This window comes from Drosophila elegans, unplaced genomic scaffold (assembly GCF_018152505.1).
Source record: "Drosophila elegans isolate 14027-0461.03 unplaced genomic scaffold, ASM1815250v1 contig_149, whole genome shotgun sequence".
In the NCBI taxonomy this organism is placed as follows: Eukaryota; Metazoa; Arthropoda; class Insecta; order Diptera; family Drosophilidae; genus Drosophila; species Drosophila elegans.
Window position 1 is genome coordinate 20224873 of NW_024545513.1, and position 72089 is coordinate 20296961.

Genomic DNA, 72089 nt, shown 5'->3' on the forward strand with positions numbered 1-72089 from the left:
TATCTTACTAATTGGGTTTGATTAACTAAATTTGGACCGAATTGAGATACAAGTGTTCGAGCTTAAAGCCTTCAATAAAAGAGTCTCTCCCTTTGCAGAACTATTAAGTTTATAGACTTTTTTGTAACTTCTTCTGAATTTTCCGATTTCCGTCTGGCCAAGTGTGAGTGCATATATATGTAAGGGTTTTTGGTTTGAGAGTGTGCGGTTCGTCTGGCTGTGTTGGTGAGTGTGAGTTAGTGTGTGTGTGTGTGTGTGTGCTTGTGCCGAGGGGCGCATCGCAGACCTAGTCAAATAAAACACTTTCTAAAATTTGACTTGGGCAGAAACCGCATTCATTACTCTTAGCCAGGAGCCGGCAGCCCTCAGCCAGGAATTTGCCGTTTTTAATCTCATTTCAAAAGTCCCTTCCACACACACACACACTCACACACACACACACACACTCAAAGACACACACGAAAGGATAGCAAGGATGTGTAAATATGAGCATTGGTCCAAAAACTTGGTGATGGAAAAATAAGTTCTGGCCTGTTCGCCGGGGGAGAGATTGAAAATGATGGTCCGACAGATTTTGAAAATTACCAGGCAGCCCAGCCGGCGGGCAAGTTGCATGTTGCCCGGAGGCCAGGGAACAGGACATCTCCACATCCGCATCCGCATCCACATCCACATCCGCATTCGCGTCTGGTTGGCGGAGAGGCAACCGCAGGACCTGAGCCTTGAGCTGGGTAAATATTTGTGGTTACCGAAAGGATACTTTTAGCTATGCGTAAATTCAAAAAGGCAAATTGGCAACTTCTGAGCTCTTTTCCTATGTAAGTGTGTGAGAGTGTGGGTGTGTGTGTGTGTGGACAGGGGCGCATGCAAAGGGGCCATGGCTTTGACCCCCTTGGACTCCCTTGGATGTAATAAATATATACAAATACTTGAAAAAAAATAAAGGCAACATATTTTGCTATATTACAATTTTAAACAAATTTAATAAAACAACAAAAAAATTCCATGGGCAAGTTAATTAATTTTAACAGTAATATAATATTAAATGTTTTCAAATAATAGCATGATAATTAAACCAAAAACACATATATTATTCTTAACTCAGCATTCTTACATCAATGATAGAATAGAATTGAACTCCAATAGAGCGAATGTTGTTGTTAAACTGTAGAGTAAGCATACAATTTTAAGTTTAATAAAGTGTCAGAACAATTTTATAAATTTATTACTTAACAATTGAGTTTTAAACTTGAATTCATATATTTAAAATGTTGACTACCAACTTATTCCAACCGAATTTGAACAAAACTTTTAACAACTACAGTCTAAGGAATTTCTAAATAAATGAATATAAATTCTTGAAAATTTAGAAAAACTGTTTTAAGTTTAATTTTTATTTTAAGAATATTAAAAAAGCAATTAATATACAAAGTTTATAATCACAAAATAGCTATTACTCTTTAGTCGACCATAATGTCCCAAAAGGACCCCCTTTGAAGGACATGCTGCCAGTGCCACTGTGTGTGGGTGTGTGGCTTGCCGGAGTGTGTGCATTAATAGGTGTGTGTGTGTGAAGACACAATATCTCAGGGCAGTGCGATTGCGTGAGGAATACAAACAAACGGGAGACACATGGGGCATATATGTATGCCCCCTGGGCAGCCCAAAAAAGCAGATTGAAATGGCTTCCGAAATCCGAAATCCGCAAAAATCCCCCCTTTTTGCCTTGCTGATTTCATTAAGACGGTGACCAAATAAAATTTATTAATCCTAAGGCTAATAAATAGTGCGACATTAGCACAAAAAGGCATCCAACCGCAGCAGAGAACCGGTCTATGTAGGTCCTTCTGGTCCTTTTGGTCCTTCATCCAGGGGTTGCTGCTGTGGCTCATTTGAATGTACTCTGGCTTTTAATGGGGAAAGTGGCAGATTTTTGTAGCTATTTTCTGGTTATTTTTTTCCCTATAGCATGTAGCATCCTCATCTCGCCGAAAAAAAGGGGGAAGCTGCTGGGTCAGAGGTCAGACCAATTAACCCCACTGATCTCGGAAGCTGGGCCACAGATCACTCTCGAAATGAGCTGGAAAACTAGTTATTTTTCGACATCATTTTCAGGGGATTTCGCAGGACCGACTTGTTGACCTTTGGCCGTGCAATTTAGAGAGATATGCGCACAGCATCATCATGATCATCAGATTCGGATTCAGATTCAGAAAAACTTCAAGGGGTTAGTCGAGTGTGGAATTTAATTAGTGCCCCATTTTCGGGTTGATTTTTCAGTCAGGTGAGAGTCAAAATCGTGATGCCATGCAAATTGTGCACAGGGGAAAAACTTTTGTATTTCCTTTTAAGGAAGCTTTACTAATTATAAAAAGTAACCAAAATAATATTATACATATAAAATTCATCGTAAAAATAGGCTTGTATGTTTATTTGATACAATTTAAGACTATAATTTTTAAATTTTAAATACTTGGAAATTTTGTATTATAATTTAATAATGTTTTACAAATTGTAGTGGTTTGTTAACCGATACAAATACTCAAGGCAGTGTAAGAACTACATTGGACCCACAATTTAAACCTTCAATTATAGTTAAATAAATATATAATGATATACTTTAATTTAAGATTATATAATATATAGGTTTAGCTAAAATACAAATGCTTTCTATGGAAATAAGTAAATAGTAGCTATCTCAGTGCAATGCAACTCTTTTGTGGTCATAAAAATTTCAGCATGTGCTCAAGTACCGAGTCCCCAAAAAGGGGTGAGTGGGATTGTATTTTTACCTAGGGCAAGTGTCATAGGCACGCACCATCTAAATTCTCACTAATCACGCAATTAGAGTTTAATTAAACAGCCAGGGCCTTTAAAATGTGTATTTTTTCCACCATTTCCACGATAACACTTGCTTTTATTTTCTAGTTTATTTACATAGCTTATACATATATATTTTCCTTTTTTTTAATTTGCCTACCCATCTATCTCCGCGTTTTCAGCTCTGTAATTGTGCAACAAAGTTTGGTCCAGGTGTTTGCACAGGTGTGTGTGTTTGTTGGCTTGAAGGTGTGTTAGTGTGTGTGTGTGTGTGTGTGTGGGCCAGGTGGACAAATGGATTTTCCAAATAAGAGAAGCGGGAAAATGGGCGGACAACAAAGCCAAAGCCAACTCGGGATTGCATTCGCATTCGCTTTTTTGTTTGAAAGAGTCCCACGAACAACAAAAACACCGAGGGAGTGCGAAGGGGCGGGGGGCGTGGGGACACAGTGATGAGGGGAGAGGAGGAGAGGGTAAAAGGGTGGTAAAAGAATGCAAACAACCCAGTGAAAAGTTAGAGAAGTCATTGAATGTCAGCCATGCAAGAGGAGAATAGACCGGGCAACGCGGGGCAGGTCGGAAAAGTTGCACTCTCCACTGGCCAGGTTTTCCATGGGGTTTTCCTGTTACCCCACTCCCCGCGCTAACACACACACACACACACGCACACACGCCGGCTTAATGATTCTTTTATTCATTATTTCTCTTTTTTCTACACTCACTCTAGAGCTCTTGGTTTTTTTTTTTACACCTTAAGAAAACAAGGTTTAAGCAATAATACCTTTTATAACTTACATGAACATAAACTTTGTTAGGGAACTATAAAACATAAAATGTATATTCAATATACGATGCAAATAAATAAAAACAAGCTTAAATTCAAATTTAATTAAATTAAATTAAATCAATGAAAGCCAACAAAAAAAGCTCTCCGATCGTGGAATGTTTGACCTCCCGCAATTTAGCTTATTAAGTTCAACCATCTGCCAGCTAAAACTAATTAAGAAACTTTATAAATGTTTTTGTAGTTTAAGTTCTAGAGCAAATGCTACATATTGACACAAAATAAAAAATAAAGATTTGTATTATTAAAAGCTTATTTATTCACAAAATCGTTGAGATTTTATTAAAACATTTTATTACAGAAAATGTAATAATAAAGTTCAATTTTTTATTATAATGGGATATAATTTTGCTTATTTTTTTTTTAATATATAAATGATTTAAATATTTTTAAAATTAACAGCAAAGGATATATTCTTAATACTTACAATAGATTAAATATTAAAGTATTTACAAATATGTTAATTAAATACATTAATTAATACAAAGTCCTGTACTCTTATTAAAATTATTGTATGAAAAATATCCAACAAATATTTTTTAAAAACAACCTACTTAAACGATTTTGAAAATTTTAAAATATAGGAAACGTTGGGGATTTTTAAGTAATAGTAAATAGTTTTAAAGTTTAATAATATTTATGGCATTGATTTATTAATTAAGTTCGAGGCTCTGCAACATTCTTTTTTCCGTGCAGCTGTGTGTGAGTGTGTGTGGGCAGTGGCGCAAGTTAGCCAGCGCCTGCAGAGGTGGTGGTGGTCGCAGGGGGGCGTGGCAGTGCATCCCCAGGGGGAGAGGAGGGTGTTAACCAGGGCAGGATGGAGCTGCCCCCTCAGGACTTTGGGGAATGCCGCCGGAGCTGCGCTTTGGGGCTCTTATTAACGAACCAGCGAGTGCGCGAGCGAGCGTGCCTGGTGTCCTGCCGTGTGTCCACACACTCGCACACTCTCACACACATACTGGCACATGAAAAGACAATGTGCACTTGCACTCCACACACACATACAAACACACACACACACATACACCCACAACGCTACTTTCCACCGCACAAAATTCGCTCGCACCAAAAAGGATGCATTGAAAGGACCTCGACCATTCGTTCCCGCACTCCCCCTCCCCTACTGTTCCCATCTCTCACACCCCCACAAACCCCTCTCCCCCATTATTATGCCACAAAGGTTCATGGACAGTATGAGAGTCCTTAGCTGGCACAAAAGAAAGGCTTAAGTTTCCATTTGGTCTCTAGAGCACGATATCCAGCGCCAGGACACTCACTCACACATGCATGTGCACGGGTACATAATGTGCTCATGTGTGCGAGAGGTCCTGCGAGGAGAGTGAGCCCAAAGGGGGTTCCATTGCCCACTGCCCAAGCTAAAGTAACACACTCTGAATAAAAAAGCATGATATATATATATATATACGATACAATGTTGCTTAAACAATGAAGATAATTAATACTTTTATTTTGTTCGACTTATTCGATACACTTTCCAAAAGAAAAAACGCAACCGCTCCCAGGTATAAGCCACCCATTTCAAACTTTAAATGCGTTTTTCTCGAAACTATATATTTCAAAATCTGCTGACTTCAAAACTCAACAATAAATTAATAAAACGGAGTAATTTTGAACGTATTTACTACACAATGCCTTACAACCTTTTTTATTGGTTGAAAATTGTTAATTTGGCTTGGAAATAAAACTCCCAAAAACCGAATTTTTTAAAGCTACGAAATGTTGATAATTTTTGACATTTTCCTAGGCTTACTTTCTATTTTAATAAATTTTTTAATTTTTTTGCTTTCAGCTAAATATTTGGCCTGTATCATATAAGCAGATGGGGTATTTAATTTTGGCACCTCGGAAGACACCACATTGCATATCGAGTACTTTCTTAAAACAAAATCTCGCAACAATAACCTAATATATCAGTGTTGTATCTTAAATATTATATTTGCACCATTTGTTTACTGTGCAGAATGGAGCCGCGGAAAGGCAACGAAACAAATGGAATGGTAGTGTGCGCTTCAGATTCAGATTTGGATTCGGATTCAGTTTCGGTTTTCGTTCCCGTTTTCGGTTGCCTTTTGCTTGTGGTGGCAATGCGCGTGCATCCTTTACGGTTTGTCCCCATACCCTGTAATACGGGGTGTATTGGTTTAGCTGAATTATATATACAAATCTCTTTTCCAATTCTCTTTTGGGGACTTCCAAAATTGAAATATAATTGGTTGGAAATGTATATTTTAAGTCTGCTAGTTACAGATGATATAGACAACAGAGAAACACACATTTACTTTAAAGTTGTACCTCAATTAGCCTTTATATGGGCCTAGAAAGCTTTGGGGGACTTTTTGAAGTAATTAATACTAATAAAGTTCGTACATTTTAATGTAGCCTATTAGTAAATTAAACCACAACTTAAAAATAGATTTAATTTGATAAAGTTATGATTCAAAATGAAAGAGTTATGAGGTTTGATTTCTTTTTTTATCGAAGACAGTTTTCAAACATTTTTGAAATGGGTAACTTCACTAGTATTGATAAAAGGAATAAGAAATTGAAAGCAAAGATTATTAGAGATATATGTTCTTATATGTGCAAGCCAAAGTATCTTCATAGAACATTTTTATTAAATCTCATTTTGTAGATTGTTTTTATATATTGTTATTTAGCAAAATAAAGTCCAGTGAAAAATTCCTATTTTCAGAGATTTCTCTTCGTTTATAGTTGTTACAGGGTACAGCCTTGTTTACCAGTCGCTTATTTAGTAGCCGGCGAATATGAATGTGTTCTGACTTTGGAGCCATAGACATTTGTTCTTTGACTTTCTTTGCTTTCCGGGTGAGACACCCACTCATTCCGCCCCTCCGCCTCTGAGTTCCCCCCGTCCCCCTCTGACCAAAACCCCCTCGCTTCCCTACCCAACGAATCGCGTCTGTGCGAGAAGTTTGTGGTATCATTCCATTGGCATTGGGAAGCCAGAAACAGAGACGGAGCCTTTTTATTGTTTTGCTAACGAATAAAAAAAAAAACAAGAGAACCGTCTAAATGATAAAAAACAAAGCGTAAAGAAGTGTAAAAGTTGTACCTTATATATATGTATATATATATATATATGGGTCTGGGGCTCGGGGATCTCGCAAGATCTGCGTAGTGCCCCGTGAACAACGCCATATTTGCTTAACGGTAAAGTAAAAACAGAGTCCTGTTCGCTGGGTGGTTGTGGGTGGTTTTTGGCCGGCTTTCGGGGCTGTGGGCTGTGTGGGCTGTGTGGACTGTGGCAGCCATTCTTGCAAGGCCAAGCCAGGCCAGGCCAGGGTTTCAATTAAAACATCACCCGGCAGAAAAGGGAGAGAGCCCCTTCCTATTTCGCCCGCCACTTTGAAATTATTCAAGTGGTCAGATGGTGTTGTTCATTATTCCTATAGTTGTTTTTGTAATTGTGCACACTCGATGGGGTTGAAAGGCACACACACACATACACACACACACAGCCATAAAGCCATACAGCCAAACCCGTATATATATATATATAGAGGCACATCCTGGCAGACTCCGGTCACAGACACAGATACACGGTACATCCGCTCACATTGGTAGCTGGCAAAAAGCGAGTGCTTCAATTCGAACATAATAAATTAATTTATCATCGGAAAAGAATCTCTGCCAGCTAACTGTAAAAGTTTCACCCTTATAGCGAGAGCCACCCGCCATGTGTATAATACACACATACTTGAATTAGTCGCTGCACGAACAAATGTCGCCTACACATCCTTCCAGCTTTATATTCCCCATGTCCTTTGCCCCCCCTTCTCCACTTCCCCATCCTGAAAGTAAAGCCACAGACCGAATCGCAGTCCTTGTATCCGCTTCGAGTTTTTGGGGAGCAGGAGGGGGTCGTGGAAGAGGGGCTGGGGTGGACCAAAACCAAAACCAAGGACCAAGGACCAAAGGACACCATGCAAATGGAGAATGAATAATGCGCGCCAAGTGGGGTCCACACATTCGGCAGGGCCCTGTTATTAATTGCCCACCTTCAACCGCGGCACGCCACTTATCCGGCAAAGAGCAGTCCGATGGAGACTATTAGGCATATAGCGTGAATATATGTGGTCCGGTCTGGAGGATATATAACGTAACGAAAATTAAGAATTTCTTATTGACATAATAAGGAAAAGACTAATATGGTTCCTATACCCAAAACGCTATACGAAAATCTTGCCTGACTAAGTGATGTGCTCATAATTAAGAAATTAATTTGAGTAATTAAGAAAAGCAAAAAAAATCAAAAATAAAAAGTAGTAACTGAACGAAAAAAAAATCAAAAGACATACCTGAATGTTCAATTTGTTACTTTGGGATTAATAAAGTTAAATAAATGTTTATTTTCACAAGTTGTATAGCAAAATCTAATAGTTGAATTATATATTTTCTATCTTGAACATTTCAAATTAAAAAAAACGATTATTTTCTTATCGTTATATATAACAGTAATTTATCACTCTGTATTTAAAGAAACCATTTACTTAAATAATGAACTTTTATTATATATATATATTTTGCAGTAATTCACATAGAGAGCTGATAACTCGAATATGTAGTGTATTCAATGATATGCAAATTTATAAATAAATAAATAATCTAAACCTTTAATTTTCCTGCTGATTCAAGGTAAAATCTCACCTCTAAAACATATATGTAAGTGTTTAAACAGTAGTTGGTTCTAGTTTTCCTGTCTTTACTGGAAAAGTCCTTAACAATTTATCATTTTCTTTGATATTTGCGTTCAGTAATTTAATTATTTGATATATTATCATAAAATGAGTAACAAATATCCAAGCAGGGATTTTCCCTCAAGCAGTTCGATGTCCGTTTGCAACCACCAGAGAGCTGAAGCCGTCGAACATGTTCGACAGCGAACATGTTCGAACTGGCCAGTGGGCGTTGTTGGGGTGGTAAGTGGTTAGTGGGTGGTGGGGAGTGGTGCGGGGATGGTTTCAGAAGTCGCTGCCGCAGTCGACAGCGACGGCGACCGCGCTGTCGGCGTCGCATGTGTGAGGTTCGGTTGGTTTTCCAGTTGCCAGATGCCAATTGAAGTTTCCGCACATGACAATTGGGGCGGCCAGTGGCGCTTGGATTGGTCACCAGCTGGTCGAGTGGTCACGGGGGGGGTGGTGGACGGCCAATGGGGGTCGCTCTCTCGATTGTTCTCACTTGCTAACCATTTGCTCACATTTTCCTTCCTTTTCTCCTCCCCATTCGGCAAGCGGAAATGTGGAGCGACACCTGGTGGCTGCTATCGCCTGCCCTCAAATGCACGCTACGCTTTTGCACCGCACGATCGTTTCCGAATTTTATGGCTGCCTACTTTTGGGCTGCACGATGTTGTAGGCTCCGCATGCTGCTATAAAAATCCTTTATGGCAAATAAAAGTCGCTCTCGCTCTCTTACAGTTTTTCAATTGTATTTTTATATTTTTGTATTTTCGTAACACAGACAACTATCTTTTAATTATTAATTTTTAAATTTGTTGTTTTTTGTTGTTGTTTTGGTTTTTGTTTTCGTTTCGTATTTTCGTTATTGTTACTTTCAAAAAATTACACACATTTGAAAAATATTTTTTTTTTTTTTTTTTTTTTTTTTTGTTTTCTGAATCCGCCACATCCTTGCTATTGCTCTCGGCCAAATGAGAGACATTGTCTCTGGTTTATTTGTGTTTAGTATAAAGTTTTCTTTTGTTTTTATAGCTACAATTAATTTTCTAAGATTTAATGATAGTTTTAGTTTGCTTCGTTTCGTTTCGGTTTCCGTTCGCCTCTGCTCTCTGCGTTTGGTGGAAGAAATGAATGTTGTAAATTGGTAAGCAAAAAAAATTGCCAAATAAAACATAACTCGTGTGCGGGTTTTTTTTTTTAATTTTCATGGATTTTTGTTTATTCAGTTTTCGGTTTATATATATGTTCTATATACGTGAAACACAATGCATTAAAACCTTTCATTCTTAAATTTAGTACATGTCGAATTCCATAAATTATGCACGGTAAACTTCGTCGATAAAACCGGAGGAAATCACCCGTAATAAGGCAATTTGGGAAATAACTGCTTTAGTAGGGGGATTTCCAGGTGGGATTTTGGGGGCATGGAAACAATACAAGGTTTAAACTAATGTTGCGCCTTTGAATTTTGCTCACAAAAATGTATTTTTACTACAAAACAAACAATTAAATATTAATCAAAATTCTGGATCTCAATCTTTGTTTTAGTTTCAATCAAATAACGAAAATCAACAGCAAAAAAACAATTTATAAAAAAATGCACTCTCTCGTGTCCTTTCTTCCCTTTCGTCCTTTTCATTGTCCGTTTTCCAGCTCTCTTTCGTCTTTTTCCTTATGTCTTATGTCTTCTGTCTTTTTTCTTTTTTTTTTGTTAAATAGCAAGAAAACAAATTTCGTTCTCAGTTCTTCAGTCTTCTAAATCTAGTTTTTTTTGTCGTTTTGTTTGTTTGTTGTTGTTGTTTCGGTATTTTCTCGTTAATTGCTTTCTTATATTTCACTTGAAGTTTTACGTACAAATTTGCATCTTCGTCTTTTCTCAATTTGCCTTCTGCCTCAACTTTTATGCATGATTTTCCTTTTCAGCTTAGACTAAAATTGTTTAAAAAAAATTTGTGTTTTACATTTATATTTATTTATGTATGTAAAAAAATTTGATTATTTTTCGTTTTTCTTTCATTTAAATTACATTTAATAATAGAATTATGTCTAGGAAAAAAAAAAAAAATAGAGAAGGAGGGGAAATAAATCAAGGGGGATATCGAATGAAACGAATACATATACGATAATTATAATTAGAGTTAGGATTTTTACAAGTGTTCGTCTTTAGTGCTAGGGATCTAGATTTACTAAAAAATGTACATCGATGAAAAAAATATTCATTCACTCGCCCATATCGATAATATTCATATAGTAATGCGTTTAAGTTTAGAGTATAATTTTGCTTATTTTTGTGGCTCGCTGGGAGCAAAATTTTATCATATTTTTTTGTTTTTTTTTTCGTTTACGTTTTTAGTTGTAGTAGGTTCTTCTCTTTTTTCATATTATACAAATCCTTTTGTGTTTTTTTGTTTTTTGTCGATTTACTTAGGCCTAGGAAATACACTGGAAAATGTGTGTCCACACAATTACTCTCTAAGCGATTATATTATTACATTTACGTATATTTATATTCTATATTTATATTTATATAAATTACAAGCACGAAAAAAAATGTTGGAAAAAAATGTGTTTGTTGTGTGTGTGTGTCAGTTTTCAGTTTTATATAAACAAAAAAAAGGTTCGAATCTTTAAAATTATATTACATAACGGTTATTGCTTTGGTATTAAATGCCTCTGGTCGTTTTTTTTCGTCGCCTGGAAGGAGCTGAATGGGGGGGGCGGGTTGGGGGATGGGGTGTGGCTTTTTTCAAAAAAGTCATATTTACAGGGGACTTGGGCTGGTATCTTTAGAAGATGCGCGACATGATGCGACTGCGACTGGTCTGCTGTTGCTGCTGCTGCTGCTGCTGCTGCAGTGGCGGTGGTGGCGCCAGCGGCACGGGAAAGCCACTGAAAAGTCATGCCTCCTCTTTGAGAGAAATGGGATGGACGCCGGTCAGACTGGATGAGGCATTGGAGTCATTGTCGCCGCTCACGCTGCCCGGCAGTGAGAGATTGTGTCCGCCCACAAACTGCGGCGGATAGCCGACCACGCCCATGGGCGACAGTTGCTGCTGCTGCTGCTGCTGGGCCTGCGCCGCCTGGGCCTGGACCGCCTGAGCCTGGACCGCCTGGGCCTGTTGGGCGGCCGCCTGAATGTGCTGAGCTGCGGCCTGGGCCGCCTGGGCAGCGGCCACAGCATTGGCGGCCGCTGCCGCCTTGCCCTGGTTGACCACACACTTGCGCATGTGCTTCTCCAGTGTCGAGGGCACGCTGAAGGGCATGTCGCAGAAGCGGCAACGGTACACATCCTTGCCCGTCCGGCCGTGCGTCTTCATGTGCCGCGTCAGCTTGGAGCTCTGGGCGCAGGCATAGGAGCAGAGCTCGCACTTGTAGGGCTTCTCGCCGGTGTGGCTGCGCCGGTGAACGGTCAGGTTGGAGCAGTTCTTGAACACCTTGCCGCAGAACTCGCAGGTGTCGTTGCGCTGCCGGCTCTCCTTCTTGAGGAGCGGCCCCTGGATCAGCGAGTTGGCACCGCCCAGGCCCAGCGGCTTGAGCTTGAGGTTCTCGAAGAGCGCCTCGTTGCGGTGCAGGGCCTGGGACATGCCCCACCAGTCGCCGCCGTCCATCTTCATGCGCTTGCTCAGCTCGAAGGGATTGGGGAAGGGATTGAACAGGGGCACCTGCGAGGGGGCACCACCATCCTGCGGCTGTGGCTGGAACATGTTGCAGTTCTTGGCGAACTCATCCCGCAGACGCAGTGCAGCCACCGGCAGGCCATTCAACTTGTCACCGGCTCCAGCACCTCCGCCTCCGCCGCGATTATTGTTATCCGCTGCGGCGGCGGCGGCTGCTGCTGCGGCGGCAGCCGCCTCCTTGCGACCCGATTCCTGCAGCGCCTGCTTGTAGGCCTCACTGTACTGGGCAATGTTCGAGAGGCCGAACTTGTCCATCAGTTCGCCCACCAGCGAAGTGGCACCCGAACTGGTCGTCTTGGGACTCTGGCTCTTGCCATCGATGCGGTTGCTCACACTCAGGTCCTCCGCCTTGTAGTCCATGTCCTCGCACTCGTCCAGCTCATCCTCGTCCTCGTCCTCGCCATCTAGGTCGCCATCATTGTCGCCATCGCCATCGCCCATCTCCTCCTCCGACTCATCGGGATTGGGATCGTCATCGTTGTCCGCCTCGTTTGTTTCCAGCGAATCGGCATTGCTGCCATCGTCCTGGTTATCCTGGTTGTCCTGCTCATCCGCCGGACTGCGATGCACCCGCATATGCTTCATCAGCTTCTGGATGTGCGAGCACTCGAAATCGCAGGCCGTGCACTTGTACGGCTTCTCGCCGGTGTGCGTCCGCTGGTGGATGATCAGGTTGTTCTCGAAGCGGAACTTCTTGTCGCAGTAGCTGCAGGCGTAGCAGTTGCTCGGCTCCTGCAGGCACACATCGCCCGTCTTCGAGGGCGGCGTGCTGGCCGAGCGCGGAGTGCTGGCAAGGATCAGGCCCAGGCTGCCATTCTCCGAGCTGCCCTCGCCCATTTTCTCGGGCGGAGTCAGGGAATGGGGTCGCTGTTGCTGCTGCAGCTGCTGATGTTGCTGCTGTTGCTGCTGATGTTGCTGCTGCTGCTGCTGCTGTTGCTGTTGCTGCTGCTGGGAGGGCGAGGGGCTCGCGAAATGCGGCGATTGCTTCTGTCGTGGACTCGGCGAGCTCGAGTTAACAGTGCTGCCAGCTCCAGGGCTTGTTGTGCCCGCAAGCTGACGCAATCGCTGCGAGTAAAAATCCATCTGCTGGGGCTCTAGTTTCAGCGAGCCACCAGCTCCGCCCACCAAACCGGCGCTCAGCTGGGATGGATGCTGCTGCTGCTGCTGCTGCTGCTGGGAGGTCTGTTGGGATTGCTGCTGCTGCTGCTGCTGTGACTGCTGTTGCTGCTGTGAATTCTGTTGCTGCTGTGCGGTCTGTTGCTGTTGCACAGATTGCTGTTGCTGCTGCTGTTGCTGCTGCTGCTGGGAGCTTAGAGATGGTGGCGGCAGGGCGGCCGGAGGCACGGAGCCCCTCTGGCTGCCACTGCTGCTGGAGGAGGGCGGACGTGGCTCCACGGATGCGCCGGTTGGCCCGACCACCACCTGACCGTTGGCATTGAATTGCGCTTGGGCAGCGGCTGCGGCGGCGGCCAGGCTGAAGCCGTGGTGGCGGAACTGCTCGCTGACCAGCTGCTCCATGCGATAGTGGTCGGCGGGCGAGGGGCGGCCGAAGAGCGGCGCCACCGTAGGAACTACATTGCCGGCCTGGGCCAGCGCCGGCGGCAGGGGCATGCGCAGCAGCTGGAAGGGATTGGCGTGCATGGCCTCCGGCGGCGGCAGCAGCGGATGATGGCGCATGCCAGCGGCCATGGCCGAGGCCAGATTCTCACGCTGTTGCTGGTGCACACGTTGCTGTTGCTGCTGTTGTTGCAGCTGCAACTGTTGCTGCTGCTGCTGCTGTTGCTGCTGCTGCTGCTGCTGTTGGGGTGAGCCAATGCTGCTGGTGTTGCTGATGCTGCCACCGCTGGTGTTCGCCAGCGAGTTGCTGGAGCAACTGGAGCCCACCGAGGTGGAGAGCATGGCCACCGGACTGCTTCGCTTAACGATCGAGTTTGGGCTGGCCGAATTCGCTGGCTGCGGACTGGCCAAACCGGAAGCGGATGCGGATGCGGAAGCGGCTGAAGCGGCGGCTGCTGCGGCGGCGGCCAAGGCCAGAGCACTGCTGTTGAGGGCGGCGGGCGTGGCCACCGTTAATGTGGCACCACCCAGTGCTCCGCCGGGACTCTCCACGTAGATCTTCACGCCGTGCGAATGCTGGACGTGCTGGATGAGGCGCCAGGCGGAGGTGTAGCGGGTTTTGCACGTGGAGCAAGTGTAGTTGCTGGGCTCTGCAAAAACAAGAGGATACATATCACGTTTAGTAAGCGGAAAATGCAAGGCCAAGTCAAGATATTCTGGGACATAGTTATCAGAAGAGGACATCACGGTTAGCATATGGAAAATTTAATAGCTTGCAGGCCAAAAAAACCAAATTAATTTCGTAAATATTTTATGCTCTTTAATATTGCTAAACATAATTAAAATTGTAATAATTTAATAAGACATTTTAACCAATTATGAAACTACTATTTACCCAACAAATTAAGACTGCATTTAATTTTAAGCTTTTTAATCCAATAATATATTAAATTTTTCTTTATTTTCCATAAAAGGTTGCAGGCAAAAGCAATTAGCCATACAAATTAATTTCTTAAATATTTAAAGCTCTTTAATATTGCTAAGCATAATAATTTAATTAGTTACCCAATTATTTCATATTGAATTTCATTTAAAGCTTTTAAAATTTAAAATTATATTTTTGTATATATTTTTTTTTCTTATTACTTCTTCCATGAGGCTTGAACTGTTTGTTTTCACTCTAAAGGCTCTCATTTAAGTCTCAGTCGATCCTTTTAACTGAACTCTTCAATTTCAGACCCAGCAGTGCAGCAGCACTTAAAGCTATAAATTGCATTACCAGCTTAGCTAAAATTTGGCCCGTGTAAACTCTGGTCGCCTGGCAATTTTGTTATTAATTATTAATGAGCATTTTCCGGAGGAAAGCGAGAGAGAGGGAGAGGCAGAAGCACCGCGGATCCTAGCCAGTATTTATTTATTTATTGATTTTGCAGCGCGGTTGGCATGCCAAAATGCGCCAGGACACGCATGAAAACGCGGACGGAGATTGCCAATATAGCGAAGGATATTGCCCCATGCTAAAACACACACATTCGCACACATGTGTGTCCTTTAGTTTGTTGCGGTTTTGTCGCGACATTTGTTAATTTGCCGTGGCGGAAATGGCAGCCCTAAAAACCACCCACCGAATGTCCTGCGTCCTGCGTCCTGCGACTCCTGTGAGTCCTGTAAGTCCTGCGACACATGTGCCGCCCCGCGCAACAGATGTAAAATTGAAAATTTTATGAAAAATGTGCAAAGAAGACACTTTTCGTTTTCGTATATATATATATATATATATTTTTTTTTTTGCCTCGCCACTAAAACGAAAATTTGTAATAAATAAAAATTGAAAGCCAAGGCGAAGAAGGCATAAACTGGCCACATGTCGCCACCGAGGACAACAAGGTGTTAATGCCATCGAAATGGAAACTATGCTAAAGGAACCGAATCCAAACTACCCCCGTGATGTGGACGCTGCCTGCATTTAAATGACGCCTTTAAAACGCACGAGATGAAAATTTCCCAAAAATTATCCATAAAAAAGAATGGAAATGGAAGGGCACGAGACACAGGACACGCATTCTCCACACTTTTCCTTTTTTGTCTATTTTTTTTTTGTCAATTTTTATGAGAATCCACATTAAACTTGTGGGCAGGGGGAAACTGAAAATGAAACAGCTTCCTGGCGCTGTCAAAGGTGAGTCGTGTTGAACATGATTTCATGGAGTTCAGGGGTTTAGGGGTTCAGGGGATCAGGGGTTCAGGGGATCCTGTATGCTGGAGATCAGGGATCGCCGGCCCGCATGCCACAGGAAATGCAAATGAATCTGACAGATAATACGTTTTCAATGCCTCATCCCCGCAACGGAAAAGCAGAAGGAGCAACCCTTGAGCTCTGTGGTGCCGAAACCGAAAGGGTTGTGCGCACGATCCTCAAACTATATATAGTTCATAAAAAAAGAGGTAAAAGTTGTCGAAAAACATCGGGCATTATTTGTCTGATCCTTGATCGCAGCTCGCGATGCGCACGCGCTTCAAAATAATTATTAAGATAAAAAAAAAACGAGAAGAGAAGCGAACGGGTGGCGGGTAAAACACAAAAGGCGCGGGCTTGGCACGTTCTGATTCTGTCAGCTGTCGAATGCGGGAAGTTCCGACACGGCAAATAAATTTAAATATTATTTACTCTTCAGTACAAAGAAAAAACTGGGAAAAGGTCTAATTAAAACATTTTTTTTAAACTAGGAAAATGCCTATTAGGCTGTGAAATATTCGTAATAAAAATATATTCATGTCATGTACGAAATTTTCTTTTCTATCAGCTGCTGTTGTTTCAGTGGCAAAAAAAAAATTCATTTAAATATTATTTGTTTTTAAAAAGAAGAAAAAAAAATAGGATTAATCTATTTAGAATATTTTATTTTCAAAGGATTGAATGTTATACATAAGTAAATTATATTCATGATTTATACATTTATTTTTGCTCACTGCACTGCTCAAAGACAAGAAGCGGATGTGCTGGCACCGGAAATGGCAAATTGACCGCCAGGAAGTGCAGTCGTCACACAGTGCGTATGAGCGATGCCAGCGGGTGGCGAGAAATGGATTGAAAGGGTTGCGCGCGTAATGGGATAATTGTTGCAGCTTCGCCAACTGGCAGCATGCTAAGCCAGTCTGTATCCTTTTCCGGCATTTTCCGCACAAAGGACATCTAATCCTTTGCGCAGGACGTGGAATTGCATGAACCCAAGGCATTAGCCATTGATTTCGACCATTCGACCGCTTCGAGTGGGGAGTTTTTTACACTCTTCTATATTTTTTTTTTTGTTTCTTGTTGTTTGGCTTAGTGCCAGCATGAGACAATAATTGCGGTCTGAGCCCAAAACCCCACACCATACACCATACACCGCCCACTGACCCTTAACCCTTGGCCCTTAACCCTTGGTCCTTAACCCTTGGCCCTGCTGATGGGGTTTCATTGTCGCTGCGGTCGCGACATGCTGAGCCTGGAAATTGATAATTGACACGGCTGCGTTGACAGGTGAAAAGTCGTCCCATGGCAAGGACATGTTGCATTCACATTTTTGCAACAAATATCCATTTTGTTGACAGTTGGCTTTCTTTTATTCAGCACTGGTTGCTGGTTGCCGGTTGCCATGGCGTATTTATAATTACCAAATGGCCAACAATGGCCCCGAAAGGAAGGAGTTAGGTTGGACAGCCCACTGAAGTAGAGTACAGAGCAGAGCAAAAAAAAAAAAAAAAACAGGGGAAAAAAGACAGAACAATGCGTAATTAACGCAGCTCTTTGCGATGTATCTGTATCTGTATTTGTATCTCTATCTGTATTTGTATTTCTATCTGTATTTGTATCTCTATCTGTATCTGTATCTGTAACTGTATCTGTAGCTCTGGTCGCGTATCTGTGTATCTGCGTCTTGTCAGTTGGCATTGTCAGAGTCAAACAACTTTTTACCGTATTGTCAGTGACTTTTGTTGTTCGTTGTTCGTGTCAAAAGCGCAAAAGTTCAAGGGTTAAATGGCGTATGTGTAGCTTGTATCTCCCCCTTGTGATTTCCTAAATATATATATATATATATATATGCATATCTGTATCTCAGCATCCCGATATAACATTTTTAAGGCCAATTTGATGTTGTAAGTCAATCGCTTTTCGACTGACACGCGACCTTCGCGATGTTTTTGTTTTTGTTTTGTTTTGTTTTTCTACCTATGCGATTGACTGACCTCTCTGGAAAACAACAGGCACCTCTTTTAGCAAATTCAAATTGTCAGGAATTTGTATGCCCTTATTTTCATTATTATTATACCCCTTGCTTTTGGCCAGCTTTTGTGCGTGTGTCAAGTCCAGTGCGATGTCCTTTGTCCAGTCAAGTGGCCTTTCACCCCCTTTGGCATTCCTTAGCTGTTTTTGAGGCATTCAAATTACCCTCGAGGGCAGCTTCAGAGCTTTATTGTCCTGCCTGCGTTTTGGTTACCCTTAAACCGTTGCCATAGTCCTGCTGCCACTGCTTTTTGCAGCTTTTTCTGCTTTTTCAGCTTTTTTCTACTTTTCTGCTCTTTGGTTTTGTATTTTGTATTGCTGTCTTTGGCTTTTCATCATCATTTGCATTGAAATGTCAAAGTCAAAGGGCAGAGAGCCGGGGCTTCGATTGTCGCGCGCGCTGTCCGAGTGTCCTTTTTCGTCCTGCCACTGCAGTTTATCAGCACTGAGTGCTGCGCTTTGAAGTCCAAAGTCCATAACCCATAGTCCATAGTCCACAGTACGTATGCCGTAGTCCACAACCCGCAGTGTCCGCGCTTTTTGCCCCGTATGATTATTGTTGTTGTGCACGTTTTTTCTTTGGGTTTTTTGGATTTTTAATGCAGCTGCAGCTTATCGCCGAGGGCCCGCGGCCCGATCATCACATCAAACACATTTTTTATTCAACGCTGCTTTGGAGGGAATTTTAATTTTGCCACCCAAATATGCGCCCAGCTATTTTTTGGGCAGCGCAGAAGAAGGGGGCCAGAAAGGGACTTTGGCACACAGGCTGGGACTTAAGGGGGGTGGACGCTGAAACTCACCTGTGTGGACTGTGTTGGCCTCGGCATCGACCAGCTCCATTTTGGGCCGCTTGGCCAGTGAGCGCTCCTCCTCCTCCTCCTCCTCCTCCTGCTCGCCGTCATGCTCCTGCGCCATCTGCTGGTGATTGGCGCCCTCCTCCTCGAACGGCTCTTGCTTGACCTTGGCCTGCCGATCCACCCCATCCTGCCGATCCTGCCGATCCTGCTCCTCCATTTCGCAACTGCTGTCGCCCGAGGACTGGCGCTCAATGGCCGCCGGACTGGAGGGGGCGGCATTCGAATCGAGGGTGGTGGCGCCCGTCTCACTGTCCTTGGGCGTTGTATTGTCGTTTTCTGGGGGGAGGGGAATTAATTGGTCAGGACATTAATACACAGACAGAAAAAGGCTTAAAGAGGCTATAAAACAGTTTTCAGTTCCAACTCAAAATGTTGTATTAAACGTGCTTTATTCATATTTTTATTCATTTTATTTGATCCCCTTTTAAATCAAGTTTAAAACATGTTAAAGCTTATAAGCCCAATTAAATATATTTCTTATTTCTGTATCTCTTTAGGTCACTATTTATTTGAAATACAACCCTATAAGTGATTTTTTTTATTTTTGTATTTCTTATAGCACCTTTAAGATTGTATATTGTACTATATCAATGTAGATGATAAATTTATAATAATTACTAAACAAATTGATTTATAAAATAAAAGGAGTTTTTATTTTAATTTTTTTAATAGCATTTAATATAGCTGTCTTTATTTTGTTTCCACTTGATATAACTAAACTTAATATGACTTTCGTATTCATATATATTATTCTAAGCCAATGAGTTAGACTACAGTTTTGGCTGTTGTCTTTATATATTTAAATAATAATTTATAACGACTAATTGTCTCAAATGCACTTTCAGAAGTTTGTAATTGTCAGAAAAAGGGCTAGTTTTAAGTGTTAAGAATTTAATTTGTTTTGACTATGGCTAGTTTTAAATATGTATATTTGTTTTTAAACAAAAATAAAAGCTAACTCACCGTCTACTAAGCGCTTGGGCGTACTGCTGGCTCCGTCGGCCAGCAGGTCCGCCGGACTCGGTGGTGGTGTGTGTATCCTCGATCCGCTGGCCGTGCTGCCGGCCGACGCTGCCGCTGCTGCCGCCGCCGCTGCTGCTGCTGCCGCTGCCGCGGCGACCGCCGCTGCCGCCGAGGCTGGGGCGGACTTGCGACCGGAAATGGGGGCGGAGATCGAGGGGCGGCGATTGACGAGGCTGAGCGGACGACCCTCCTCCGCATCGCGGTCCATCTGCGGATTCTGGGTGGCGCACTGGCCGTAGTTCTCCTTGTTGCACTGCAGCACCTTGTGCTGGATGAACTTGACAATGTCCGAGAGGGCGAACGCCTTCTGGCAGGCGCCGCACGTGAGGATGTCCTGTGTGGCCCCGGCATCGTTCTCTGTGGAGTCGGAATCTGTGGGATATACAAAGCACCAAAGTATTTGTTTAGTTCATAAATCTTGTTGGTTAGTTTACTGGCTAACTGGCCCGCTTCATTAATTGCTCGCAGTGTAACTGTGAAAATCCCCTATTTACATATGGCCAGATAAGCAAATATGCCATGAGACTCACGCCGCGAATGCCAATCTGTGTGCACTTTAATTTATTTGCCAAATGCCGGGGAACAACAATAAAAATAGCCCAACAACCGCCCCCTTTTCTTTCCCGCACTAATATTTGCATATGTGGGTGTGAGAAGGAGATTCAGGATTTCGCTTCTGGTTCTTTTGGTTTTCGGTTTTCGGTTTGGGTTTGGGTTTTGGTTTTGCCTTGAGTTTGGGTTTGGGCTTCGGTGGTGGATTGATTGTGTGTGCATGACCATAAATTCCAGTAGCTGTGCAATTAATTCGGCTGCTGCTTTTTGCCTTCGCCACATTCACACATATACATACATACATGCATATATGTAACATATAGTATCTGCGGTTGTCATGGCTTATCTGGCCCAGAAATTAGCAACACCAGTACGAGTACAACCGAACAACCGAACAACCAACAAGAAGTGGAACACCCAGACCAGACCAGCTGAACTTAAGCGCCCCGAAGGCAGTTAGACTTTTGTTTTCGATTCCATCGACAGGACTTGATTGACCAGAATGGTTTGTTAGAGGAAGTTAAAAAAAAAAAAAGACAAACAAAAAAAACAGGGGACTTCTTTGCCCCAGGACACTCGGGGGAAAAAGTTGAAATCGAAAATGCACAAGTTTTCGGTCAAGCGAACTTTTTTTTCACATATTTATTTATTTTTGCATTCCCTCCCCTTACAAACTAAAAATCCACAAAACTAAGTTCTGATTCAAATAGCAAAATTAAATTTATCTTAAAACTATAATCATTTTCTTTACTTATTTTTGTAGCCACCAAATGTCTGACTTTAATCGAAGACATCATCCTCAATTACAGGACCTCTCCCCGCTCAATTCGCCACACACAGTTGTCAATTAGGAAATAGATCTATGAATTATTGACTCCCTGTCGCTTTGCCACTTGTCCTTTATATATTTTTTATGTCCATTCCGGGGGCAGTTCGAGCAGTTCCAGCAATTTGCGGTTTGCCCGGGTCCAAACAATAACTAATGCGCCCTAAGCGGGGATATTCTGCCCGCCCTTCCAATCGTCAAATCGTTCAATTGTCCTGCCAGGAGCTACGCTTTTTTTTATCAATTGATTGTCCTGCGAGGGGGTGACATCCACACACATCCACACCACACATCTAAACACATGTGTGTTAGCTTGTAATTTCTGCTGATTGCCTGGGTGGGCTACGCTCAATTTTCGCTTTACCATTTTTTATACACGCTATTTCCTATTTTCCTTCCCAAATAAAATATGTTTTTCTCCGCACCCCATGGTTGACCTTTTTTTTGGTCGGGCATTTTCCAGCTGATTAGTAGTGTATTTATTGATTGGCCAGCCTGCAATTGGCCAGGCCCAAAACAAAAAAAAATGAGAAGCAGGTAAAATATGACCAAGACGAGTTGATATCTTTTACCTGCTGTCTGTTTCTGAAGAAGGGGCGTGGTCGAGCGGAGAAATGGCCGGGGGCGTGGTCGGTTGATATTTGCCTAAGCGATTAGATTAGATGTTTGCCCACAGATTAGCAGACAGACAGAAACAGCAACAGACTGCAAGTTGCGATGATTATTGAAAAGAAAAAACTTATTGACAGCATGCACAATATTGCGCCAGCTGAAGAGGGTTAATGTTTAGGGGGTTGGGATGGGGAAACCAAAAAAAAAAAACTATATATATATAAAAGGTAAAAGGGTGTATGTGTGAAGCTGTCAAACGTGTCAGTCCGCCTGACAAGTGTCAACAGAGTCCTTGCCAAATAGATTTCATAAAAGTGCCAGCTTATCGGGACCGAGAAGTCATAAATTGCATTAACCCTTACGGCAGTGACCAAATCGAATGCGATTGAAGCAGATCAAATAGTCAATGTATCCTATATATATGAGGAAAGGATTAAGACCATATTTAAGTTTGAATAAACTATATCATTGATTTGAGCTAAACTATGTTTTTTGTCCCAAACATCCAACTTCCAATTAACTAATAATTTGCTATGCATTTCCTATATCGTGATAAAGTGCTACATTTCTTTTGCGCGCCCTTAGAAATCTGAATTTATTAGCTGCTGCTGTGTGATGTCATTGGCATCTTTTACCCTCTTGCATATATGCGTAATTAATTCAGCCGTTGCGTCCCCCTCAGAGCAAAGAAAAAAATAAATAAATTGAAGTGCGTCGATTTGTTAGGCGCACAGCTTAAGCCCAAATATTTACGAGCTGCGACTTTGGCCTAAAGCACTCCTGGCCATTTAATGCAAGCCTGCGGCCATTAATATCGCTCCCTCCCCTTTTTATATCTAGAATATATATCTAGAACAATGAGGGAGGGGTTAGCCAAGTGGGACAATTAAGAATTAACATATTAATAGAAGTTTTGCGCAAATTATCAGGACAAGAAAATATGAAATTCGTTCGGCTCCTTGTATTTTTGTTATTTATAACGTTCTCGTGTTATTGACTGCCCAGGGTTGGGGGCGTGGCAGGCCGAAAACAATACGTTGATTGTGCTAATTTATGCCCCCATCCTGGCAGGAACACACATACATATACTTGTACACACGCAAGCATTCGAAGGATTCGAAGGATTCGGTTTTATGGCCCAAAGGTTATGGGTGGGCTGCTCTATCTGTGGGGATGCCATAAAAACCAGGCTGAGAGCGCCACGCCACATGGTCGTACTCGTCGGCTGTTTTTAGGTGCTCACATTCGCAGGACGAAGGACACAGGACGCAGGATCCCGAATGAAAAATGGCGTCAGCCGAAAGAGTCAAGCCACGAAAAACTGGACCAACTATTGGCGGCGAAGTGGGAAAAATTAGACCTCTTTAAGTCCTTTCAATTGTAGGAAAAACTAACGCCATAAATAAAGCAAGCCCCAAAAATATCATATTTATTAAATCTTCTCTAAATGAAGTATTTGTATAATCAATATATGTATAAAAAAAAATTCTGCAAAAATCGAAAGCTAAAGACAGCTGAGTGGCTATTATAATGACTTTTAGTGCTCCACTTCGTTGACGGGTGGTTAAATAATAAAAAAAAAAAAATAAAAAAAACAACGCCCTGAAAATGCTGAGTAAATATTTAAAGACAACACTTTTTTTTCGTTTTTTGTGTTGGACTTGAAGTATTGTTTTTTGGCCAACTCATTTAAAAGTTTAACAACAACGAAAGAAAAGGGTTAAACAAATTCGAAATTCTTTTTGTGGCAGGCGATAACAGTCGACGGGGGCGTTATAGTAAATATATATGTGTTGTCCAACAGGCGTTCTTTTTTGTTTTATTTTTTTTTTGTATTTTTTGTGTTTTTTTTTTTTTTTTGGCTGACAGTGACAAAGCGACGTCAGCAGCTGAAAAACTCAAAATCAACTGGAGCCGAGCGGCCCCCGACTTAATTTGTTTAAACAAATTACGTGTGGATAACACAGCGATACGGATACATGGAAAGGTGTTTAGCAGCTGAAACTATAACAAACAGAGTTGGTATGTATGTACGTATATACCATACCATACCTAACCATACCATACCATACACCATATAGAAGGTATATAGTGTGCCGCCTGGATTCACAATGATTTCTGTTGTGCGGGGGCGCAACAATATCGAAGCCCCGAAGCCTTATCACACCGGTCGCCTTTGCAAAGTGTTTTAGCATACAAAAATTTGGTTTTATTTGCCTACTGGCCCCTCCCTGAAATAGACCCCCATTTTCTGAGGGTTGGTGTTGGTGCTTTGGCGGGGGAGGGGAAGGGGAGCTGGGGAGGGCGGTAAAAAAAAAGCGTGGAAAAGAAGCGGTTAGCCAAAAGCTAGCGCTTGCCTGCTGATAACACCCGCATATGGCGGCAAGGTAAGCGACTGGATATCTGGACAAACAAATGAGCAAACAAATGGAACCCCGACCGGAGACTACAGACCACGAACCACGGACCACGGACCACAGACCAGAGAGTACAGACCACAGAGCACAGAGTACAGAGCACAGACCCGTAGACGGACGATTCGAATGCCGCCAGGTTGAGTGAATGAGCCATATGCAAATATGGTCGCGGCCTGGAATCGGGCATTAACATATAGTCCACGTGTGCCTCTGTCTGTGTGTTAAGGCTGGACACACATGGCGACTGATAAGGCCAAAGGAAATGGGCACAAGGCGTGTGTTCAACGAAAAGAAGAGCATTCAACCTAAAGGGCACACAAACATATATCTATACATATATATATAGATATACATATATATAGAAATTAACCCAAAAGCCAGGTGAAAACTTAAATAAATATTTTACTTTTAGGCTTAATAAGTTGCAAATGTCTGAACCTTTTCCTTGAAATTTATTTTAAGAAACTAAGGCCCTGTTAATGCCACATTAAACAAATTAGATTAGGCGGTAAACTAATAAAAATAATTAGAACAAAATAGTATTGACTGCCTAAAGACTTTGGTGTGGGTTCATATTAAATAAATACAATTATCAAATAAATTAAACTGCTAAGAAATTAATAAACAACTATTTCTAGTTGTAAGTGCAACTGTACTTCCGGTTGTCTAAAATCCAATTGGTCTTTTGAAGTCGTGCGTTGTTTGAACATCCGTTTGTAATCGAAATGTAAGTTTAAGGTGGACCGCTCTATTTGCACAGAGCCAATGAAATGTTCCCATTGTTTTTCCCCGCTCACTTCTTTTGATAAGACATATGTGGCTTGTAAGTTTTACTTTTCATTTTCAGGCCGTTGTTTTTTTCTTATTTTTTGTCGCTAAAATATTTGTGTTTGTATTGTGAGCAAGGTGCAGAGAAGCGATATAGAGAAGTTTGTTTTATTTCCCGAAAGTCAACGACAGCCACGACGGACATATGTAAATATAGCTGCGATCCATATAGGTAGGTAAGTAGGTTGCCCCCTCTCTTTATGGAGTCTATACCCCCTATACCCCTAAGTACATATGTGTGTGTGTGTGTGTGTGTGTGTGTGTGTGTGTGTAGGTGCGGGCGTTGGCTTATTGCCGTTGTTATTGTTGTTTTGGTTGTTCTGGTTGTTGCTGTTGTCTTCCCAGTACAACTCGCTTATCAAAAATTGTCCGCACATTTGCCTGTGTTTTGTATCTATTTGGGGGACAAAACAGAACGACAACGGCAAATGATTAAAGAGACACCCATGAAAACCATGGAAGAAAGAAGTACCGCACCAGAACAGGAAGAGCTGCTATAGGAATATCTGGGAAGTTCCAAGAAATGCTGCGGTTATCTCAGTCCAAGATACACGCGTCTGGGCAATTGCTTATTGGGAAATATCGGACATACTTCTTGTTTTTATTCTCCTGATTGGCCAAATTGTCTCAAGAGATTTTTAATGCAGCTCTATATTTCGTAAAAAATATTTTTGTTACATTTAAAATTTTAGTAAACTAACTGTCAACTAGAAATATCTCAAGAAAATCCATTGAATCAAGTTTTGGTCGCAGATTGCTTATGGCCACTAAACACCCACGATTATATAGGGTTTCTTTTGGTTGTCAAACTTACGGCTCAGCGAACGGAATCCATGATCCTCACTGATCGACAGCATTTTGTTGTACATCTTGAGTTTTGTATAAAAAAAAAATAGTTTGGGGTTTGTGTGTTTTTTTTTTTTTGGTTTTGGTTTAATGTTTGGTAATCTTAACACATCACAAGTTTTTGTTCTTTTTGTGGGGGTTTTGGGTTTAAAAAAAATTGTTTTTGTAAAAAAAAAAAGGCGAAAGGCACAAGAAGATTGAAGTGACAGACACACACGATCGTAGGTAATCCAATTGTCCTGCGTGTGGTTGTCCCAGAATGTTTGTTTGTGTTTGTTTGTTTTTTTGTATGTTTTAGCACTTTCACAAGACACGAATCGGTAAACGGTAACGGTTGGGTATCGGTTGCGTATCGGTTAAACCGTTTCGAGTAGTTGTGTGTAATGCGAGGTAATGGTAAATCGACGTGATTTTGCCGAAGGATCTGATCTGATCTGATGTGATGTGATGTGAGGTCGTGTGTAGTGTGTTGTTGACCCCTCGGAGGCTTCACGTGGACTGACAGCTAGTTGGCTTCCTGGGACGCTCGAGGGTCGACGGTCGTCTTCAGTCCTGCCGCTGAGGCTGTGCCGTCGCGGTCGCAGTCGACGTCGACCGAGGCAGCGGCAGTATTTTTTTACTCACACACCGCTCATCTTTCCCTTTGACCCTCGAGGGTCGGGGCTAAAAAAAAAAAAAAGCGTATGGAAAAAAAAAAACGTGTGTAGTCACCACTACACACACACATGCAGGGGTTGCTACGCTATCTCCCTCGCTCTCTCTCTCCCTCTCGCCCTTTCTCACTCGCACATGTTCGAGTTGCGAGTGGACCAAAGGAAAAATTAGAAAAAGGGGGATGAATTCATCTGCGGACGGCTGTCCGTCGCTGCCTGCGTCGACGTCGCCAGCGGCAGCGACGGCGACAGCGACTGCTCCCCCCCGAAACCCCCCACCTCTATAAGAAAATCTCTCCTCACATGGGAAATGGGAAATGGAAAAACGACGACTGTCCGCCACTAATCGCTGCCCAAATTGAGTTGTTAGGCAGCAGAGGGTTAACATTTGGAAAGAAGGAGTGAAACTATAACTATGTCACGGACGTTAAGTTGGGAAAGGGGGAATTGGGAGGGGGCGGATAGAGCGAACGAGTTAGATACCAGCCACCAGTTGACCAATAGCAGGGTTCGGTTTGGCCATGCAAAGGGTCCTAACTAAAGATATCCGCAGAAAAACGATTAGGCTTGTTTTACCATAATTATATCTCAAGATATACCAAGAAAACTAATTTTGATTACCTATTTGGCTCTTAAATAAGAAATAGAACTTGAGAACGGTAAATTGACGAGGGATCCTAACTAAAGACTTTTAAAGGAAACCCCAGATAACTTTTTTATTGTTTATACAATTATATTTTATCTTATCATCATATAACATTTTATATCCCTAAGCTCTGTAATAATTACCGCAAAGATATTTTTTTAAGTCAGGGACGAACAATAAATATGTTTAACACATAAAACATTTCTTATCTATTATGAATGCTTTATTCTTATTGTTAACAATTCTCTTGCGCTATTTTTAATGCTGCTATATATTTTTAATTTTTTAGTATTGCAGTCTTTAATCTAGGTTTTTTAACAAGATCGAAGCGCATGGGTAGGCAATTTTATAGCTCTTTTTCTATAGTTGTGTTTAATTTGTATCTTTAAGTCGTGTTTAATTTAATTACTTTTGTATAGATATTGTATTACAGGGAAACAAAAAAATATTCAATTTTTAAGATCAATGTTCGGCATCTTAAGGGGTTTACTATTATATTTGATTAATTTTAGCTAGTTTTTAGTTTTGGGAGATCATGTTTGGCAGACTGAGTTCGTTTACGAATAGGGATCATGTGTAGCAAGGGAGATGCCTGAGTGTTCTGTTTCACTTCAGTGAGCTATTTATGGAGACAATGCTCCAAAGGTCCTGGCAGCATCGGAGTTCCTTGAACTCTCCCCGAATCTCAGTTTCTCTCTTTCGTTTTCTGAGTCTCTCTAAAACTCTATATTGCATGTATCCCGGCATGGGATGTGCGCAGTTCTCTGGGGAGTTCCCATCGCGGAAGCTGCGCAATAAGTGTGGCGACCAGCCCTGATCTCGCAATCCCCTTCCCTCGAAATACATCTAATAATAGAGGAATTCGGGGAACGGGATGGCGATGGAGATGGAGATGGACAGGCGGATGCGTAACATTTTCTAAGATTTTCGGTTCTTCTTCTGCCTCGCTGCTTAATCCTTTCCCTTTGTCAGGGGTAAACGATTTTTTTTGTTCCTCATGTGTGTTGTTTTTTGTTTTTTTTTTACTATATTAAACCATACCATCCTATACCATGGGCATGCCATAAAGAACCCTGATTTTTTTTTGCGCGCGCATTTAATTTTTTACCCCTCGGCGGCGCCTGCGCAGATGCGAGCTGCCTTGTAAAAGGATGCTGCTAATGTCCTGGAACGCTAAGAAGAAGAAAAAACTCGTCACTCGTCCTTTGTGCGCTTTAATCAAACGAAAATTGGGGTGGGGGAAAGAGGCCAGAGGGGAGGACACAGAGCACAGAGCACAGGACACAGGACATTTAGCCCGCGTCCTGTCGCCTTGTAATTATTTTTTATGCAATTTTTACCGATCGCCGCCTGCTTTCCTTAAAGTTTCCTTTTGTGTTTCTTTCGTTTTCCTTCGTGCCGCGGGGTAGTGTGATTTTTTTCCAGCTCGGTCGGTCCTTTTTGCAACCCCTGAAGGATCTGCAGGGAGTTGCGAATTCTGTGAGTCCTGCGAGTCCTGTGAGTCCAGGTAGCCGTGTGTGTGTGTAACGGCATTTTTTGTTCTATGCAAATTTTTTTTTTCCTTCCCCGATATTAATTTTTTATGCCCCTCGTGCGTGTCCTTATTGTTTTTTTTTCCACATCTTCCCGATTTTTTACGTGTGTGTGTGTGCGCCTTGGGTTTCCTTTTTTTTTCGTTGTTTTTTTTTTTTGGGTGGTGGCCAAGATTTTCCCAAGATATGAATCGCGAGGGGTGTGGGGTGGTGTTTGTGTCACATGTGAGGCGGGCCAGGCAAAGGTTTTTTCTCCTGATTTAGATAGAGGGTCCTGGACCAGGACGAGGACAAGGACGACACAGCCGGCACAGCTTCGCATTGATTACCGTCGCTTTTTTAATTCAATTCAAACAATGATAAAAAGGAAGATGGTCTTGGGTTCCGTCGCGGGTCTCACCCTAAGACGGGCAATTGTCGTCTCCCCTCCGGTTACTTTGATTTTTTACCTTTACCTTTACCTATAACATTTTTTTTCATTTTGCTGTCATTCTTTCGGATAATTTTTCCTTGATATTCACGTTTTCCTGCCCCAGCTTCGGTTTAAATGAGCAAATCTCACTGGAAATGCATTCGTTTTTAACGGAAAATTTATGGCCCACAGGAAGGGTGACCGGTTTTCGGGGCTTTTTTTTTGGATTCTTGGTTTTTTGGTTTTCTGGGTTGGCTGGTTCTTGCGTGTTGCAGATAGAAATCCTGCGGCAAGGACTCTCGATTTTTTAAGCAAAAAACGCTTAGAATGAGTATGGAAATTTGATCGGTTTGTAACGGTTTCGTTGATGAAACAAGAAAAAGGAGTTTTAAAAAAAAGCTAACGAAGCTTTTTTTATATTGACATATGAGTTCGAAAAGAAAACGTGTTTTTTTGTGTATCTCACGAAATTTGGAAATTTTCTTTGAAACATTTTTGTAACCATATTATTTTTAAAAAATTTTTTATGAGTATAATTTTTTCCACAAAGCTGGCTAACTTGAATTTCTTCTTTTAAAATAGTTTTTTTCATAGTTATTTTAATAACGAATTTTTACTTTATGAATTTTATCAAATGTCTATACCAAAAACCTTTTCAATTATTATTTTTATTATTGTTTTTTTTTTTAAACTAAAATTTTCGTTTGAAACTTGCAATTTCCTTATTGCCAACATAATTTAGATTCCCAGAAAAACTTGCACTTTCTTGTGCCCAAAAACCAGTTCCACATTGATCAGTTTTTGGGTGCAACCGTTCACTATCTTTTAAGGAGCATCGCATTCTTGACCCTCAACCTGCTGCTGTCCTCGTTGAGAAACTCGCAGGATTCCTTTGTTTATGTGATTGGATTTGTCATCTTCACGCATCGTGTCGGTCGGTCAAATCAATCAGTTGCCCGGGATCTCCGCCTAGATATTTTCCAATATTTTCAAACCTTTGTTTGTGGAAACGGTTGAGTGGCCCTGGGAGACAGTTTGCTAATTCCCAAAAATAAGGTGAAACACGTCACTCTGCATAATGGCCCGCTGCCCGAATGGTGAAAGAGGGAAAGAAACTCCGAAATTATGATTATTTCTGTCCAAGTGACAATTATTGTTCGAGGTGCTCCTTTCACGATCATCACGATGATGATGAAATGTTGTCGGCGGACGTGGACACAGGTCGCTTTTCGGTCCCAAAAGACCGCTCTCAGACCCACACACACATGCTACATGGGATACGGTTGCTGTACGGTGTATATATGGTGTATATCAGATACAAAACACGCAGCGTTACAGATACAGATACGGATACAAAGATACAAAGGCGCTGCCCAGATGCGAATGCCGAGATATGAAAAAGTTGCGGGGGCGAGGGACAAAGCCACTAAATAGCTGCACGTTGGACAACATCGCATCTTGGACATGCCAAACGATCGGCAGAGGTGGAGGTGGAGTTGGAGGTGGAGTTGGAGGTGGAGGAACTGCAACTTGGGACCTGGGACTAAGGGGTTTCTCTGGGGAGCAGCGTCATCATTGACACGCAGATTGTGCAACTACAAAGGCGCATTTCAGGCCAACAAATGTCCAACGTCCGAGCCGAAAATACACAGGCGAAAACATACAAAAATTACCAAACACCAATTGGTGTTATATTTATTTACTTACAGGCGAAAACATACAAAACTATACAAAAATACCAAATATAAATTAGTATTATATTAATTTAATTAACTGTATTTTATTATATTTTATATTTTAATAGAAATCAAATTTGTAAATACTTATTAACATACTAAGTACTTCAAAAATCTAGGCAATTTGTATTTATTTTAATAAAATGAAGACTTGGTGACCAACAAAAATCTTTTCATTTAGCAAAACAATCTTTAACTTTCACTATATAGAGTGAAATTAAATGAAAATCAATTTATATGAATTTTTTTTTCTTCTCCCCAAAATTATTGATTTTTTCTCTGTGTTAACGCACACTTGGAAAACTTTCTTCGCTGACTTCGCTTTTGTGTGTGACAGGTAATGAAAATAGGAAAATAAGCTGAGCGGCGAGCGTATGACGACAATTACTCAAGTGACATCTCCATCAGCGAACGGAGATCTCTTTTGGCCGCCGGACGTGGACGTGCCCATCTTTTGGCCTCGACTTTGGGACCTGGTCAAAAGGGGTCTTAACTGAATGGTTGATGTTGCTGCCGTAGGTGTTGTAGTTGCCATTGCCGTAGCCGTTGCCGTTGCCATAGTCATAGCCATAGCCATTGCCATTGCCCCATTTCGGATTTACAGACTGAACCTGAACCGCAGCCTCAATGCGGCTGTTCCCACTGTACGTGTCTCGCATACTGAACAACCATATATAAATATATATATATATATATAGAGAGAGAAATATCCCCACCCGAAAGCGGCAACCAAAAGCCTCAGAAACGAGGAATGCGGTGGCTATATGCCAAGGCGAATGGTCCACGAAATCGATATTTATGGAGTAATCAAAGTCTTCGATTTATGCGATGGCTCAAAGTCAGTCCAAGTTGGTAAGTTTGTATTGCAGCAATGGAACGCAACCCTAATGTGGATGGGCTATATGTTTTATTTGTGTTTTTCGAGACAGAAAATCCAAAAAAAAATCTATGGAAAAAAAAACTCTACTTAAAGCAACTAATTATAAATTAAAATACATATTCCTTTTATTTTACTAAGGCGCATAGAAGCAACTCAATGGTAGTTAAATTACCTTAAACAGAAAATAAAAAAAAGTAAAAAAAGTAGAGAATTAGAATTAGATTCCAATAACACAAATTCAAAAGTAAAACATCTGGAAGCCTTTTGAGGTCCTGTTCGTCGCATCCTTTATCCCATTGCCGCATCTCCTAATGGACTAATGGGCGTGTCATTGCCCAAAACACCCACAAATATCCTTCGCTCAACGAGATGATTTATCCGCAATAAAAACGAGCACAACAGGAGTAAATGTTTTCGGAATAAACACAGGCCCACAAACGATGTGCAAACGGCGGCAACCTGGCGAGTTGCTGACCATTTCGGGATTGTCCTGGCAGGACAATAGCGGTAGAATAACAGGACAACGCCCACAGTAGCAATAGCGGTGCGTTTGGACCACAGATGGATATATTAGGGAGTATACGTATATATTCGGAATGATGTGTCCACCAGTCACAACAACAGGCACGCACACACAGTCGTAATCATAAATAAATTGTACAGCGTTAAGACCACACTGCGGCCGTCATCAAACTGAAAAAGCCGACAGGCAGTAGAGGGTTAAGGCAGGACCCAGTGGGATAATCCCAGGACAAGTGGCGCCTCAGCAAGAAAATTCATACTTTGTTAGCGCTTAACTAAAATCTAAGCTTAGCTAAGTGATTGATATCTATAGCAACAAACATAATAAAAGTTTAACAAAAACTGGAGAGGAGGTTTTTGTTTAATTTATTAGACAAGTTTTTAGATCTTAGCAGTTCAAAACCAATCGAATAAAAATTAATTCCATCTAAAGAAATATAAACTTCTAGCCACACAAAATTTAGATATGAAAAATCTAAACAGCTCATCAAATCCATATTTAAAGCCATCGTTTGTAATTGTTTTGGATTCAATATAAACCCTTTAAAATCTCCACAAACTCCAAGCCGACATCATTAATCAAATTATTTGCAACCGATAATCGACTATAGATCGAGTGCAACGGCATATCGAATTGCCTGGCCGATCTGATGCATTATTATGTCGAGTTCGAAAATGCGGGCACTGCACACCAAAGGGTTAAACCGAATCGCACTCCACAAATTATCTAAGCTAATTTCGTTTTACAATTTAATTAGTTTGAATTTCCACATGTCCCGCATATGACCGAATTTATTAGCAACGGGCTGCGCATGCGTCTCGCCCCCTTTTTTGTTTTTTTGGTTTTTGGTTTTTGGCTTCGCTCTGGGTTTTCAGTGTTTTTGGGCTTGGCCGAAGGTCCGGGGTCTTATCGCCGTCTCCGGCTGGATGATTCAGTCAAGGTAAGGCCCGCAATTGGGTCAGGGAGCCACAAAACTGGGCCCAAAAAAAAAAGAAATGTACTTATACAAACCCAGAAACGAAAAGTAAAACAAAAAGCAGACTATTGTCATGCGTGAGTGGGGCGTACTCACTTCCGGCCTTAATTTTTTTTAAACTTATATTTCACGGCTGATCAGCCGGGAAAGCTCGCTCTTTAAGGTTTAGGAGAGTATATGTATGTAACAAAATAATAATAATTTCTTAGAATATTCGGACAATATTGGCCTTGACAATTCCTTTCTTAAGCTCGTCTCTAAATAATCTCAAAATGATCGAAAAACTGTCTTGTTGGTTGTCGTCTGGCCAATGGAATTGGTTTATTCAGCATCGGTGTCCTTATGATGACCCAATCGAAGAAGTGCCCTAAACGTCTGGATAATTATAGAGTCAAAGTCTTGGCCACAGCCTTTGAATTATTTGGGAGCAGGAACCAAAGAATCAGGAAAACCAGACTTTAAAGACCATGAATGATCTTGAGTTCTTCGATTGACGTTAATTGAATTTAATTTTTTAAATAGCTATTTTTCCAAAATATTATGTTAATATTGGCTTTAATTTTTTAAGGACTTAAGCAACTGAGCAACTGATATTAATAAAACAATCTATTTTTTCTTGTTGCTCTTTAGATAACTACTATTATTTTGAACACGGCTGTGTGTATGTGTGTGTGGGAGAAGAAAGAGCGCAGGCTTGTCTAAATTTGGCATTAATTGCTTGGAAAATGTCGCTCTGCCTGGAAAAAAGGGGGCGGCGAGTGGGTGGTGGGTGGTGGGGGTGACCAGGAGAGGGGGGAGCAAAAGTGGGGAGGCTGTGCTGCTCGTGCAGCTTGGCAGTTGCAATTCCAGGTTGCCAGCCAGCGTCTTCTCCGTCTCCTCTTGAGGACAATAAAAGTTCGTGAGAACTTGATGCTTATCGAACTGAACTTGCAGACAGACAATGCCGCAGTGGGCAGCGGGATCCAGTCGGAAAATTGGCCAGGAAAATGGAGGGGGAAAGGGGGACGGGGGGACGGGGGGATGGGGTGCTTTGATTAGCCTGAAATGGATCAAAATCAGACACCGATGCTCGCTTGCAGAATTTCCCACAGTCGCCAACAGCCAGCAGCTGGCCCTTTCCTTTCCTTTCCTTTTTTTTGTCGCCAAAAACCCATGATGAACCCCTTCGCTATTTTGCACTATTTTTGCACACCTCTACCTCTTTCTCGTGACAGTTTTAGTCCTGTATAAAGGTATGTGTACCCCTTAATCCTTTTTCTCACGCACCAAAAAACATTCAATAAAAAGAGAGCCCAGAGGTTCTCAAGCATCCTTCGATCGATGACACGTCGCAAATATTGGACAGCCTGCAAAATGCGCACTCATTGTCCTGGCGATTTCGCTACAACTGCCCCTGTCCCGAAATCTGGATTCTGAACTGAGTGATTCTGAATTCTGAGTTCTGGGCCCTCGTTTCGGACTCCCTTGCCATCCCTTCAGGTAGCGAGCTATCATAATGATCGTGGCTGCATCTGCATCTGCATCCTTATCGATCGACAATGGCCACAAATCCGAATCACGATCAATTCAATTACCAACTCCCCAAGCAGGACGATCTCGCAGGATCTGCGCAGGATCGCAAGAGGAGCCACGTCACCTGCTCGTCTTTCCCATGACAAATACTGCCAGCATTTTGTTAGGTTCTATTTTTGCAACTTTTCCGCTATTCGCGGACTGCACTGCACTGGCAAAAAAAAACAGTATTTTAATACTCAAACTGAACTAAATTAAAATCAAACAATTAAGGTGTGTCTAATGTTTATATCTTATTGAGACTATTAGAGTCTAATTCTTAAAATGGGGAGCCAATCAAAATGTTCAAGCTAAAAGGCGAAGAGTGGAATGAAGAGTTATATATTTGATATGGATCCTTAAAAGATCATTTAAAAGTTATCTTAATATTTTGTAACAACAAAATACATTAACAAATTTAAAAATTTTCCTTCCCAAAGATTTATCTAGTTTTCTTGGAGATTACAACGATTTTCTTTCCATGTAGGGGCTAATCAAGTGGCAGCGGTCCTACACGAAGGACATTGTCCCAGGATCTTTTCGCATTTCCACCGGCGCTGCTTTGTCTGCGTCTTTTCTGCTGAAACATGAAGCGGCCAACAAGTGTTTTGGGCCTCAGGATGCCGGACCCCGAATTCAGAACACAGAGATCCATCCTACAGGACTCAAAACTCCGACCCCGGGACACAGGACTCCTGCATATGCGCTTAGTGTAATGGGATAAGCTGTAGGCCCGCTCTTTATTTTATTTTATTCTATTTTTTTTTTATTTCCCTTCCCGTCTTGCAAGTGCGCGATAATGAAATTTTATACTTGTTCCTGCCACTGGGCACTTCGATGGTACTTTGCTGGGAAATTGTGGGAAAATCTTTGTTAATCCCCGCCTGATGAATTGTTCGATAGATTGCAGGTGCAGCCCCATTGTTCGATCGCAAAACGAGATCGGTTCGCTGGTGTGAGGGCTAAGCCGGGGTTTCTGGTCTCGATTTGCACAATTACGATCGGCGATCAGCGATCAGCGATCAGCGATCTGCGATCGAGGATCTCCGGTGGATCGTTGGGGAAAATAAATTTCGTTTTTCTATAGTAAATTATAAGTTTAAAAAAAAAACATAAACCAAACCATTTTAAAAAGAAATTCAATCGTAAACAAAATCAATTCTTTGAAAACTAAATTGCAATTGTTTAGTTTAAAGAAAAAACTCAATTTGATTTAAATTAAGAAATATTTGTCGTTGGCTTTAAACTTAAAGAAGTTTAGGATGTTTTAAGAAAATTAAGTTGTTACTGGCCCAAATAACTTATTTCTCAAAGAACTACACCCAAGTTCGTACAGTGAAATCTAGTCTATTCCAAAATGGATACCCACAACCTCAGCGGATAATTGCCATGGAAAAGTATCCCCTGAGTTTGTTCAATTGATTTCTGTTCCCCGGTGTTTAAATCACTGCCAATTAGATGCAGTTGCTCATTACTCACTGGTTGCTTTGGCTCTTGGACCGATCATGTGGCTTGGGAACATTTGGCGGACGCACAATGTGGTGCAAGTGGTGCTGGTGGTGCCAGTGGTACCAGTGGTGCTGCCATTACCGTTAGACTCACCTGCAAAGAGAAAAGCCGAGCATAAATTATTAATTAAGAAGTGGGGGAAGTATTCCTACAACACTGCCAGATTCCAGTGCAAATAAATTAGTGAAGAGGTGGGAACTGCCACGTGTGGTGCACGCAAGAACCGTTCTTTTACCCACCAAAACAACTCCAACAACTCCAACAACTCCAACAACACCATAAACACAACAGCAACCACAACAACAACTGGTGACCAGTAATGACCTCTGGAGTAAAGGGCCGCCACCGATTCCATGTGAATGCCAAATGCGGAATCTTTTCACACTGCACATGGGTTGGGAAGACAAAAGAAGTTCGCATAACTGGAATTAAAGCAGCGCCAGCGGTAAACAGTAGTGCTAAATGGGCCAAGAAGAGGGCCTCCTCCACCGCGGATCCTCGCATGCAATCGAAGTGGACAACCCACTCCAAAGCCCAAGTCAGTCACCCCAAAAACGAAAATAAAAAGCTGAAAAAGGCAGAAGAAATAGAGGAGCTGGCTGTGGAGCCTCATCAGCGGAGACAATGGTGGGAATATTCTCATATTAAGAAATCGCGCGATCTTCAGCGCCAGATGTGTCCGTGTCCGTAAGTGTGTGTTTGTATTTAGTGCAACGCCAGGTCAGTACACCGCCCAACCGCCCAGCCACCCACTACCTTCTCCCACTTGCAACCCAGGCTCAGGCACAAGCACAGGCACAGCCAGCTTCCCCGCAGCAACAAGCAGCTTGCAACTGCAGCAGCAGCAGCAGCAGCAGCAACAGCAACAGCAACTTGCAACAGCAGCAGCAGCAACTGCAATGTTCATGGCAAATTCGCAACGTGTCGTGGTCGTGTCTTTGTTGTCATGTCCGAGAGTGTAACAAAGACCTCGACGAAGTGCCCCGCCCACTCTTTGCCCCCCCTTGCCTCCCTTTCCCCCTCACCCTTCCACTCGCCCTAAAACGCCCCCGCCAAAGTAGCGCGAATAAACATTCAAGCGGCAGCAACAACAATAATTGCATTACACATAAAAATAAATTGTAATGAACTAAAGGAAGAGACTGCTGCACAAGAAGAAGTAGCCAATGTGAAAATCGATGCGGAAGCAGCAACACAGAAAGGGCACTGCAGCAACATCAAAAGCAGCAGCAGCAGCAACAGCAACACATTTACCCTTGCTACTTTGTTTCACTCTTTCGGCTGAGGAATTTCTTCCAATTCGTCTAACTGTAATTTTGTGCCGCGCTCTCTACCTGTTTTAAATATATTTAAATAACACGCCATCAACATGAGCAACAGCAGCAGCAACAACAGCAGCAACAATATGTGATATCAGAGGTTTTAGAAGCGGGAAAAACTCAGGATATTTTAGAAAAGCTAAGGATTAAGTGATAAACAACAGTTTTATAGAATTTATTTTAAAACTGAATTGTTTACAGAATTAAACCAAAATGTACAGAAATATACACAATAACTTTTCTAAGCAAAGGAGTTATTAAATGTAGTAAGGATTTTAACTAAATTAAATTAAATTAAATCTTTAATGTATCTAACTCAAAGGTAAATATTAATTTAAAGTCAAAAGCTTCAAGTTCTTTAAACAGTTTTTTTTATATTATATCCATACAAAATCAAACTTTTTGGATGAACAATAAAGAAAAAGATTCCATTTTCTGATTAAGGACCAAAACCTGGCCGATTCATAAAGTTGTCAGGGCGAATAAGAAGTCCTTGCTCACACTTAAACACAGGGGCAACGGGCAACGTGCAACACATGTGCCTTTGCATATGTATTTGTTTGTTGGACAATTAATTAGCCATGATTCTCACGACCTCAAATTAAGAGAAAAGCCATAACAAATACTAAATGGAAACGGCAGCAACATTAGCAGCCGCAGCAGCAGCAGCAGCAATTGCTGGCACAGCAGCAACATCAAGAGCACAGCAGCAACATTGAAACGGACAATGGACAACGGACAATGCAATGGCCCTAAGAGCTGGCTTCCAAGACAATTTGGGGACGAGTTGCAAGTCGCTGGTTGCCAGTTGCAAGTTGCCAGTTGCTAGTTGCTGCTTGCTGGTGGCAAGCGCCAGGCATTCGGGATTTTTTGGGGAATGTCAAGCGGCCTTTTAGAGGCGGCGTTGGTGGAGAGTTCGTCGAGAGCATGTTGCTAGATCTGATTTAAGGCGAAATTAGGAATAATGGCTATGGCCTGCACATGACAAACACACATATATACACTGGGCGAAAAAAAGGGGGGAGGTCAGGGGTTGGGTAAAAGGGAGGCGTTGACAGGCAGCAAATGCGAACAAGACAGCGATTTATTTTTTATTCTGTTTTTGGTTTTGGTTACCCAGTCGAAGAGAAAAAGAAATTATCTCACGGATAATCCGAACAACACGTTCAAACTTTTTTCCACCAGCTTTTCCTCTCTTTTCATCTGCTTTTCGTTTCGTTTGCTGGCTTTTCTTCTCGGGCTGCCGTTTCTCGAGCGGATTCCGCCGTGGGTGGAAATTGGAGGACAGAGGCTGGGGATGGAGGGGGATCAGGGTGGCCAGGTGATGGGGTCTCACCCTTTTGGAACGGCCGAAGGCATTGACAGTGCGGGGGCGCCTCGAAAATCCGGCTGAAACAATGGCAAACTCAACTCAAATGCACCTGACGGTTGCTCTGTCCAGGCGGCAAAGCAGATCGCGACTGCAGCACACTGCGTGAAAATGTGAATGAAAATAAATTAAGAAATTATTTAAATATCTAGGATTTAGGAACATTTTATCCAGAATTTTTGTTTCTAACTTATACATGCGTTTTTAATAGGGAATTTTGTATTTTTCAAAACAACATACAGCATGACTGCGAATTAAATTTAGCAAGCCTTAGACAAAGTATGACAAACTGCATAAAAACTGTGAGAAACTCTTTTAATATAATACAACTTTTTCAAGCTTTAACTTTATTGTTTATGTTTTTAATTTTTTAGTATTTTTAGTATTTTTAGTATTAAAGATTTTTAAAGGAAAAGCTAGAATTTTTAGACAATTTAAAAATATTTCAAAAATTTTAATTGAACAGATTAAATATGCATTATGTGCAAAGAATTTTTAAATTGTAAAAAAAACATAAAATCTGTTTAAAATACAACAAATATTTTAAAGCTGAGTATAATTGGTATAATATTCCATTGGCGAATAAATGAATAAATAAATAAATAAATAAATAATTAAATAGACTTTATTTTTCAGTGGGCATACTGGAAAGTGTTTGGATGTCAGATCGGGCTCTGTGGTTGGTCGTCGCTCATTGTTGTTGCAGAAAGCCATTTCGTATTTGCTTAGTTGCGCTGAGAGAAAGGGTAACAGATTCCCACAGTCGCGAGACAACGGTACTCGGTGCTTGCTGCTCGGCCAGCAGCAACATCTCCAGCCAGCCCATGAGCAACATCTAGCCAGCAGCAGCAGCAGCAGCAACAGCAGCGGCAGCAGCAGCAGCAGCAGCAGCAGCAGCAACAACCAGCCGTTGACAACTCGCAGGCCATTGTGGCCATGAATGAAAAGAAGCCAGAGTGTTTTTCTTTCTGTATCTGTAGTTTTCCTCGTTTTTTTTTGTTTGGCTCGCTGATTGATGAATGTCAGCCGAAAGTGTGAGGGCAGGGCAGGTGTCATGGGAACCTGTCGGGGGGGGGGAAGGGGACCGCTGAAGGTCACCCAACGTGAGAATCGAAAATGTGGCACACTCTCCCGCATCTTTAGTGTTTGCTTAGCTTCTGGCCAAACTCTTTTGGGCTGAGAGCTCAAAGCTGAGGGGCTCCACTCGAAAACCTTCAATTCCTTCAATTCGAATTTCGAACGGCAGCAAACAATGGCCCAAGTGACGTGCGACCCACGACGAGCAACCTGCAACATGCCACGAGCAACATGCAACAGTTGCGGCACACTAACGGCGGATTGCGGACTTAAGCAGTCTAACCTACAAATCATAAAAATGAACAGAGACACCCGAAAAGGGAATAAATAAACAACTCACAAGTCAAATTCGCATGGATGCAAAGTTGAAAGTTGAAGTCGAAAAAGTCGAGTTGAAGTCAACACTTGAGCGGAATGCCTTGTATCTGAAAGATACTCGTACTTGAAACGATGCGCACTCTGCTCCGCGTGATCGACCGACTGTCGAATGTGGCTTACAAACTGGCGGACAAACTTACGGACAAGCGGACAAGCGTACAAGCGGACAAACTGGCAGACAAGCGGACCAGCGGACAAACTGGCGAATAGAGCGACCTAGGTGCCAGCCATAGGGCATCCATATGGATGAGCTGTTTGTATTACGTTTGAAAGTCATGTTGCAGATACTTTTCGTATATCTGCATATCTGCGGGCACCTGCTTGCCACCCGCCGACGTTGATGTTGCTGTTGTTGCTGCTGCGATGTTGTTGTTGCTGCCGCAACGTTGCCGTTACCATCGCCGCTGTCGTCACTTGCATATCAATGTGGCCGAAAATAAAATGTGACGTCTCGAGGTGCACGATTAAGAGACTGCAGCATGAGCAAAAGGCACAAGTGCAGATGCAGCCCGGATTCAGTTTTAGATTCAGATGCATCTAAGAGTCGCCCAGTGCGTCGCTTGTCGGCCTGTGACGCAATGCAAGACGGGACTGCATTATAGAGTAAACAAAGCAGCGATCAGGACACTGCGAGAAAATGTTCCCAGTGACTGAATATGTATATCAAAATCAAGCCTGTTACTGTTTTCTGAACTGCAGATAGTTTTTCTGCAAGAACTTATAGTTTCATATGTAACTAAATAGCGCACTTTTTGCAACAATTTTTGGTCATTCACAATAAAAAAAAAATATAGCTCAGTTGAAAAAGTAACAATAAATTTATTTTAAATTTTTAATCGTTATCTCGGTAAGCTAAACGAAGGTTTAAATTAAACTTTTAGCTTAATTAATAGTGATAATATAAATTTTTGTCATTCTGTCTTAATTATGTGAAATATTTTTTGGGCATTTTTTTTGCGCAGTGCCCCATAAACTGGCAGATTGCTTGTGGTAACATTGAAAGTGCAGCGTCGATGGCGTCGTGTTAGTTTAGTTTGTTGTTTCGGTTTTGTCTACTGTACTCTCTGCCTCTGCCATGGGTCTCTTCTATTTTATTTTATTTTTTATCTTATTTTTACCCAGTGCCATTTGCTATTTGTGCTTGGGCTTAGGTCCATACGCCACGTCCATCCGACGACTCTTGCCGTCTGCGGTCGTCGGCAATTGAATTCATTGAATGCCCGACTTGAGAGTCAACCGCAGCGGCAATAGTTACAATAGCAACAGCAACAGTCAGCACTGCGAAACATCAACCGATGTTGAACAGACCAAAAGCTGAGCCTGAGCCCCCTGGTCGCGGTTACTTTTGCAATTTGTATTAAGGATTTGCAGCTGAATGGGGCAGGGACAGCAAATAGGGACACGTCTGCGGTCTGGACGAACATAGCGCATTTAACTAAGTCCTCCCCGCATCGCGTCGCTTCGCTTCTCGTCTCGTCTCGTCTCGTCTCGTCTTGCCTCGTCCCTTCTTTGCGCCGCCAATCCAATTTTCGGCTGAGCATTGGCCACATTTGCATTTACATTTACACGCACTTGCCGCAAGTTGGACATGCCGCAGTCCACATACACACGCACTGACACATACACACACTGACATACACCCACAGGACAATCAGGACAAAGAGTTGCCAGCTCATCCTCGCCGCGGGTATCAATCGGATTTGAGCTTTGAAAGCGGCCAAAGGACAATAGCTCAAAATAGCAGGGTGAGTGGGTTAAGTCCTGCGGTCCATTGTGCACCGAAAAACGCTTGAATTAGGCATGGCAGGGAATATAGCAGCATTCGATTAGACTCGGTAATCGATACACTATCTAAGGCTATACTTTACACATCCATTCATTTTTTACTTTGATTTCATGAAGCTTTCTTCCCGTTCAAAAGTCAGTCAATTAGTTTAAGGCCATCAAAGGGCATAAATGATAGACAGTTTGGAAAAATTCAGTTAAGAACTTATCACTCTGTGTTCAAATTATCATAATCTGATATAAACATGTTACTTAATTTCACATTTTTGTTTAAAACATTGTAAAAATTAAATCAAAATTTAGCAACACTAAATGAATTTTGTCGTTTTTTACTATTAATATATTCTTAAAAAAATAAAAATATATAATTTAAAAACAAGTTTGTTACAAAATATATTTTTATATAAAACGTTTTTATTTCTAATTTCAACATAAATAATTGATTTTGTTACATGGATTCTCCAGCCTTACATGAAACGAATATTAAGCCAAATCGGCATAAATTATTGGTCAACAATAAGCTGCCTACTGAATCGGGAATTTGTGGGGCTTTAAATTTGGCCTTAGCTATGGTTTTGGGCCACCCAACTGCTATTTGGCACATACTCGTATACTTTGCACATTTTGCATAAACTCCAAACGCACAAGCTTAACCCCTGACAGCCCCCATTTGCCCAGCTGACAACTTCTCGCCCTGCATTGACACCTTCCAATCATTTCGAGGGGAGGATGGTTGGTGTAGTGGGGGGCGCAGTAGGTGATTTGGAGGGTGTTATTGTGGGTGGGGCAGGTGCCGGAGTGTGTGGCATGCAGGTAGCTGCGATGCAGCTGCGATTTGTTTCACTTAGCTTTCGCCCTCGTCGTCGAGGACGGAAAATTTGCGTACGGCATCGCTGGGATTTGGATTGTGTAAGACATGCACGCAACATTACCGCAACTCCCGCCCATTTCCCAGCCTTTTCCGGCTGCTTAGATGTCGTGTAAGTCAGCCGCTGATAAGCAAAATGCACGGCGATAAAACTATTTTCTTCAATGACCTAGTTATTGTGATATTTTTATACGAATATTAGGCTTACATTTTTATTTTTAGAAATTTAAAATTTAAATGTAAAGACATGTTAATATAGTTTTAATTATTGGAAAATTATGCCTTTGTTTTCGTTTTTAATTTTTAATATGTTTTTTATTAGACTAATACATGTCAACAATTAAAAAAAATAGTTTGATAACATATCGTTGGTACTTCGTTTTACTGTATATTAATAGAATTTCCGAGAAATTGGAATTACTGATATACAAAATGTTATTGTATTTTTTTTTAACAAAATGTAAAAAAAAATAAGTATTTATATAATTCAATTTATTCAATGAAAAAGACCTTGTTCAATGTTTAACTGTTGGAAATCGTATTTAGAGTATCTGAAAATTAAAAAAAAAATTGCCATTTTTAAATGATTAATGAAAAAATGTATTAAAACATTATTCAAAGAAAAAAAAGTCAAATTTATCTCGAGTGTAATAGAATAGGATTTTCAGTTGGCTGGCAGTTGAATTTTTGGGCAGGTTGAATGGCTGTCTACGTGCATCTGTTGGCTGCTGCCCATCCACCCATCTATCCATCCATCTATCCATCCATCCATCTATCCATCTATCCATCCATCCACCTATCCATACATCCATCCATCAGTCAAGCAGTCAAGGCCACTAATTAGGTGTAGTACCCACCTCCCCATCCTATTCCATTCTATACCACTGGCCACAACTTTTTCGATGCTAATTAAGCGACGATGCATCAAAGTTGTTCTGGAAAATCCTGCGTTTCGCTGCACGAAAATTCCGATCGGTTCCCAGCAGCAAAAGCAAAATCATTGGCCATAGCAAAATCAGGAACACGAAGAACCAAACTGGCGCATTGGCGAACTGGCGAACTGGCGAACTACCTGACATCCTCCTCGGACATTGACAATGCGCCCTCTGAGGTTTTGACATGGCTGCTCCATGGTATTGAGATGTCATCGGGATTCAAACACACCGACCCGGCCAACAAGCTAACGAGTCCCGGCTTTTGGCTTTTAGGTTTTGGTTTTGGTTTTGGACCTACATAATTAGAGGCAACAAGACCAGAGGTAAACTAGAGTTTGCCAAAGACCAGACGATTACACGCGCTGGCCATGTAATGGGGCCATGTTCAGGCCCATCTGATTGAAATGCCAAAACAACTGACACAGCGACCGCGGCCAAGGACCCCATATACTTAATACTCAACCCATGACATCAACATCCACATCCACATCCATGCATTTGCTGGGAAACTGGGGGGTTTTCCTCAAGAGCAACTCACCTGTAAATATAAAGAGGGGGGAGAATTTTTAGTATATTTTAGCATAACCCCATGATTACTTAATTTTACAACTTTCAAAAATATGATTAGATTCTTATATACGGAAAATCTTAAATTAAATCTATTTCTTGTATAAGTAATAAAATCAATACAATGAATATCCAGTATCAGAATTAGAGGGGCTTACAAAATAAACCATAATATTAGGTTATTAACCATAATTTCTTTTTTACAAATTTCATTTTCCTGTGCATGCAAAGAAAGAGTGGCGAACTTTTACTCGGACCACAGGGCTGGAAAGGTTTTGGCACCTGGATTATCTGGAGGGCCCAGAGCTCAGGTGTGTGTCATTAAGATTCTCCCACGCATTCAGTGTCAGGTCTGAAGTGGCCGCCTGGCCAAGATCTCAAGCCCCCAGTTGCCCCTAAGAAAAAAAAAAAAAAAAAAAACAAAAACAAACCCAGCTAAACAAAGGCAATTGGACTTGGTCTGGTTCAGTACGGTTCAGTTCGTTTTGGTTTTGGTTTGGTTTGGTTTGGTTTGGTTGGGCTTAGGTTTACTTCACCTTAGAGTTCTGCTTTAAGACCGGTTCTGCGGTTCTTGCGGCTCTTGTTGCTGATCTGCTCTGCTGTTTGTTTGTTTGTTGCAATAAAATGAAACGTAAATGAAATCTATTGTATTCCATATGAATAATGAGACAATTTTAATAATTTATAGACAACTTTCGGTTAACCGCATTAAGCCAGAGCCAGAGTCAGAGCCAAGCTGGTAGATGGTAGATGGTAGATGGGAGGCTCTAGGTGAGACAATGGCTGGGGATTCCGATTCCGCATCCCCACCGCAGAAGTTCGATGATCCTACAACTCGGATATGGATAGATATATGTATATATATATATATATATATATATATGGTTTCTCAATCTGCTTTCGCTCTATGCAGTCCATCGTTAGCCGTGATAACAAATCGCGATTGGCATCGCTTCCGATCGATCGCACAGACAAAGGTGAGAAAACTTTGGCCCTGAGTCTGGTTTCTGTAGTCGGTAGTCTGCAGTCTGTAGTCTGTAGTCTGTAGTCTTGGCTCTGGTATATAGATGGAGTCTGTAGAGTGTAGACCATTCATTCATTCATACTGCCATCCAGTCATCCAGCCATTCATTCATTGACCGCAAGACCCGCAGGCCGGGCCATATAGCCCATCGTTTGTAATTGTATCTGTCGCAGCAATAAGTCAAAGTTGTCCTCCAGAGGAGATGATGCCCGGCCCAGGTAAAATGTGTGGCCCGTGGTCCAGGGTCTCAGTTACATTTCGGTTACACGATCCCCACCTCGATTTGCCTTCTGGTATTGTTTTATGGCTTGGCTATTAGCCGAGGAAGAGCTAATCTCCGCCAGCCACAGGTCGAATGGTCAGGAGTTTCGGTTCGGTTTGGTTCGGTTTGGTTCCGTCTGCCGGCAATTAAATGGCTTCAGGGCACGGGTGATGCCACGGGCACAGGTGAGAGGAAGGAGGAGATATGGCCCTTTATTTATAGGATGCATTGCGGTTAATATCTGGCATTCGTAACGAATAATGCATCCTTGGCAAGTTATTGTAATTGATTCTATTGCCTTAGGTAATAGGTAATAGTAAAAGAAAAACATTTAAAACTCACTTAAAATAAAAAATATCCCTTTGCAATCGGAAAACATTGCTTGCAACAGTAACATCTATTTGAACAGATAAGAAGGCATAGCTTTTCAACAGCCACTTACATAATATGCACATTTAAAATTGATTTGAAATTATTTATCTATAATATCTATAGTTTTACCAAAAAAATATTTTGAACGCCTCAATATATTAATATAGCCATAACATAATCCATTATCATAGTTTTTGTTTGGTTGAAATTTGTGCCTTAGTTTGAACAAAATAATCCTAGATTTAAAATAAAATTTTTTTATTGGCAAATTCTGTTAGTTTACAAGTAGAAATAAATTCCTGAGCTCATTCCTGGCTATGGTCAACACATTCCAGTCGTGGTCTTTCATTTACCGCAATTTCCAAATGGGCGGAGTCCCAAACCGGACCCACATACGCACTTATATATACATTACCTCCACATATGTACGCATATATACACACATCCCCACTGACCGCACACGCCCATTCGTCCAGTTCCAGTGCCATTTCCACATCCACTTCCATCTGAAAGTGCAGCTCCAGGATTTTTGGGTCCCAACCCCCGGGGGCAGTTCTTCGCATCCCTTGTGGACAATATTCAACGCGCCAGCCAAAATCAATAGCGCCCCAATGTCGGGTTATGTTGGCTGCCACAAGGGGGGTGCTTTTGGGGGCTTGGTCCTTCGAAGGATGGAGCGCAGCGCAGGTCCTCTCGTTCGGACTCGAACTCCAAGTGGATGCTGAAGTTGAAGTCGAACTCGGACAGCCGGATGCGACACTTAAACGATGTGCAATGCCGATGAAGATGAGGCAAAGTGGGTGGTGCTTTGGGAGGACCCTCCTTTAGCTGTTTAGCTGTTAGCTGCTGCTGGTGAAACCGAGAAACCGAGAAACTGAGAAACCCGCCAGGGACAGACGCCGACCAAATGTGGCCGATGACGTTGATAGTACACGTTCCAGATGCACACACACATACATATATAGCACAGCAAGCCTCCCCCTCCCCCCCCCCGCCCGCCAAAGATACAGATACATATGTGCAGCAGGCGAGTCCTTCGAATCCTTCCCCCCAAGGCAACAATAAAAACTTGAGTTTTGTTGATTTTATTTGCCGGCTAGGAGTTTTTGGTATCCAGCTATGTCCTACGTAGAACACAGCTCCTCCTCATCCTTGCTCTCATCTCCATGCTCATCCTCGAAGGATGGTGCCTGGCAACGGTTCTCCGGGAATCGCCCAACTTGAACTTTATGCGCTGCGGCTGAGTGATTCGTGTTGGAGTCGAGTCGAGTCGAGTCTCCTAGCTCCCCAAACTTGTATCCACACAAAAGTGGACCTTGGACGTTGTCTGCCTGGCGGATAGACATCGACTCCGGACTCCAGGACTCCGTTTCCATTCCCATTCCCATTCCTATTCCCAGTCCCTTTCCTGTTCCGAAAAGCATTGCCCATCGAACGCCCAACTCCATCTGCAGATGACTAGATAGCACGCGTCGTTTTTGCCACTTATTGGACAGTCTCCAGTATCGTGGATCCAGGTTCCGAGACTCAGACTCAGACCCAGACCCAGACTTAGATCCAGACTCCTCCCTTACGTCAACCACCTTCCGCACCCTCCTACAAGAATGCTATGTATTTGCTGGCCATGTTACCCCAACGATTTTCAAACCAAAAAAGGGGGTTTATAGCCAGACTGCTGACTGCAATTTGGAGAACTTAACCGCAACTGGCAGCCGAAAGGAGGGCCAGAAAGGGTTGGAGGGGTGGAACCGGGTGAAGTAGGACACCGCAGGGCAGGACACAAATTGCGAACAAATGAAAGTAGCGAAAATGTTCGACTGGAGCGGCAAATCCGCTGCACAGAAAATATGAACGACAAGTTTTTCAAGTAAAGAAGCTCAAACAAATATGAAAAAGAAATATTTTCTATGCTGAATCTAACATAACATAAAATGCATTTTAATAAAACAAATAAACATAGGTAATAATTAAGATGTTGTATATAAAAAATACAAAGGCTACTATTTTACATCCTTACAAACATTTTTTTATTCCTAATTAACTTAAAATTTGTCTTTAAAAGAATTTAATTCATAATTCATTCACAATATTTAAAAGAATAAATTATTCAAAACAAGTGCATTTCAAGCACTATTTTCTTCCAGTGCCTTGCTATTTGTACATGTGTACTTCTGCTCTGGGTCTTAGTCCAGCTCCTGTTTCTGTTGCAGTTTCTGTTTCAACTGCCTCAACTTCCGCCTTCACCTCCTATTTTCAATCTTCCGCCATCATCGGTCTCCGTTTTTTCGGCAATATAAGTGGAGGTCAAGGGAGCACTGTATGCCATGAATCCCACCAATCTGCTGACGCATCCTGCTGGTTTTTTTAAGGGATACTCCTCTATACTTCCTTACTTTGGAGGGACTTATTTCAGTACCTTTATATTACTGATAAGCTAAATTATGGTATACATTTTAATGGAAGCAAATCGGAACCAATGTATGTTTAATTTATTAAACATATAATATTATGCTTCTTGACATATCAGAAAGTATTTAATATCTAATATTTTACTTGTTTTTGATGTTATTCCTTGGCTTGGTATATTAGTAATTTAAAAGCTTTCGAGAATCGCCGGATTATTATCAATTCAAGACCTTTAAATTGCCAGTTCTTGGCGATTCTTGTGAGCTATTAGCTATTTGCCCATCAATCTTTCCTTCTAAACCCTGCAGGGCCCACACTTAACCCTCCGCCGGTCTTGCCTTTTAAGCCAGTCACAGCTGCCATATTCAAATATGCGGTTTGGCACTCTTCAATTTACAACAAATCGTTCAAAACAACAGCAACAACATTATAAATCACACACAAGGCACACACACACACACACACACACTCGTATGTATGTGCACATACATGTGGGGCTAAATGCATATGTATGTAAATACTGTGAGTTGGATCCTCCGCTTGCATTTTCTTACACACAATTGTCTCTTTTCTTTGGCCTCGCACAATGCAAAAGTGGGTGGTGCTTTTTGCTTAGGTGGGTGAGTGTTGGTGGGTGGGTGCTTTTGGCCTTTTGTGAATTGGTGTCCAAGCGTTTTATGTTTCAATTATGCGCAACTTGCGACCAACAATGGCGCTGCCTTTGCCGCTTTTCCCTTCAAATGAGGCTGTAAAAGGACCAAAAGGATCCACCACCACCTCCTTTTCGGCTCCTTTTTAGCCAGGGCTTTCCGTCTTTCTCGGCATCTGTATCTGTATCTGTATCTGTCTGTGTGTTTGTTGATGCATAAATTCTTTCCACACATGCAGCCACATCACTCATACGCACATGCACACACACACACACACACACAAACATGCGAAGGTTCGTCCTGCAGGATGTTTCCCATGTGCAATTTTCGCAGCCCGGAGAGGCCTTTGCACTTTGTGGCCTGTGCTCACTTGGAAACTGGCCAGAACCGGCGGCTAAGTTGGCAACTGTTCGCCAGTCCAACTGGGAATTCAATTAGGAACCTCTCGACTTCCCGAGGTCAGCTCAACCCATACATTTTTGCTCTTCCGTATCCTTTTCTTGCACAGCCAATAATAAATAAATATTCAGATAAATATATTGAGTCGTTCAAATATTAGCAAAAATTAAGACTGTAAAAAAGACTGTAAATTAGCTAAAAAAACGTCAAATGCTAAAAAACCAACTTTTAACTTGGATGAAAAAAAAAATACTATTTAATTATTATTCTTTGAGTATTACTTAATCGCTCAATTCCATTTACAAGATTTTAGGACCAAAGATCGTGAGAAAATATAATGGTTGACCTTTTTACGGTCAAAACGATATACAAAACCGATCTGCACAAATAAATTCAAGGTTTTAAATTCAAAACACAACACGTTTTTCAAGTAATTCCAAGCTTAAGCAAATTCTTTCTTTCTGCTTGTTAAAATAAAGTCAAACATTGAGAAATATTGAAGTAAGCGATCTCTAGACTCAAACCATTTTCATTCCCATTCCGATCCTGAGCAGTCCAACCCTTTAACCCTTTATTTCTCCAGCCAATGGAATTGACAGGCTTCAAGCTGTGAGTGGAACTTAAAGATGTAATTTTCGGAATATTGTTGTTATATGAATTTCTTGTGGGCATTCCAAAATGGCGTCTCGGGAGTTGCGAGTGTGTGTGGAGCAGAGCAAGCTGCGCAGTCGCAATAGCCAAATCGCAAAAATCTCAATCGAAAATCGCAGACGATGACGATGCTGTGGCCAAGCCCAGAGCGAGATGGAGCTATCGGACACGAGTCGGTGCGAGCGGCACAGCGGACGAGAGACCGTTGGGCTTGGCCCGAGTTTTTATAGTTTTTTTTTTTTTTTTTTATTTTCCGTTGGCTTTATCAAGGTCTGGCCAATCAAAAAGTCCAACGACACAGACGCACACGCCAAATGGAGAAAGAGTGGGCAGATCTCCAGAAAGAGAGGGCCATATGGCGAGGGAAAGAGACAGGGAGAACGGGAGAGAGCGAGAGGGGGACAACGGCGATCGACAAACAGACAGGTGTGAAGCAGTTTTAGCTTTTGCAGCCGAGACAATAACAAATATCGTCGTAATACAGTTGCAGATAAGGCAGCTTGAGGGTACAACACAAAAAAAAAGGGGTGAGGGTACTACTATAAAACCTGTTGTTATTGTTGTTGTGACCCCCCCCCACCGCACTCTACAGTCTCTCTCCCGCTCGCACACACCCGATCGCCAACGAAGACGACACCGAATAAAAGCACGAAGGCGAATCGGGCCCCAACCGGTACGGGCCGAATCGGTCCAGGGCAGGGCCAAAAACCGCCACAGTTACAGTCACAGTCACAGCAAGAGCCAAAGCCAAAGCCCCAAAGCCCCAAAGCCCCCGTAGTAAATAAGTTATCAGGCGGAATTGTAACTGGAAACTGAATGAATAAATAAAAAAAGGGGAGGCGTCAAGAAAGCAAAAGCAAAAGCAACAGTCGGTTAATAAAGATCAGAGCGCGTCTTTGAGAATTGAGGAGAGAATCTACAGAGAGAGAAAAGGATAATTTTTTAGCCCATATAAGAAGACAAAACTATATTTCGCTTTTAAAACAGCCCTCTATAAATACTACTATTTATTATGTTAAAAACATAATTGTTGAATTCAAAACGTCATTGCTAGATACATAGGAAATATATAAATATATCAGACTGCGTTTTTGGGAATCGAACACTGCACATAGAAATAATTTTGCAACCGATGTATTATAAAATCAATACTTGGAATTGAATTTTACGTAACAAGATTTATTCTTAAGAATATACAATAATTAAAATAAATTTATTATAAGACCTACATGTACCACCAATAAAAATATTGTAATATTAAAAGTACTGAAATAAAATGGTTCATAAGTTTTTGGATTACTTGTGATAAACATAATTATTATAAGTTAAAATTTTATATAATTTTTAATATTTGTTGTTTTTGAAAAGTATTAAACGTTGTTTTCTGTGCAGAGACTGTAGACTGGCGACTGCAGAGAGCCACTTACGCACACCAATGAAGAGTGGGTTGAGAAAAGGTGAAGGGGAAGTGTGGAAAAGGTGGAGATGAGGAGGAGAAAAGGTGGAGAAGATGTGGGGAAGCGCAACGAATGGCGAGCAAGCAAATCGAGAATCGAGAAACGAGGCAATTGAAACGCAGCGAAACGAACGCGTGCCCATGGAAAATAAAGCCAAGACGCATTTATGTATGGGGATGGGCAAAAAATCAGATATTTACTATATGCTATACATACATACATAAAGAACAAGCGTAAAGCGTAAACATTAAGAAGCTAAGAGATCTCAATCCAGAGATTGCACTCACCAAACTGACGATGCGATAAAGATAACAAAAAATAAATAATGCATTTCGGAAACTTGGGTACTTTAAAAAAATACTGATTTATTTAAAAAACTTATAAGACCTTAGCAAAAACTAAAACAAAATAATTGCAATCTGTAAATTAATTGCATTTTAATAATGTGTTCCAAGGAGTAGGAATATAAAATTAAATACATAAAGTACATAAGTATGTTAGATGAGACCCTATAATTGCAACCATTTTTTTCAAATATAAACACAACTTGGATAATTATACGATTTTTTAACTAAATGCAAACATTATTGTTCCAGTTTATTACATAACAATGGAATATAAATGCAAATTTCAATTAAAATATTTATGAACACTACACCCTTTAATATGCATCAAAATGAGGCGAGCAATTTGTAAAAAAAAAGCCCTGCTTCACCCACTTCCTCCCACAGGAATAAAGTCGATACTCCTCCTTCTTTACCACTCACATTCACCATTTCTGTCCTGCTGCTCCCCCTATTTTTTTCTGGGTGAGGGATATCATCCAACATCATCCAACGCATCGCAGCCATCCCAGCTGCATGGCCCCTTCGATGACTCTGGATCCAGCTCCACTTTAAGGTGTGCAATGCAATGTGACAATGGCATCTTAATGATAATAATTATGCTGATAAGATGCGTGGGGCTCAGGGAGAGAAAGATGACGGGGGAATATCGGGATCGGAGAATGGGGCATCCATCCAAGCGCTGATATAAATCGCTGGCAAACGGAAATGGGGAGTGCCATGGACCCCAAGAACCATCGCATGCATTTGAGGTGGGGTTCCCCAGAAACCACTGGAAGTCTCCCTAGCCCCCTTCAAGATTCAAAATCCATCCAGAAACCTCAATCTTTACGTTCAGAGGCCTTTGATTGATTTATTTATTTGTGGCGGGCGCAACGCACATACGGATTTTGGATTTGGATTTGGATTCGCATCTTGGTTTCGTTTTAAATCGGTAATCATTGAATTAAATTATGCCGGGACAAGGGGGATGGGTACGGTGGAACGAGATCCATCCATCCATCTGGAGGTATATTCATCGTCCAAGCCTTTTGGCCGCACCCACACCCACTGCCTGGAGTACGACAGCAATCATCGAGGAGGAGTTGGTCACATGCCAAAATCATCCAGAAACAACAGCAACCCAGCCACCATCTCCATCTCAATCTCCAGCTCATTGGCTGTGAAGTTTTTATTGAATTCGCTGCCAAAACACCCACATGGCCCACGGTGAAGAATCCAAAATCCCGACATCCGAAAACCAAATTCGAAAATTGTTACCAATATACGAGGCTACAGTGCGTTGTGAAATTATTATATGGGGTTTCAAATTAAAAATAAGTGCTGTTTAAAAGAATTTTTTCTTCATTAAAAACTTTTTTTTTCTAATTTTGATAACTTCTAAAACTGGCCAAATGCTATCAAACTTATTAAACTTTCATAATAAGCATAAATACAAAAAATAAATATTTTAAAGTGATTTATATGATAAATATATTTGAGCTTTTACTCTTTTTTCTCAATAACAATTTTTTAATGAAGCTTTGAAACATCTTGATTTTAAAGTAGCTAAAGGTGAAATTGAAAATTACACTGTTATTAATAATAACGAAGATGCCCTAGTGTTTTGGTAGGTTCACACTTGCGAGACGCACTGTACCCAGACTTTTAGCTGGGTGTGTGCACCAACTGGGTTCGACTTCTCGGGGGATCGGATCGGATCGGAGGTTTCGGAGGTCCGGCAATCCAACGGATTGCGTGGGCTTTGCATTTCCAATCGGCTCTTTGGTCGCCGGAGCTATTTATAAACGCAATGAATGAGCAAACGGATCAATGAATGAGCGAGTGCGCTGAGCCGAGCTGAGCTGAGCCAGCGAAATAATAATTGCTTGGCTCAATTAAAAACAAAGAAAAGAAGAAAGACCCATGAAGACCCCATGCCGAACCTAGCTGAAAAGATGGAAAGACCACGAAAGACAAAAGGCCGTCAACAACACATAGCTTTCGAGGCTTCTTCTCGCTTCCTTCCTCTTGTGGTCTTCGGATTTCTTCTGGTTTCTTTGGGTTTCTTCAGATTTCGTTGGGTCTCTTCAGGTTTCTTTGGATCTCTTTAGATTTCTTTGGGTTTTCTTTGACACTGCGTAGGCGCTGCCAAGCCCGTGGATCTTAATGAATGACTGCCACGGCCCGAAACTAATCACACTGCAGCTTCTCTTCGAAAGACCCCGCCCATCTTTTGCGCAGCTGAGTTATTTGATCTTGGCCTAATTTATGCAAAATAATTATTATTTCTTCTCAGCCATAATTTCGTAGTTAGACTTGTGGACTTTTGTTTTGCAACCTGGGGATCTTCCGCATTTCCGGTTCGCTTTTGGCACGTGCTCGAAGGGATGGAGTGCCAGGCCACATCTGCTGAAAAATTGTAAACAAAAAACAAGAAAAAAGAAACAAAATGCAAGGAAAAACCCATTGAAATTTTCGTTCGCGCCTAGGCAAATTTGTAGCGCGTGCGCAGGCCAAAAAAGGGGCGGCGGGGGCGTGGCAGGATACTCCACCCATCATCACTCACCACAGTCAGATGTTCGCCTTCGAACATTTTGCGGTTTGTTTTGCTCGCCGGCTACGCGCTTAAAAAAAATAAAAGTAGCAAAAAAAAAAAGGAAAAGCAAAAGCAAAGAAAAGAAAAGCGAGAAAAAGAAATTGTGTTTGCAGAGACACAAAAGGGGAAATTGGGGGTGGCGGTGGTGCTCTAACTATGACAAAGGTGCCAAGTTCTGATGCACCACCACCCCACAACTCGCCCACCGTTTGCCGTTGAAAGTGAAAAGTTTGCCAAAGTGCTGGGCGGGACATCATAAAATAAAAAAAAAATCAAATGAAAAAAGAAAAACGAAAAGCCGGCACACAAAAAAATCGAGAAAAACCCCCAAGAAAATGCGCGTCAAAACAAACGCAGGCAAAAGAGTACAAAATTCATTAACTTGTTAGCTTCTATTTCAGGTCATTTTCTAGGATTCCCCGTTTCCCTTGCGTATTTTTCCTTTTTATTTATTCTTGGCAGAGGTTAAGTATACGCCATGTTGGCTGTCCAAATAAAAAATAACAAGTAAATTAAGGGTTATTAATACTGATGATTTGATTTGGTGTTTCTATTGCATTTATTTTTTTGTACTTAAAAAAAATAATAAAATTATGAATATAGATATAGAATTATTAAATAATTCAAATTAATTGGTCAGTAAACAATAAGCATTAATTTAACCTACATATGCGATTTAATTCACTTCTGCCTTTGTGTTTCCAAAGCTTTTCAAGTGAAAAACCAAATTAGAAAAGCGAAGCTGGTTAATAAAAGTCAGCGAATAATAGTCAAAAGCATTCACACTTACTCGCTTTATGCGCGCTTTTTGTTCCAGTGAAAAACTTTAAAAATTAAAAAAGTCGGCAAACAAAACCGAACAAAGGCCGAAAAGCGAGTGGAAAACAAAGGCGGGTGCAAAACAATTCAGAAAAATATGAAAGCTAAAAGGGGAAGGGAGGGTGGTGTACTCCCAGGACTTGCAGGACTCCCAGGACATGCAGGGCTGGCCAAAACGGATGCACCTAGCGAGACAGTTTGGACCTCAGTTTTTAGTTTTAGTCTCCGTCTGATTCTCAGACTCGCCGCAGCGGAAGTAACTCGCTGAGCGCTGTTGTGGCTGATTATGCTGCCAGCGGCAGTAGGGAAAAGGACTCGGAAAGGGGGTTAGACGGGGGCAACAGGGGGTTAAACGGGGGGGCTTCATGGGTGGAACGGGGGACCGGTGTCTGGACCATGTGAGCGGTGCTGGCGTCTCTCCCGCTGAGCAGCCCAGAACGGGCCAGTTTCAATTTATATCCGCCATGTCCTTGCCCCCCGCAAGCATTCAAATGCAGCAGTTCCCCTTTTTACACCGAAAGAAACCACCGTTTATAACAATACAAAACTATTCCTAACAACTTTAAGCCTCTACAGGCAATGGAAAAATATTTTTCTCATATTTACAACTATAAAGACAAAAGTTTATGGCTTATTGTGATATCGATCTCCGATAAAAGCCATACGCAATAATTACTAGCCCTTATAAAGTGATTAAATAGCACTTTTTGATTTGAGAAAATAATAAATTGAAATCTTTCTAAGCATGTCATAACATATTGACTTTAATTATTTATACTCTCATGTAATCGACGTGTAAAAAGTTTTTAAAAAGCCCAATCTTATGCTCTGGCTTAACTTAAAGTCATTATTTTATGTTTATTTAAGTGTGTAGTTGAGTACATAATTTTGCAAATACCTAAATTAAAATGTATTTTGAAATTGCGCTAGAAAATGACTATATTGTATATAGTTTAAACTTATAAGGCCTTTATACTTTATTTTCTAGGCCAACCTCAAAGCTGGTATATGTTTTTTGGGTAATTGTTATTAGCATTAATGACTCGTCTATTTTTCGTCCGTGCAGAAGTATTTCTGAGCCGTTTAATTATACATAAATACGAGAGTTGGCATTTAGCCCGGGGATACCGATCCCCTTGCGTCCTTTTGGGACCCAGACCCTGCCCCACCATTGCTCATCCACCATCCAACAGTCAACAGCCAACAGCCAACATCCAAAACTGTGGCCGCAGCTGGACAAAAGTTTGACGTCCACATGACGACACGTTGACACTGCGGGTGCAGGACCCTCGGGGAGTGGGCGTTTCGGGGGGCCAGATGGGCAGGGGCACCGCTGTTATTTGTTATAACAATTGCAAAGGCTGAAAACGCGAGGAGGACGTTGCCATGGCGAACAGGAGCAGGATAACAAAAAAGGCGGCAGCGGTCGCCTGGTCGGTCGGTCGCTCATTTAATGGACACTGTTTGGTCGATAATCAAATTAAAAGAAAACCAAGGTACGAAAAAGGCAAAAGCCAAAAAGGCTTCAAAAAAAAAAACAAAACAAGAGCCAAGGAAAACAAGAGCAGGCGCCAGGACGACCGTGAGATGTCCACCCAATAGGGGGGTACAAAACGAAAGCCCCGGTCAGTCAGTCAGTCAATCAGTCAGGCGGGTCAAAGAGGGGTTAAGGGGCCAACGGCGGGTTAAATGCGGGCACGTGCAGGTGCAATCGGTGGACCCAGAAGCGTGCCGCTCGATTAACGCTGACCATATAGAATCGAACCCTATTCCGAATCCCCGTCAGGATGTTTGTTCACTCAAGCTCAACGACATGCAGGATATGCAGGAATTAACTGACTGGCAGCTGAAAGTGTACTGTTTAATCGAATATTTTAATTGCCAACAACTTATTGATTAGTTGTCTTTTTTTTTTTGATTGCTGGGTGGAATTATTCTTAAAGTTACCCAATATAAGATATTTATGTTTTATAAATGTTATTTATATATAAAAAATTTGACTACCGAATTACTATATTGCTTAAAATTTTTTTTTTGATTAAATTGATTTAATTAATTATAAATATTTCTGTAAAATTATGTTACGATTAAAACTTCATGCATTGAAAACTCAAAACTATAATAAATGGCATGGACTATTTTGAAGCGTTAAATTCACAAGATCCCCCCTTACTCGAAAAGCGATATGTTTCTCCATGCCAAAGGGGGTGAATGCTTTCCCATCCCCCTCGATATCAACTTCTCCCATCCATTTTAGGCACTCTCAATAACTTGTCGTACATGAACATTGCGACTTGTTCTCGGAAATTACTCATCAGGCCCATTGTCCCCCCGCGGCCACCCCTTTTAACCCATGTTCCCGATAAGAAGAGCACCCATGGGCGGCATGACGAAATGCTGTAAAACTCATATTGTTTTTGTTGCTGTCGGAGATCAAAAAGATTCCCACTACAAGAAAAATGTCAACAAGCGAAAAAAAAACGAATCGTTAGGGTTGGGGTGACAAAAAAAAAGAATCGAAATTGAAATTGTAGCAATTAATTATGATAGAATGGATATGGGGGATGGGGTGGCGGTGGCGGTGGAGGGCACATAAAAGAGGCTAACAACAGCAATTTTGGGGACAGCAGATATCGATAAGGATGGGTAACAGTGCTCCCCAGGTCCGATGCTCTCCATCTGAAAACACGTCCAAGCTCCGATCGTCAGCAATTAGGCCTCTTCTTATCACAATCACTATATTACCTGGAAAAAAAAAGGCGGCCGAGGGACAGGTGCAGCCACCCCGCTTTGTTGATTTTGATTTGTAAGACAAATAGACCGAAAACGAAAAGGAAACAAAAAACCCAGAACAGCAAACAACTTTGCGAGCAATTAAAATTGTTTGACGACATGGGGATGGGATCGCGAGGGGCTTCAAAAACGGGTATATATATATTACTTGGGAGTGGGCAACTGGCCGAGTCAAGTGCGTCACTGTCCACTCGCTCTGTGTCGCTATCTAGATAAGATTGATAACACTGCTTGCTCACTCGGCAAATGGAAAATCTGTGCAAAAAAAAGCAGCCCCAACCGGGCCCCAAAAAACGAGCGAAAAAATATATTATGGCTTTATGGCGGGGGACAATCCATATATTATGACAATGATATGGCCAAGGCATACGAATGTGGCCCGCTATCCGAGCTTTATGACTTTACGGCCCTGATTTCCCTTTGAACAAAGCCGTTTTCCGACTCGCCACTCGTCCGAAAATCGCCAAATTGGTAAGGAAATTCAACGGAATGTCCGAGTGAAATATAGAACGAAGCAATCTCCCAAAACAACGATTCCACGAAAGTCAAGCGAGTAAAAACAAAAAAATCTGAAAAATCATTGCAAACACACCTAGGCGGGCTCTGATTTAGGCATGGCGATATCGCAGCGATAACTCGACTAGATACAAAACAACAACAAAAGCGAGCTGAAGGAGACCTTCCATATGGTTAAAAGGGGTGCGGGTGTACGGCAGAGGTGTGACATGGTCGACTGATATGGCCTGACCATAGGCCCACGTTTAACAAATCCTAAATTCTAGTTAAAGTATGGAGGTGGTGACCCCAATACTGTTAGAACTGTCCAGCTATTAATATAGTCACTATCTGTAAATATTGTTTGCTATGGGCTTACCCATTGCTAAAATAATGAGTTAATCTGATGCTAACAGTATTTGCCAGTTATGAAATTTTTTTTTCTTTAGTTGCAATTCATGTTGATTATAAAATTTATTTTTTAATGGACAATATAGAAAATGAAAAATGAACAATGATTATTTTAGAACATTGTTCACAACATGATTTAAAAATCGTGATATAAACATATAATAGAAATAAAATTAAACAGCATTAAAAATTATTTTATTTACAAAAGAATAAAAATAAAAAAAGTTATAATCTAGAATTCCTATCTTAAAGCATTAAATTATATTTTTAAATAATAAAAATGATCTAAATTACAAAGACTTTAAAATCTCATCTTGTATTAACTAGTTTTTTTTAGTAAACACTATCTTGCTCTTAAACCCATTTAAAGACCCCCTTAATATAATCGATTTCTCACGTTCTAAAGCCAAAAAAAATAGCACCTGACAAAAACTTCCATCAGCTGTTTGCGGTACACCGGCAAAAAAAAACGGCCCAATTGGAATATCCCAGCTGGAAAAGTTTACCCCCATCCCAATTCCAATTCCAATCTCACTTACCTTGTGCAATTCGAACCGCGGGCATTTTAATTCTCATTTTTGTTTCCAGTTTCCGAAGGTGTTTCAAAACTTCGCAGACACAGGCACACAAACCCAGCGAAGGGCAATGTCCTGCCGATCTCCCAATTCCAACTGGGATGCAAACTTCCAATTGGCTTTCTTACTATAAAGTTCTATTCGTTATTGTTTTGGTTTTGCTTAGGCCTACTCTCCTTTATTCGTTAATAATTTATATTGCACGTTCCTCCGATTTGTTTTAGTTTTTGGTTAAAAAAAAATCACACATACACTAATTGGAATCTCTAGCTTTTAAATTTTCTAATCAGACAGCTTCAGTTTGGTTTTTGGGGGCTTTTCTAGGGCTGCCATTTTCCAAAAAAAATTATGTTTCAGTAATACACTTGTCACTTGTTTTTTATGACTTTTGTGATCTGTGCTGCTATTTTTTCATGTAGTAATAGGAACCTTTTGCACGGGGGCTCTATTTTTTTTAAAGGATTTGTTGTTTGTTTGGCAGTTTTGTTGTTGTCACATTCGCACGCGGCTTCATTTGTGTAGAAAAAAAAAACCAATTGGTTTTTTTAGGCTGCTTGCTGTATGTGTGTATATGTAACCAATTGGATTTTGTATTTTTGTTGATAACACACGCCGAGACACTTGAAAAAAATTGCACAAAGTGTGTATTTTTGATTTTGTTTTGTATTTTGGTTTTATATTTTTTGTTTAATTTTTTCTAAATGAATTTAATATGTTTTTGTTTTGGGAGTTAGTTATGGCCGCGACGGCTAACGGTAAATCGGTAAAAAGCGGTGTTTCTTGTGTGTGTTTTGGCGGCGGTTAGCAGCTCCGTTTTGTGTGGTGTGTGGTGCTAACGGTAACGGCGGAAGTACGCGACTACTTGCGACGGTTTAGCGGCGAGCGCGTCTTCGCTGCCGCTGCTCTCGCCGGCGTCGCTGCTGCAGCGCCGCAGCTTTTGTCCAGCTAGGCAGAAACAACAACAAGACACGGTGCGACAAAGCACAAACACACCGAAACTCCAAGCTAGCTCAGCCCACACAAGCGAACGTGAGCGAACACGAACGTCAACGAGCCCGAGCGAACGCGTTGCAAGCGAGACGAAAGCTTGCGAGCGGGAGAGAGCGCCACAGACAGAGAGATAGAGAGCAAGAGAGAGCGGGAGCTTAGGCGAACATGTCCGAACGCGACGATGTCCTGCGAGCGACTGCAGATAATTCAATTTTATTTCAGGCTTTTGCACTTTAATGCCAATCTGGCAATTTGATTTTCGGTCGACGTCAACGCCGACGCAACGTCGACGCCAACGCAGCCCTTTCTTAACGGTGTTTTTTTGTTGTTTGCTCGGGTGGTGCGGTGGTGGGTTGCCCTGTAGTTGTTGTTGTTGTTGGGTGGCAACGGGCGTTTGTTTATTTGCCGCCGGTCATGTGTGTGCGTGTGTGTGTGTGTGTGTGTGTTATAGTATGTGTGCGTATGTGGGGGTGGACATCGAAACACCCGTTCGCGTGCTAGAGCGGGACAACACATGCGAATCGAGTCGCAAGGGGTGGTGCCGTTTAAACTGGTCACTCTGGTCAATCGACGGATTTACATACAGATAAGTTCGCTTCCCTTGAAACGGACTTTTGCAACCCTCTCGCCGGCAGGACACAAACAGGGATAACAACAAACAACCGCAAGTTCATAAGCATTAAGGGGCGCGCGCACCTTTCGCGCTAAAAATCAAAACAATATAAAAATATTTCGAGATCTGTATGTACATATGTAGGATCATGAAGGCGAGGAAGAGCAATGAGGCGATCAAAAAAAATATATCTTAACAATTTCACTTTCACAAAAAGGATAAAAACTGTAAATAAAATTCTTAACTAAAAAATGGATTACAAAAAAAAATAACATCAAAGAAACGTTTATTTTTTATGTTCTGACCTAAATGTTTTCTTACTAAATTAAGTTTTATCATGTAATCTTGAAAAAGTATAACTTTTCGATTTTAAAGAACATATTTTATTATTATTGAATTCATTCAATAAATATATTTATATGTCATAAACTTTTTTATTATTTTATCAAATCTACTTTTTTTTAAATACCATCCCAAAAAAATTATCATTAAACTGATTTTTATATAAAATTATATTAAAAGCTTTTTTATCAATATTTGTGATATGTATCTTAAAAATTCAAATTTTTTACTAAAACAGGTGCCAGTTTAAATGTGACTGGGCAAAGAATTTTTTAAAAGAATTTTATAAAATGAATAATTGGTTGTATATAACTTATGTAGGTTTTTTGAACAATAACTTTCGCTTAGTTTTTTACAAATCTTTCAGATATGAAACATAAAAGTACAATTGCTTTGTTTCTCCATTGTGTTCTAAGTTTAGGGAACCCACATCATTCCGCTTGGTGAACGGCGTCCTCTTCGTTCGACTGTCCAAAAGCGTCTGATGAAGCTTCGTTAGCCTCGGACTTAGCGCATGCAACTTGGATGAGCCAACCGAACCGACTTGCTAGCAACATGTTGCAAGCTCTCAGAGATCTTCAAAGGTCATGTGGGTGGGGGCTGGGAGGAGGTCTTTCTGGGGTTAAGGCGCATCCCTCAATGAATGATCTTCCCCCCTTTATTTTGGCTCCAATCCTCACACCCTTGCAGCCGCAACATCGAACATGTTTGCCCGATAGCCCCCCAAACAAAAAAAAGAAACAAACAAAACAAAAAACTGGACGCTCTCGGCTGGCGTCGCTGCCGCAGTCGACGTCGCTGCTGCCATTAATGTCAGGCTCTTTTGATATCTCATATATGTATATATGTATGTATGAGAATCAGCGCACTCTCACATATGAGAGCTCCATTTGTGCGACAGTGTGAGTGGTTTTTGTTTTTGGAGTGTGAGTGTGTGTGCAAATTGTTTTTGTTGTTAATTGTTAGAGGAGGTGGGGGTTAAGGGTGTGTGTGGTTTGGGGGTGATAGGTTTTCTAGGGTCCGAGTTTTATTTAAAACATGTTCTCCCTTTTCTTTTAAAAGCCTTTTTAACCCGTTCATTTAAGAGCTCATTCAATGTATTTTGTTTTAATATAGACCTGATACTTAAGAGTACCAAGTCTAATTATTGATATTTTTAGCAGATACAGATAGATATTTTTGTTAACTCGTATTAATTATACTATTTACTTATTTCAATCTGAATGTGGTAAAAGCTAGTAATAAAACGGAAATGATACTCTTGTAAAGTTCTTATTATTTAATGATTTTTACATATACATTATATTAAATTCCATATTGCTACAAATAAACTTACTGAAGGTTATTGATTAGGGTTTAAGAGATATATTTGCATTATTATCTTAACGACATGATTTAAAACTTATTAAATATTTAAAAAAAAAACTAGATCCTAAAGTGTTGATCCTTGGAGATCTCTTAGTTTTTTTTGTGTGCTGTATAGCATATAGATTGGCGCTCTATCCCTACACATACAAATTCAAGCCCGCAAACATATTCGCACGCACTTTCGCACACACGCACACATATGTGGCGTCGCACACGCGCATTTGTAATCGATTGGCTCTCCGCCCTCTCTCTGTGCCGCATCCCCCTTCGTCTTAACCCATCCATTCCCACAACCCCTCACCACCCACCTGCCGCTCTCACTGTTGTTGCACACAGGTAGCAAAGCGAGAGAGAGAGAGAGGAGAGAGAAATTTCAGAGACAGAGAGAGATGGAGAGCCACCCCCTCTATAAAAAGTGTGAGAAAGGGGAGTTGAGGGCAACAATGTGTGCCACCAAGTCCCAAGGTGAGGGCTAGTGGGTGGCAAAGTCGAGGGGGTGGTGGTGTGTTTGGAGTAGGGGTCGCCGGGCATCGCCATAACTCTTATCAGTCGAACGGTAACCGCTCGCACAGAATAGCCGGTTAGCGGGATGAAATCGCTTACACTTGATAAGCTATGGTTAAATAATAATCTGTAGTCTAAGCTGTATTGAAAGAATTTTCCGGCACTAGCAATAAAATAACTCTTTGTAGATAATTCAATTATGAAATTAATTTAAATAGGTAAACAATTTTTTTTTTATAATGAATTTGTTTCTAGTTCTTGACACAATATTTTGACAAAATTTGTTAAAAATATATTACTCATATTTATACCTCATTTTCTACGTGTTAACCCTGTCAAAGAATGCAAAATTGTTAAATTTTTTGTAATTTTACAGATTTTTAAGCTTTTAGTGCAGAGTAATAAGTTTTTTTTTTAGATCTATTTATTATCAAGCTTCATAGCTTCTGAATTCCATTAGCCAAAAGTCTTTGCAACAGAAGTTTTGATATTTTTTTTTAATATGCAATGAAATTTTTTTTTTCTTTAATTATGATTTAAACCTTTAGGCTTTTCTATAAAGCAATTCTCCAAAATGTTCCATAAGACTGCAATATAGGTTGGCCCCTAAAAATAACACTTAGCTGACCTCACTCTACACACTGAACACTACTGCTGGAGGTAAAACCTTGTGGGGGTGGCAACCCCTACTCCTTGAAAGGTAGTTATGCGGATGATTTCGATTCCGATTCGGCGAGATCAAAGGGATCGAGTCGATGGAGGGGTGGAGAGTCGCGCAATTACCCGCGAATCCGAAAGGCGAGTGCGAATTTGTCAGATTTGCGACTCGCGACTTGAGAGGAACCTTCGCAATTGCAACGTACGCAATCATCGGGGTTACACATACATTACACAGGTATACACTGAACATTTTATTGCTATTTTGTAGTCAACAAAGCGATTTTATTTGCATTTTAATTTAGAGAAGATCTTGGCCGATCAACTTTGCAAGCTAAAAATCCGAATTAAGCGAATATCGACAGTCATTAATATGTTACAATTGTATTTAAAAAAAAACCTAATATATGATACAATTGTTACAAAATAATGACTTTGTAAAAGTTAAGAGTGGGAGTAATATAAAACAAATATAATGTGTAACAGAAGAAAATGAATTTATTTAAGTATCAAACTGTTCAAGTTAAGATTAAAATTTTTCATAGGAGTAGTCCAATTTTTTTTCCAGTGCTTATTCATACCTTTAATATATGCAGATGGAGGCCCGGCTCCGTCAGCTATCGATGGACGCCTGCTCTAACCGATCCGATCGGATCCGAGCCAAGTCGATCCATTGTCGGCGAGATGTGAGATTTTCGCTTCCATTTTTGTTAGTTGTTGGCAAAAACAAAACCGAAAGCTGAAAACAAAAACAAAAACAAAACCAACAACTGAGGAAAAAACACACAAAAACCGCCATTAACAATAACGAAAATTGCAGAATTGCCGACAATTACAAGGGGGTGGCGAATTTCGCGAGAGGGGGTCGGGTCTCAGTTCAAATTGCATGTGACATATGCGAAACGGGAAAGTAAAGCGACAAAAAAAAAAAAAAAATTAAACGCAGAGGAAGCGATGCTTGAGATTTAGAGTGCACTCCGAAAGTGCAGTTGCAACTGGAAGCTGCAGCAGGAACGCGCCAGCAGCAACTGCTGCATCATTATGTCAGCTGGAGGTCCAGATCCTGCGGCCGCCATCTCCACCACCAAAAGACCAAAAGAACCGAAGATCTGCGGAGAAAAAAACCAAAAGACCAGAGGTGGCGACAAATTGCCCAGGAGTGCCAGTGCCCCTCAATCTGCGATCCATCATCGACGTGGCCAGCACTTTTGGCCAACGGCCAATGGCCAGTTTAAAGTTCTTGGCCATCTCCATTGGCCCATTAGCTCCGTGATTGCCGCTCGGCTAAGTGGCCATCTAGCCAAGTGGCTAGCCACACTAAAAAAAAAAAAGTCCCAGAGAAAGTTATCTTTTTTCATTTTGTAAAGTAAACATTTTAAATTTTAAAAAGTCAAAATACTGTTAAGAAAAATGTTGCTATTGTAAAATGAAACTTATTTTTTAAACACTTTAAAAACACACATAATGTAGACCTGAAAATCCTTTTGAAGTAAAAAGGGCATTTAAACCGTTTCAGAAATTGAAAAACGGTTTTTAATTAACATGATTTTTGGCATTTCATGATTGCCATTTAATTTGTTTGAGAAAAAATCCACAAAAACCAAACAAACACATTTTGGATTATGAGTCCTTGTTTAAAAAATACCTTTTTTATTCAGTTCCAAAGTTTAAAATTTTCTGCCTTTGAAATGTATGATGTTTGGCTTGCCGTGATTGTGACTTATAAATTTTTCTTTCAGTGTAGCTGCGATCGTTGAATGGCCATAAATCGTTTTGGCCAACGGCTGACCATTATCACAGCTACCGGTTTTGGGTTCGTCGATATCTTCTTCTAATAAGAGGATATATCCATATGCCCCCCTACCTTTTAATAAAAGTAAGTATTTTTTTTTTGGTGCCAACGCTTCCATTATTTTTCCATCATATCTCCCCCATTTTTTTGTCGACTATTAATTGTCGCGTGAACAGCTTTGTTAGATCGATTTGGGGGTCAGGCACACCAGTTGGCTACCGCTATGTCAACCACTGGAACCATCCACACTGAGCCACCCCCTGCAGCACCCACTGAGCCACCCAATTTGGTGGCACCGATTCCAATCCTATTCTCAATGCCAGCGGCCATCCGTCCGTTGATCGATTAAACGACCCGCCGAATGGTGAGGTGGGTTAAGAGTGAGGAGTGAGGAGTGAGGAGGTGGAGTGGGCGGACTTTTGGGCACCCGGTCTCCAATCAGTTAATGTCACACCAAGGAGAAGAAGAAGTCGCGGTCCGCTCGCCAAGTTGACAAATTGTTGATTGACGCAATCCAGCCAAGAAAAAATAATTCCAAAGGAAGGCCGCGTATCCAAGGAGTCGATGGCATTTTCGGGTGAGAGTTTAGATGGTTATGTGGCCACATGCACCCAAAAAAAAGTTGGAAACATTTTTATATTTGATTATTAATTTTAGGAGAAATTTTCCGAATTCAAAGCATTAAGGACTTATGGACTGACTCTCTTGACTTTGTTGCCCAATTTTATTCATTTGTTATGACGGGTAATTGGGAATTAAAAATAGACAAAAAAAACATATTTTTAGCTGTGAATGTCATTTGATTGGATTTTATGGCGCGTGTAACGAAGTATGACAGTCCAAAATTTTGAACAATATTTCCCGGTTTTTTAATTAAATAACCAACACAAGTGATGATTTGTGTAGAGTTTTGGTTAAAAAATAACATTTTTAAAGTGTTTTTGGTTGTTATTTGGGCAAAATAAGCAACAGGCGATATAAAATTTCGATTCCCGTTTTAATTCCAAAATTTATTTTTGGCCAATTTACGCATTCGTTTTGTTTCTTAATTTTTTGCAAAAAAATATAATTTTACAAGTGTTGATTTGGTTTGTCTTTTGACAATAAAAATAATATTCCTTTTGTAATTTTTATGAGGAATGCTCATATATGATTAATATAAAATAACAGTTTTACAGTTTAGTTAAACTAGACAAATATTTGATGTATTCTTAATTAAGCTAATAATAATTTGGACTTTTTTCCATGTGATTGTGTAGTCTCCTTGGGTGCTTTTGTGGTTTTGGGCCGGTGTCGCAGTCGCAATCGCCCGGTTGGCCGCTCTTTCGACCGCCTGACTGGCTGACTGGCTGACTTCTTGTTGTTTCCGCACACTAAACAAAGTTTATCGATTTAACAAATTTAACATCGGCCAGAGAAAGAGAGCGAGTGCCACATTTCGAGTCTTCCTCCAAGTTCCTCTGCCCCAAAAGCCTCTGTCGGCTTTGTTTAGATGACCCAACAAACTCGGCCTGTGTCCTGGCCACCCAAGTGATCGATTATACATTCGATGGCCATGAAGGCTAACAACAGACCTCCCCTTCCCGCCCCCTTTTCTTTCGTCCTTTCGTCCTTTGCCTCTTTGGCAGCCAAAACCGCCGGCTGTCCTCATTGCCTGCGGTGGTTGCTCCGGTGGACCTTGTTTTTGGGCCATTTAAGTGGGAGTAGGGCCAACTAGGTGAAGGAATACCAGTGAAAATGAGGTTGTCCTTAGATATCCTTAGAAGATCTCGCTGAGTAGAAAAAAAAAAAAGAAATAAAGAACAATTGTTTTCCAACTAGGGAAAATCAGTTTTGTTTAGTGAAATATCTTATAAAGTAATTAAACAAAAATTAGTGTCATTAGTAATTTTGTTGAAATTTAAACTGGTTTTATTTTAATGATCTCAGTCTTTGGGGTTTTTAAATATGTGACTCTCAAATGAGCTTAATTCCTTTTGGATATTTTTTCCTGTGAAGCTTTAGCTATTGATTTAAAATATATGTTCCGAATGTTTCCACAAAACCTAAGAATATAGAAAATACTTATGATAGTAAGCCACCTTATCTGAATGATTTATAACTTTTTTTACTGGCTCTTGTGTATTCTTACCTAGCTGATGGTTTTAATTAGGAAGATTGTTTTTACTTAAGGTTCCCAGCTGGATATTCTCAGACCTGAGAAACCTACTAGATATTACCCCTTCGAAGAGTCGGTGTTCCTTTTGGGAAAATAGTTAATTGAAATTCCAAATGCCGAGACAAGTGCAGCGTAGCACTTGAACCTTCTTAAGGGAAAGAGTCCTGACGGTCGGCGATGTCCTGGAGTCCTGTCAGTAATTGGAGAATCCACTCGAGACCTATTGCCTTTTCAATCTTGTTTCGGGAATACGTAGCTCGGTCTATGAACATTTAGCTTCGATTTTCACTGCGGTTAACCAAAAGGCGGAGAAGTCGCAACCAATCACCCACTTCAATATCGAAACAACAGCGGTCAGACAAATATAAAATTATCATTTATCATTTATGTTATTTTATAAATGTTTTAATGGTATTATCTGGACATTTTTGTTAAATTACAAGATAATGCTGCTTACAATTGCTCACATTAATACACCGAATTAATAAAATAAACACCTTTGTATATATATGTTTAAAAATGTTTAGTAATTCATACATTTTTTTTGAGGCTTGTTATTGCTAATACAAGAAAGCATTTTGGGAAACCCTCTAGTAATTGGATCACTATTTTTTTGACCATAGGTGTATGTGAATCAGATCTTCACTCTTTCCTCCTTTCAAGTGCCACTACGTCCGTCTCCTTTTCTCCCACTGCGATGACGCGATCACTGTCCAAGTGACAATTTTTGGGGCAGGGAAGCGAAACGATACGAAACGATATGAAACGATACGAAACAGTAGCGCTTGGCCATAAATAAAACCTAGTGTCAACAACAGCACTTGATATGTTATGTAGTTTGATTTGCCTGCCGTCTTGAAATTTCCGACAAAATGAAAATATTTGGGAATTAATGGAATCTCAAGTGTGTCCACAAATGGAACATTGACAAAGGCGGCCATCTTGGGAGCACAAGTTGGTGGAATCTGGGGAGATTCGGGGAGATCGGCGATGCTTGCTTGTCTGGCCATACACCATATAGTATACGGTAGTATAGTATAATATAGTATAGCATATAGTACAGCCCCACGGCCAGTCTGGCCGTTTGTCCCACGGACAAACATATGGCAGACACATGTGAGCAGCCGAACTCAACTCAGGCCAAGCAACGGACCCGGGTCTCCGATCTCAAGACCCCGCGTATTGTTATTTTAAGCCGCGCCGCTGTGGAGATCACAGATCTCTTAGATGGGATGGGATGGGTTGGTATCGGATGGGATAGGATGGATACGGGGAATGTGTGGGGTGGCCGCTACTGCCATGCCATGCCACATATATGGTGGATGGAACACTGTCAGTTGGCTTGACACCGACACACTGGAATGGCATGAAATGGTATTCGTTTTTCGTTTTCGGTCTCGGTTTCAGACTCACTCGCAACGCTCCACATTTGACCAGCCCCTTCGGAACTTGGAGAACTTGGAGAACTCGGAGAAACCCGGGGGGAAATCGGACAGATAGAGGGGGCGCATCGGGAACTTCAGAGCAACAGAGCATCAGAACATCAGAGCATCAGAATATCAGAACACATTCATAGCAGGGGGTGAACTTGAAAATCTCGTCGTTATGTGCAAGAGATATTTTTATACATTTTCACAATAATTATTTATAGGTCCCAAGAAGTCAGTGGATAGGAACTTCTTCATGTTCGTTGTAATTTTAGAGAATATCGTAGGTTTGCATGCTTATAATAGTAATTTTATATTTAAATAAAATGGAGATAAAAAATTGTCAGAAAAGGTGATATTTCTAAATACTTACGATTGTAACTTATGAGTAGAAGCTAAGGACTTAAGGTATATGTTTTCTTTTCCGTCTTTATACTACTTTCCACATTTATAATATTGTTTGCTTATATGAAAATTTGCTCTGAATATAACCATTCAAAGTTGTACCATTTCAGTTTAGGCTAGTTAAACGTCACCACAAGCTTTAATCAGACATTAATCTTCTTGGTGTTTTTAAGTTTGGTTGGTCAATTCCGGAAGCTGGCTCTTTCCTCGGCTTTCATTGCGTGTGCTGGGAATGAGACTTGAATCTGGGAATAGAAGACAGAAGACTGTAGACTGTAGACTGGAGACTGGAGACTGTAGACTGAGGCCCAAGGACCAGAGACAGTAGACAGCAGACTTTAGACAGTCACGAACGAAGGGGGAGCGGCAATGGTGGCCTGGTCTGCATTGGTTTGTCTCGGCTTTTCGGTTTCCCTAGCCAAAAGCAGGCTTATCTTAATTGCAATATCGCTGCGATATCTGCCGATGCCAATCTGCGTGCACACAATGCGAATTTATCGGGGGGCCCAGTTGGGGTATGGTATATGGTATAGCTCAGTATCTTCCGATCTGTCGTCGGGTCGCTGCTATCCCACAAGTGGGCGTGCCACCGCCCTTCAACCCCCAATCCCCAATCTTCCCCCCCAAAATGATGGACAGATATGACAAATGAGCAGCGATCTCAACGCGAGAGCAGGTTAGGGTATGCACAGTTCACCTGAAGCTTATTAACTCCAAAATCTTTTGTTTCGCCTTGCTCTTTAGCTTTTAAGCGACGACAACCCACGCAGTCTGCGCTATGAATTCGAATGACTTGCCCCGGCCAGATCTTCCACATAATGAATGAATCGGTCCCTGGTCTATACACATAAAAAACAATCCGTTAAGACGAGTTAAAATACATTGATATTTTACCAAATTTCTACAAATGAATATTTTTATAAATAAAAACTGGCTTTTTCCAGCGCCCTCTCTACTTATTCTTATAAATTCTTTAGCAGCAAAGACTGATTAAAAACAAAATCAGCTAATGGGATAATTAATTAATTAATATTTAATAGATATATGGCAAATAATTTGTTTGCAAAATGAAGGCCTAAATAAGTGTTTGGCATTATAACATTTGAACATTGTAAAAAATAGTTTAAGTTGTGACTATTCATTTCTGTTTCTTACTTTATATGGATGCATTTTGTCTATATTTGATTTTTTTGATTTAAATAATTGTCATTTCTTTTATTACTTAGTTACCCAAAAATTGCTATGCATTGTTTTGAGCTAATGCGAATTTTGAAATAAATATTATTTATTTTTAATAAATTCCAAAATCTTAATGTTATGACATCTTAAAACCTTTGTACCTATTTTCTGCTATTTAAGGCCTGGTTTTCCCTTGTAATATCATTAATGTTCTGCAATTTATTTTTTTTTTTATGCATCAAATATTTTCGTAAGCTATCTTCTCAGTGTTTAATCTTTGGGCCTGCTATTTTATTACTATTTTTTGTACTTGCGGCCTAGCCCGACTCCAATGACAAATGGCTGGCTGACTGGTTGACTGGCTGGAAAATGCTGTTAAGGTGGCGCATGACACCACCGCACAACTACTGGGCCAAGTCCAACTATTTAGCCGGAGATGATTAAATATATATCCAGGGGTGGTGGCTGTGTGGTTCCCCCAGCTTTTCGGGCCCACTTCCTGCTCGATCCTACACACATCTCTCGTGGCCGTGCCCCACATCGATGAATATGAAATGAGTTTCTTGGGCCTACTCGAATCGACTTCGGATTGGGATTCGGCTTGGGGATCGGGATCGGGTTTGCGATTGGGATAGGGATTGGGAATGGGATTGGGATTGGTATCGGATGCCAGGTCTTATGTCTTGCTCCCATTTGGCCAGATAATGCGGCTGCTGCATCTGCACGCACTAGAGCGAGATATCCATAGGAAGATAAAGAGAGATGGGGATATGGGGATATGGGGTGCCCAAAAGCGTAGGCTGGGACAATTTTGTACTTGTAAGCGATCGCACTTTTTGGTTTTCTTTTTTT

General features: G+C 41.2%; 1 protein-coding gene across 3 annotated transcripts; it reads right to left on the reverse strand.

Annotated features, from left to right (window-relative positions):
- Positions 1–10949: 10949 nt before the first annotated feature.
- Positions 10950–60395, reverse strand: LOC108138505 (AF4/FMR2 family member lilli). 3 transcript variants are annotated; one of them, XM_017260739.2, is made up of 5 exons: positions 59767–60395; positions 36239–36361; positions 19710–20141; positions 18690–19022; positions 10950–14269 (listed from the first exon to the last, which is right to left on the reverse strand). In XM_017260739.2, the coding sequence occupies exons 1-5, from the start codon at positions 59801–59803 to the stop codon at positions 11283–11285; spliced, it is 3912 nt and encodes a 1303-aa protein (XP_017116228.1). In that variant the 5' UTR covers positions 59804–60395; the 3' UTR covers positions 10950–11282. The 3 variants fall into 3 exon arrangements, with proteins under 3 accessions (XP_017116228.1, XP_017116230.1, XP_017116229.1); XM_017260741.2 differs by lacking the exon at positions 36239–36361; XM_017260740.2 differs by lacking the exons at positions 36239–36361; positions 59767–60395 and adding an exon at positions 25819–26514.
- Between the last annotated feature and the right edge of the window lie 11694 nt (positions 60396–72089).

Excerpts from the sequence above, each read along its gene's own strand:
- LOC108138505 (XM_017260739.2), bottom strand. The coding sequence starts at position 59,803 with ATGAGAATTAAAATGCCCGCGGTTCGAATTGCACAAG. Across the intron at positions 36,362-59,766 it reads CGCGGTTCGAATTGCACAAG|GTGAGTCTAACGGTAATGGC; the intron begins GTAAGTGAGATT and ends TTCTCTTTGCAG. Across the intron at positions 19,023-19,709 it reads GCCCAAGCGCTTAGTAGACG|AAAACGACAATACAACGCCC; the intron begins GTGAGTTAGCTT and ends CCCTCCCCCCAG.